The 72,089-nt window shown below is 39.2% G+C and overlaps 1 protein-coding gene across 4 annotated transcripts; it reads left to right on the top strand.

Annotated features, from left to right (window-relative positions):
- Nucleotides 1-35,515: 35,515 nt before the first annotated feature.
- On the top strand, nucleotides 35,516-71,790 carry BOD1L1 (biorientation of chromosomes in cell division 1 like 1). 4 transcript variants are annotated; one of them, XM_040063818.2, is made up of 25 exons: nucleotides 35,516-35,710; nucleotides 36,110-36,234; nucleotides 37,457-37,647; nucleotides 38,795-39,397; nucleotides 39,862-40,008; nucleotides 41,303-41,472; nucleotides 42,340-42,463; nucleotides 42,807-42,951; nucleotides 43,597-43,672; nucleotides 44,586-50,325; nucleotides 52,792-52,853; nucleotides 54,178-54,247; nucleotides 56,723-56,760; nucleotides 57,357-57,444; nucleotides 58,474-58,553; nucleotides 59,187-59,271; nucleotides 60,309-60,382; nucleotides 61,711-61,786; nucleotides 61,867-61,901; nucleotides 63,804-63,849; nucleotides 66,603-66,637; nucleotides 66,743-66,827; nucleotides 67,276-67,429; nucleotides 69,102-69,245; nucleotides 70,392-71,790. In XM_040063818.2, the coding sequence occupies exons 1-25, from the start codon at nucleotides 35,516-35,518 to the stop codon at nucleotides 70,498-70,500; spliced, it is 8,697 nt and encodes a 2,898-aa protein (XP_039919752.1). In that variant the 3' UTR covers nucleotides 70,501-71,790. The 4 variants fall into 4 exon arrangements, 3 of the variants coding, with proteins under 3 accessions (XP_039919752.1, XP_039919751.1, XP_058276509.1); XM_040063817.2 differs by having other exon boundaries at nucleotides 44,586-50,715; XR_009207814.1 differs by lacking the exons at nucleotides 61,867-61,901; nucleotides 67,276-67,429; nucleotides 69,102-69,245; nucleotides 70,392-71,790 and having other exon boundaries at nucleotides 44,586-50,715.
- Nucleotides 71,791-72,089: the final 299 nt, after the last annotated feature.

Below are 72,089 nucleotides of genomic sequence, written 5' to 3'. Positions count from 1 at the left end.
TCCCCTCTACCCATTTAAGCACAGGCACAGAAGCTCCTCTCTCAGCTAAGGGCGGTCTCCTCAACCCACAGCCTGCACAGACACCTCAGCACACCCAAGATGTGAATGCCTGCCCTCCCCATGACTTTCTGCAGTTTGCAGTACCATGCCCTGGCTTATCCCAGGTACAAAGCAAAAAAAAATAATAAAAAAACCCTTAGAGTGCGCTTTCGTTTTCTTAGCCTGTAGCTTTTGGCTTTGGTGGGCTTTTCTGCCTGCATCTGAGGTGACTTTCACAGCAAATACCATAGATTAAGTTCTGTGCTCTGAGCAGGGATTTCTCATTTCATACATCATTTATAACTTTCTGCAGTGATTCCACAAAGTCAGTATCTCTCCATAACACAAAGATGAGAAGGATGGAAAATATCGCTGAAAAAGTGACAAACCTGCAAATTGCATTTATGTAGAATTTTGTTGCCACAAAACTTCTACAGCAATTTTATGGAAACCTAGTAAATTCAGTATAACTAAATTTGCAGTTTAGGAAAGCTATGCATTTATGGATTTCAGCACAGAGCCATATTACAGCTTAGCAGAGATGCTAAATATCTCTCACGAAAAATGGAAATTAAATCTGCTATTCTATTTTGTCAGATCAGGTTTTTGCCCGTGGTATGTTGGGCATAGATTTCATTGCTCCCTCCTCAGAGAAGTGAAAAATCACACAAACAAAACCCACTTTTGCAAAGGTTGCAAACACTAATTACATCACGTTACCCTATAACTGGCAAGTGATGTCTTTTTTCATTTTTTGTTACCCTGGGAGATTTCATCCATCATTCATTACCAGAATATGATCAGAGGTAACTACAGAACACCGTATTTTGGTGACATCCAGATTCCAGTGAAGTAAACAGCAAAAATCCCACAGGTTTTATTAGAGCCACAAACTGCTCCTTTGTACTGAGTTCTTGTTTTTATAGTTGGAGCCAGTTGCCAAAATGCTGGTCCTGATCCCACTTTCATAGCTGGATAATCAGGATTTACTACGACCTAAATCAGTGAAGTCAGAATGGTGCAAATGAGAGAACTGAATCCATCTGCTGTGAATTTCCAGATACCAAAAAGGAACTGAAGAAAAGAGAGATTTTCTTAGCAGCCTTCAATTCCTAATGGGCAAAGATTTACAAAGAAAGTCCTATCATGCCTGTCACCAATATTTAACTGTATCTTAAGTCAATAGGAAATAACGTCAGAGGATACACATACTCACAAACACATAGGTCTGAAAACATAAAATTGAATTCAGGTTGAAATGCTTTTCATTTCAGTACAGCATATGGCCATCAGATAAAGAAAAAATACATATTATTCTCTGTCTAGTTCTTCCAAAGGAAATAATACCAAAGTTTTAAGAACATGCTTTGGCTTCCTTCCTGATAGGATTTAAAATGTTCTTTTCCAATGCAAGTGCAAAACCAAACATTAAGGCTGAAAATCAAGCACACTAGTCACGCACTTTCAAAACTGCTGTGAAAAGACTGGACCTGCTGCAGCCAGTGGCACAACTCCCACTGACTTCCATGGGGCCAAAATTCCACCCAGTTCCTAGGAGAACATTAAATTGGCCACATTATGCATCTCATTTAATGGACTATGTTAGCAGGCATGATTTATTAAGATTCTCATTCAAGAAAGAAATTGACTGCATTGTGGAAAGTATTTAAATTAATGTATCTGTTACAGTATACACCTAAATTAAGGTAGAATTCAAAATCCTACTTTTGGTACTGCCTGACTTCTTACTTTCCAAAGAAGTATTGCAGTAAGGGAATTTTAAACTTGATTTCCCACTTTTCCCACTGTAGAACAAGGATGTAACCCATCACATGAGTTTAATCAAAACCTCTTAAAAAAAAAAAAAAAAAAACAAAACACCTTCAAATCAGACTATATTATGGCACAAAATGTACAGAGACATGAGTAAATTATTTAGTTGTTTTATTTTTTTTCTTTCCCCAACTAATTCCCTGCTTATTTTGACCCAATTACAAGTGTGTTGGTTGCCAGTAAAATTTGGATCCAAATATCTCTGCTAACCAAGTGGAATTGTTTGGATAGTACAGTCAAAAATTCTAACATCTTAATCAGGTTTCTTTCTGACTTTTTTAATAACAAAGTAATTGGGTACATTAAAACTGCAATTCTTGAAAGTCCGAGACAAACATCATAATAAAATACCAATTTCTTTGGGGAAAATTCTAGTATAATAAAGAAACCAAGAGGATTTTATCGAAATTACTTCCAAAACCTATAAAAGTTAACAGATTAATCTACTTTCCATAAGTTTTGCTGCATCTTGGGTAGTTTTCTAGGAGGACTGGAATTACATATTGTGTTATGCGACTACGACACCTATTAAAATGCTATGATAACCTTGTCACTTCACTGTGGCCAGAACAGACAAACCTCAGCACCCCAGCACCTCAGTCAGCGAGTGGCGATATCCTGCAGGTCAGAGCTGCCCTGTGACCCTGTGAGGGCAGTGCATGGGCTGGCCAACACCAGCACTCTTTGTGCTGCAAACAGCGGGAGCACGCAGGTGAGGCAGAGCGCCAGGGTGACACTTCAGGCGCATTCAGGGGCTCTCACAGGAGGAGATGCACAGCACAGCACTTGAGGCACCCTCTCTGCCCCAAAAATGGCAGGCCTTGAGCATGTGGAAAGCATGCACAGAATGATATTAACATTCAAGAGCAAATAATTGCCACCCCCAACCAGTTCCAAACTAAATATTTTCAGGCAAATCTGTACTGAAAGTGAATAAAGTCTGACCACTGCAGGCAACTGTCAGAAACTCTAAATAATGAGATCTTGTTATAGGTATTTCTATGTGGTGGTGCACGTTTTAATTCAGTGGTTTTATGTATTTTTATATATATTCAATGTAATGGTTTGTTCTCTGTACCCCCCCAGTTCTGTAATAGTCTGAACTTGTTTACCACTAAGTAGGGCTTTTGCCGTTTTCTGTCAATCATCCCTTCCCCCTTGTCCCAAGCTGTCAATCCCCTCTCTCTCCCTTTGGTCGCCCTGTCTATCCCTCCAGGACCCTTCCCTGGCTTCTGGAAAGCTCCAGGGAGGGCGTCGAGTGATAGGCTGGGAGCCTGGAAATCCCCTCCCAGCGTTTTGCGATTGGTTCCCTGTTTGAAGGTTACTCCCCTGTTACACCCCCAAAATGTTCCTATTGGTTGTACCAAAAGAGACCCACCTGTTTCCACCTACCCTTTAAAGCTCGTGCACGGCTGATCCCACTGTCTCTTCTGGGCAGAGGGTCAGAGAGTGCTGAGGTCCGTGCTGCCTCTCCTTCCAATAAAACCCTGTTATACCCAGCCCAGAGGAGCCGCCTTTCATTTAGCTGCCATGGGTCGTACATACAATCTGCTGCCCATCGCTGTGTGGGGAACCAAGTCCCCACAGGGAGGAGGTGGCTCGCCTGGCTTGCCACCCCGACCTACACACGTTGGAGCGGTGCGCGGTGACTTAGCTAGCCCATGGCCGCACTCGACAGCGCGAGGAACAGCACCGCGACATTTCTTAATGCAGAACAGCAGTAGCAATAAATATGCTGGGACAACGCAGGGGGTTTTATTCTATTTCTGTGAAAGAAAATAAATGGGAAACTTCATATAGTCATTGGCTCCAAAACCAAAGAAAAATAATCACAACAACATGGCAAAACCCATTGCACAAGCAAGTTGTACAACTTCTTTTGAGTGCTTGATTAAATATTCTCCTAAAAGAGGTACTTTACTTTTGCCATAAACACATCTAGACATGCCAAATTTACCACATTCCTTGATAAATTATTCATTTTCTCCCTGCTAAAAAACCACATCTTCTTTCAGGATTCATTTCAGTTAGCAGCCATCTTGCTATGCCTCTCACTGCAACACTGGGAAACCTTCAGCAAGAGCCCCGGTGAAGAACCATGTGGCATCTTTGTTATGCTTTCAGCACTCTTCCTTCAAGCCCATCTCTCAACTTCCCTTTGATTAGAACTGAACATATTTGCAGCCCTTCTTTGCTTCCTGGCCCTTGTGGTCCTGCCCTTTACAACACATTCCTCTCTTATTTGTGCTGCAAACCATGAACCAGAAGCCTCCCAAACACACCATCAGTATCCTTTGTCCTGTAAAACTCTCAAGGAAACTCAACCGTTAACCACTGAAATACGATCTTCTGCTGTCTCCCCTGCCTTCCAAAATGGCATGAGAACAAGAAACTTTTGCAGCAGTTTCAGTACTGAGTATTGCACTGTTTTAAATCTCATTCTGTGAGCTCTTGGTGCCCTGGAACTCCCCTTGAAGTACCTTGGGAGATACAAACCACTACTGTAACTGGGTAGATTCCCTCCTCCTTTCCTTTTCCCAGCCATGTTTCCCACCAGCATGGTGCTGGTGAGGTTTGTCCAAGAGGCTGGACAGGTACTGCCCATCTTTACCCACCTCCCTCCAGTTCCCAGGGGCTTTATCTGGCCACAAATATTGTGCCTCACACTGTAACTTCTTTTAAAATTTATGTTGTTTTTTTCTTTTTCCACAGTGAAAAGAGAATACAGTTTATTAGTTGGATCCTGTGGGGTTTTCTCAATATTACAGGAAGAAGCCAGTATTTTGCTGACTAAAGGAAATTTATAAACAGCCAATTTCTAAATGAAACAGATGGCTTATTAAAAATGAGCAGTCACTTCTTTGGCACACAAAAACAGTTTTATTTCTTTTTGCATTATAATATTACTGGTTTTGTTTATGTTAGAAGTAAGAAGAGTGACAGTTATCATAGTCCCACCATGTTAAACAACAAATAAAAAAATAAATTGTGTGGGTTTGTTACAAATTGCAAATATCCTGTTACCTTCCCTTATATGTATGCATGCATTGGGTTTGTGGGACAAGTTTCTACTAATGGAAGCAGAGGGCATCTCTGAAGTGAAGCTGCTGTAAGACTTCCCCATGTCCAACAGAGGCAATGCCAGCTGGCTCTAGGATGGATCCACCACTGTCCAAGGCCAAGCCACTCAGAGATGGGCATAGCACCTCTGGGAAAACATTTTTAAGTAGAAAATAAAGTAATTCTGCAGAAGTAATTGCAGCCAGAGAAGACAGGAATGAGGACATGTGAGAGGAACAGCCCTGCAGACACCAAGGTCAGTGCAGAAGGAGGGGCAGGAGGTGCCCCAGGTGCCAGAGCAGAGATTCCCCTGCAGCCCCTGGTGCAGCCCGTGGTGAGGCGGCTTTGCCCCTGCAGCCAATAGAGTTGATGGTAATTGGTGAATGATCTGTCCCTGCCCTTATCTCAACTTCTGAACCTTTCACCATATTTTCTCTCCCCTGTCCACTTGAAGAGGGCAGTGATAGGCTGGCTTTGGTGGGCATCCAGCATCCAGCCAGGCTCAAATCACCACCATTCAATAGAACTAAGTAAAAAATATCAAGCTGGTACTGAATTTAAGATCAACTAGTTCTCAAACTAGTCAAAATAGTTGATCAACTATTGTCAAACATCCCCAAATTTGATTCAGACCTGCTAGACAGAAAATTCACTGTAGTGGACTTCTGAAGTGTCTGTTCATGCAATGATGCCACTTCATCATCTAGTCCAGGGTTAGAGCTCTCACACACATTGTGGATAATCTAAGTTAGCTTTTTTTCATCTTAGAAAGTGAAAAAAACAATCACATATGAGAGAGTCCTAACTTTGCAAGTGCAAAAATTAATAAAGACACAATTTCTTGCAGTGCTGGACAAATCTGGAGGAATTTCTTGCACTCTTGCATCAAAACTCTCCAAGAAAAGCTTCACACAAACTTCATACACATCTACATGGACATATGTTATCTTATTAGAAGACTAGACATGTCACACTAGTCTGAGTCACACGCCCAACATTTCCTAAGAGATGAAAACAAATTAAAATAAGACAAGCTTGCCTATTCTTCATGCAAAGACTGTGGCTGTTCATGCGAACCAAACTTTTCAGCTAAATCCTGAAACCAGTGATATTTCCTTTTCCATTCAGTGTGCTGCATGAAACAAGCAGCTTTGAATACATTTGTTTTAACCTGAAGAATATTACTCTCTGAGAATATTAATAAACCTAAAGAATATTAATACACTTATATCTAGATGAAACTATAATAATTCATCATTTGAAATCATTATTTGGATTTTCTTCCCAGATACAAAGTAATTGAGCTCTAGAATTACTTTCAGCAGCAAAAGGGGATCACTGCAAAACCTGTGTACACACCAGCAAGCTAGCATTTTTTATGGCCAAGGATTTGCATGTTTGTTGATTATTTTGTCTGTGCAGCTTCCAGAAACTTTAATCAAGAACTAACCATGGCAAAGGAAAGCCATCAGCTTAGTCACAAATACATACCCTTAATAGTTATCTTCTCAACCTTCCCAAGTTAGCCCACACAGTACTCTGCTAGAACAAAATTGCTGACACTATCATGAAATATTGGTGTGTATATATAAGCTAAGTCTGAGGATTTCAAAAGATTTTCAAAGAAAGTAACCTCTTGACTTTGTACAACCAGGTCTCTGTGCCTCGATTCTATAATTAATGAATTTGCAGTAATTTAATTTAGAAAAAAAAGTAAAGGAAAAGGTCACTGCAAACATGGGAAATTAGGCAATGTGATTCTGTCAGAAATCATATTGAAAGGACATATTGAAAAAAAAAAAAAAATTGAAGAGCAGCTAAATATATTAATCTTTTTCCACAGATGCTTGATAGAAAATGATGCATGAAAGAAGCCCCCAGCCCCTATCAGAAACACTGCCACATCCAGGCTGTGACTCAATTGGACAAACAAAGCACACACACAAAGGCTGCACTCTTCAGTTGTTGCCTCCCTTCTGTAGGATATTACACATTGGGAACACTGCAGCCACACACTGAGGGAAACAGCATGGGCTCTCACTGCTGCAGGGTTTGGTCCAGAGTGGCTGAAGACACCATGGCTTTTTCTTGCCACCTTTCCCAAGCATTAGCAGAATAGTACAGGGAAACAGAGTACCAGAACTCCTGACACATCACAAGTACAGTGATTAGATTTTTGAAATGCCTTTACCCAGCAGGACAGCAACTGAGGGCATTTTTAATATCCATGTTTTATCAGATCATCCTCTGTAACCAACAGTAGTTTTAGACACTGAAGTGTGTCTGCATATCCTGTAGTAGCTGGCCTCTCCTGTGATAAAACCTACTATTTTCTGTCTTGTATTTTCTCTCCACCCTAAAAGGTTGTCATTCATGCACTGGTCATACTGGGTAACATTTATCTGCCATAGCAGATAGTAGTGATTGATATTTTTAAGTCTTAAATTATTAGCAGTGTGGCAAGCATCTAAGTGCTGTACTTGGTCTAAAACCAGAAATAATATCCAATCTGAGCTGAATTAAAAGCCAGACGCTGACAAAACCAAGAGGATTTGTGTGTGTGACAGTGCACTTGATTTATTGCTTCAGATTGCAAGCAGTGAAAGGCAGTGTCAGTACTCATTTTCAGGTGACAAAAAGATATAAAGAGGTTATTATAAGGACTCCAACAAGTTTCTGCAGGTCTGATCTGGGAGAAGATAATAATGCCAGGTATTACAGAGGGATGTAGCAGAAACACAAGAGACTAACTGTCCTTGCCTGAGCTTCCCAGAAAGCACCTGAGGGCTTCAGCCCCTGAGAACTGTACACATCCAAAATACAGATTTTCAAAGCTTTTATCTAGTCCTGAGGCATTTCAGCTGCAAACAAATAGTAAAGTCCTCAGGGCATGCTATATTTTGCTTCTAGGTGAAAAGCTATGCTCAGAAATGAAGAGCTCAGCACTGAGCTCACACCTAACTCCCAGCAGGACCGGCACAGTAAAGTCCCTTGTCTGTCTCTGTGGTTCAGCCCCACAAGCCACACATCCTGGCAATATGTATCCCAAACACAGGCAGACAGCACATCCTTTGGATCATTCACAGGGGCTGTCAGGAGAAATGCACTCAAATCCCTGATGCTTACACAGCCCATTTCTCAGAGCAGGACCATCCAGCCTCTGGATACCCAGAGGTGAGTCACTGGCAATACAAATAAAACCTTAGCAGTCACATATATCAAACCTGTCTCTTTCATGCTTTCAGTGGGCCACTGAACAAACAGTCAGTCAGGGTGGGCTTCACCTTCTCTAATTTCAACTGCTTGAAAGTTAAATGCCTATTCAAGGAGATGTTGCTAACATGAGAAACACTTGCAAGGAACAATTTATCCCATGCTTCTCGGACACACACAGAATCACAGAATCACAGAATCTCAGAATAATGAGGTTGGAAGAGACCTCTAAGATCATCAAGTCCAACCTATGCCTTAACACCTCAACTAGACTATAGCACTAAGTGCCATATCCAGTCTTTTTTTAAACACATCCAGAGATGGTGACTCCACCACCTCCCTGGGAAGATAATTCCAGTGCTTTATTATTCTTTCAGTGAAAAATTTTTTCCTAATATCTAACCTGTACCTTCCCTGACGTAGCTTGAGACTGTGTCCCCTTGTTCTGTCAGTTGCTGCCCGGTGGAAGAGACCGACCCCCACCTGTCTACAACCTCCCTTCAGGAAGTTGTAGAGAGTAATAAGGTCACCTCTAAGCCTCCTCCAGGCTAAACAACCCCAGCTCCTTCAAACGTTCCTCATAGGGCTTGTGTTCCAAGCCCCTCACCAGCCTCGTTGCCCTCCTCTGGACACGCTCAAGCATCTCAATATCCTTAGGTCAGACACTTCACTGTCTGGAGGAGTCTCTTCTAGGGATTTGTGATATGTCTGTTCAGCAGCACAGTGCAATCCATGGTATCCTGTGGTCCAGGTCACTCTGTCATCAGCCCAGGGAAATCCTGGGGCTCTCCCTTCCTGAACACAGGCTGAGGATTTCCTGCAGAAAGAGCCAGATCATGCAGAGAGGCAGAAAGAACTCTGGGTTTGTGCTCAGATGCAGATGAATTGCAGCTAGAGTAGACATCTGAGGATGAGCAACATGGAGCATATTGCAGTACTACATACTGTAATACAAACACAGCATGTGTTCATAGCTTAGGTGAAGACCCTTTTAGCCAGACAATTAGGAGGCATAAATCCAGAATTTAATGATACATACCTTAATGATATTTTTAATGGCCCTTATGAAACAACACCAGAATGAATCATGAACACATTCTCTCTCACTGTCTTTCAGACTGCATACCAATGTCAAATTCATTTTAACGCTGATTACATTTTTCTTTAATATATTACAATAGATTTTGTACAAATATGGGACTAGATTTGAAATAACTGTCAGAAACAAACATTCATTGAAATTTCACCTAAATTAAAGAAATAAATTTTAAAAATATGGTCATATTTAGTCAAACTTTTCTCTTTTTTTTTTTTTTTTTTTTTAATTGAACTAAAATTGGCCAGGTCAGCAATTAAAAGAAGCTTCTTTCCCATTCTGTTTTACTCTCTTCTAAAGATAAGTTCTTAACTGAGGTTATTTTTCAGAACAATGTTATGGAATTATGCTCAAACTAGAAGTAAGCACCAGCTGCCTTCAACTACATACCATGGTATAACATGGTAGCATTTAACATTACAATGTTGAGATTCCTTCTAGCAGCACTTTGTTTGCCAGGATGAAGTCTTCAACACTGGCCTACCCCAATGCTTTGGGGAGCCTGCACAAAAGGAATAGTAATTTGCATATTATATTTTTACTGAGAGTATAGGTGGACTAGATGAAGGCTAGGTTATTAACCAAGTGCACTTATTCTCAGGTTGTCACAGGTCTCCTTTAAATAGTCTCAAGTTCCTCAAGTTCCTGCAGGATTTATGAGCTTAAGCATGGAGCTACCTGCATAACACAGAGTAGATGAGAGAGGACACGTGCACCATCAAAAAGCATTATTTTCACTTAGAAATTCTTGCGAAAGAGAATGTTACTGGAATAGCTATATTGTTAAAAAAAAAAAAAAAAAAAACAAAAACCTTCTCCTGGAACTGTCTTCTCTGATTCAAATTTATCTTAGTAAAACATGTTAGGACTTCCATGGCCAATTTCATACATACAGTGAGTTCTTGATCTCAGAATCTGAGACAACCTCCAAATCCCTGTCAACCAAAACATTTTCCTAGCAGACTTTTACCTAACAGAACCTATAGGAATTTCATACCAGGTTCATCAAGAGAATGAGTTTTTCAGTTACTACCAATCTTCACCTTTTGAGGAAAATTGGGCAGCAGGGGGATACTCTCTCCCTTATTTCTGCCCTTTTCTTGATTATTTGAGGAGGCTGGTGACACGTTTGGGTTGTACGGTCTCCTCCAGAGATACCTAGCCATTAATGAATAGAAGTGACACTCACCTTGGGAAAAGAAAAAAAAGAAAGGAAAATAATCATTTTTACAAAGTGCCTAGGAAATTCAGTCAGAAGCAGTAGTTGTAGCCATATGGAAATCCTGGATAAATGCAAATTTCTGCTGCCTGGATTGACTCTACAGTGTCTGCATGTCTGCACAGAGAGCTCAACACTTTTTGGCTTTGTTGCTTATATCCACAGTCTTTGATGGACATTCTGCACATATACCTGGGTTATAGAGTTACTGTGCTTGACACATAGGTGTAAAACCTCTCTTATTAGCAATAATCATTGTGTGCACGCTACATGGCACATACACACACAGCCTCACCCAGGAGAAACAGAGGAGCCCAGCTGCTGTGGAAGTGAGCCCCTTAGAAAACACTGAAACAATCCGATAGGAATACAATTGATTCTAGAGTGTTGTAATGCATTAATTTGGTTTATATTGTGTTTCACTTGGTTTGTACTGTTTTCCCTGTTCCCCCTGGAAACTTTATCACGTGGTTGGTCCCTGCCCAGCCGCGCCCATCCCTCACACTGGAATGTAATCCAACTCTGTCCCACTCCCACCTTGTCCCTGGCTGGGCAGTGGCTTGTCCCTGCCTCTAGGCCCATCCACCCCAGGGAAAAAAGCCCCGGCACAGGTGGGGGGCTCTTGCTCTAGCACCAGTGGGGGCAGGGAAAGAACTCCAGCCGGCAGGAGCCGGAGTCCAGAATAAAGCCGTGATATCCCCCTGGTGAGGGAGCAGGCTCTGTGCCTTTGGCCATCGGCAGTCGACTGGGTCTCTCTAAAGAAATACCACACTAGAGCTTAAGAAAATAAACAAAATAGGTTTATCTGCTAATGTTTCCTCTTCTGGGGATGCAACCAGGAAACAGTGCTGTAGTCCAGCACCTGGACTGGCCCCGATATTGGTTCATCTCTTGGAACCTTTGTCTGGCAGGTGCTATATGAAAAAATATAGTTTTGTACCATCTACCTCCAGCACATGCTGCTGTGGCTTCAGTGGAGTGGTTCTGATTTACCATGTCTGGCCAGTGAACAGGACACTGAACCAGGCAAGTCTCTGCAGCCAGGCGAGAAGAACGACCGACAGGAACCTGGTGAGGCAGATCACTCTCAACAATAGACTCTAAGGCAGAATGAAGTGGCAGAAACACTACATTATGGACATTATCATCATTATCTCTTGCTACCTTTAATAGGTTCTTACATAATTTTGCTCATTTTTATAGCTTGCTGGCTCAGAACCGACATTCTTTGTAATTCACTGGAAGAAATGCTTGATTTCAGCTCCCCTTGTTCTAACCACCCACAGAATGGATGAAATAGGGATGTGACTGCTGGAGTAGATCAACCCTTTCTTGCATAATTCAAACTAAGATATTTCTAAAGTGTGGTATTGTTTACACAAAAAGGGATAAAGGAATATTCATTTTACGCTTATTTTGGGCTAGCCTGTTTTTTGTGGGTTTTTTTTGTTTTTCATTCTGTTGATTAGAAAAAACAACAGAAAGGAGAAAACTAGGCAAAGCATGGTACTCATGAAGCTCCAAGGAGGGATTCAGCAGAAAAAAAAACAAACTCAGAAGGCTATGTAAAATGGTTACACAAATTCCTGAACTACTATCTGAAGGATTTTACCAGAAGATAACTGATAGTCTGCCTTTTTCAAACTGCCTTAGGACATGAAACAGAATGACACCTCATTATAGAAATGTCATAAATTGTTCCAGAATTTTTATCATCTGAATATGAAACCTCTTCTATGAGACAGCTAACAACAGGTCAGCCATCTGTGTTATGATTGAAACTTCTCTGGAAATACAAAATAATTTAAAATCACCACTATCTTGTGGTTGTGCCAAGAGCCTGCATGGGGGCAGCTCTGGAGAGAAGGTGATATGTGCTACTTTCTACCTCCTCCTTCAGCAGTGCCCTGGGTTTCTGCCTGATCTGCAGGGGTGGACACCCCAAGGAGGAGGCTCAGGGAAAGCAGGGAGATCCCAGGTTGGTGATAGAGGGAATGGGGGGGAAAGAGGCATTGTAGAGCATGGGTGAGGGAGAGAAGAAGCACTGGGGTTGCACAGTGGGAGCCGGTCTGGAAGGAACATAAGAGCAGAGAGGCATGGGTGTGCGGTCTTGAGGGAGGAAAGCCAAGTCTGGGAACCTGGAGCAAACATGAGAGCTCAATGGGAAAACAGGATTCTGTATGAAGTGTCTGAGAGGTAGGAGGTCTGAGATGAAAGAGAAGGAATCTGCTATGCATACAGGAAAAAGCAGGGGTACTGCCACCAGCAATACTCTGCCATGCAAAATAAAAGAAAATTTAGCTACTGTCATTACTGAAAGAGACAGTTTCAGGTGTCACATCCACTGACGTCTCACACTGTTCAGTCTTTATTAACCTGCCCACAGTTATTTCTTTTTATACCCCAGTCATACTGGTATTTCTGAGCGTTCTGTTGGACCTGTCCTTATTATACTCAATAAGTAATCTTCAAAAGGATTGTTTGCTCTGTTGTGGGAAAAGAAACAGCTCACTGAGGAATGGAGCTGAGTTTTCTGCCTCATTCGTTCTGTATTCTTTTCTAGACTGCATCACTCTCTTATTTTCTTTTTTTAAGTACAGCCAACTCCTTACAGTGTCTCTTCCTTAGCAATTTTTCTTATGCTGTTTATTACTGACAGAGCTTTTTGCTACGTCGCTCTAGTCTTGTTTTAAAGCTGGGCTGGGCCAGTGTTGTTCCAGCTGTTCTAGCTGAGGTCCTAAGTGACGTGACAGAGAATAGTCACACATCCCCTGAAATACCATATACACATATATGTATATGTGCTCAGTGCTCGGGTTTGGTAGGAGTTTATACATCATCTGCACATTTAATTATGCCTCTTAGACAAGTACAAAGACTTGCACTTGAGGAGAAAGATAGTAGGTTCGGGATTATCCTCGTCTGCTGTGGGTGCTTGGTCTAATCTTAGACAGGCTGCCAAGAAACCTCTATTCTCAACACAGTCAACATAAATTTTATCTGTAGGAAGTTCTGATTTGCTGCAGACATGGAAACCTTGCACGTAGTCCTTATCACAAAGCTTTTGTTAGCACTGTGTGTAAACTGAACCCCAGCCATCAAAGGTCAGAAGCATGAGCTCCAAAACCTTGAATTTTATTTGGACTTCTGCAGGCTGGTTTGGGGAAAATATATTGTGTTGTGTGGGTTCATGTTTTCTGCAATGTACTGGAATAGTCAGAGTGCCAACCTTTTCCATGCTTTCTATATATTTATCAGAGACAACATCCTGCTACACAGTATTTCTTTTATCCTGGGGTTCCTGTATGCAGTGAAAAAAACAGCAGGCAAGGCAAGCAAAAGCAGCAAGGAAATACAGATATATGTGCCAAACACTGTTTTCGTCTTCAAGTTCTGGAAAAGTTGTATTTGATGAACAAATATAGATGTGAATATTACTTTAGGACCTTTTCTTTAATTTGAGAGCTGTAAGTTTGTGTAAGAGTGTATTTACGACCTGTAGTCTTTTTTCTGCATGTTTTGCAAAAAAAAGGCAGTCAAAACCTCATCTTTTGCCTTTCAGTTTTCTCTACTAAAGCAGATGTTGAAAATTTGTGTCTTGTTATTGACAACAGATTAAGGCAAAAACCCATCTGTAGTTTGCTCATGAATATCACAAAACCAGTAGAAACACATTTTTAAACTGGTGGCTTCTCACACGACAGGATTTCTCTTCTAACACTGGAATGAACTTCTGATGAAAGGGAGACACTTATGCAGTTGCTAGACAAGAGTTCACACCTGTACCAAGCAATGGACCTGTGTCCATAGATTTCTTCCAGATGCCAGTAAATGCACCAGTCCATGTGTATTTTTCTTGGAGTTACTGATATATTATGTTTCAAAAATGAAAATTCCTATGAATCCTGTCTGTAAATCAATCGGGTATAATTTTCAGCCTCACTAGCAGTACAATGTGATAGATAAAATACCTTGCCAATCCAATTTCTCGATTACAGCTGACTGTCTGTGACAATGCTGTGAGGAGGAAGAAAACAAAGCATTCCTATTTCATAGTAATGCCATGGTTCTTTAATGACAGTGAAGATTGTTGCTGAGAATCCTCTTTATAACACTGACTTCATACAGCTCTGTCTTAGGATATGTTTTTTCAAGTCATGATTGTCTAATCATGCATTCATTCAACATGAACTTTGTCTTCACATGAAAAGATATAATATTATTCACTTTTAAATAAAATGTGGAACTGCAACTATGTACTTTACTTTTGCTTGCAATGCCAGAATACACAGTCATGCTAGCTTTTCAGAGGAAGCAAAAATTAAAAATGCATATTATGAAATGCATTTCACATGAACAAATGTCTAAATGGCAAAATTTCACCACTTGACTTAGCTAAATAATTAATTTAATATATTAAAATGAAACTGCATAAATCACAGCAGAGAAAATATTGGCAGAGTAGCAAATTCAGATTATTATTACCTGCTGTCCTATAGAGATTGCCTAAAAATGAAGGATTCGATTTTTTTTTTTCTACTTCAATTCACCATCCTCCCCAGTCACAGTTAGAAATCACTTTTAGTTTAAGAAAGATAGAGTGGGGTGGCAGATATAGTTCAGACTATGGGTGAGCTGTAATGCAGAGTTGTTAAATCTTAGGAGCAACACTGCGCATTACAACCTCTGCATCACACAGCCCAGCGCCGAGACTGCAGGGATGCTGCAGGGTGAGAGCGCACCAAAGGTACAGCCCTCTTTAAAAGCCCTTCACTAATACAAATTACACTGAGACAGAAAAGATAATATAGATTACCCTGTGCCACATTAATAAAATTTCCTACAGCCATGGCTTTTTAAAAGGGTAAGCAGAATCTGAAATCTGTCATGCTTTTAAAAGAGAAAGGGCTAAGGCATCTGAACACATACAGCAGGTAACTAATTTTAGTCCTTTTCCCAACATATATTTGGGAAAAACTAGCATAATTATTAATAGCAGAATCCCCATTTTGGAAGTTTTTCCACCACAGTGAAGTGTGTAATAACACTATCTCACGGACACGAAATGCACATAGGACACGTGAAGAAGCTAGAGAAAATAGTCCATGTAGGAAAGCACACTGAGTTTAGCAGGTTGGTTTCCTGACTCTGGATCCCATTCAATCCATTAAGCAAGGGCACAAATGGTTAAATAATAGCACCCTCTGAAGCCTCAGGTGCTCAGCTTGGTCTGGGGTGACCCAGAACAAGCTATCTAGCCAATGGCCATTTATGCCTTCCTCCTGATCTGCTTACTGAAATGTTTTTTTTCCCCACTGATAAAGGCAGTTAAGCATTATTTTCCATGCACCTGCTTTGGGGACTTCCACAGCTCTGTAACCAGTTCAGCTACACAGGGGGGAGGCTATAAGAAACTTGGGTTTCATAGTTTAAATTTTTTAATCATTCACTGGGGTCAAGTGAGATCAGATCTCATCCTAAGAGAGAATGAGAGTTAACAATGGTAAGACTGAGCGAGATATGAGTATTTAGGAAGAATAGTCTTCATCCTTACAAAGAGGAAATGATAGAGACAGAAACTGCTTTCTGCTGGGGAAAAAAAAAAATGTACTGCATATGCAAAGCTAGAAGATGCCTAGGGGAAAAGACAAAGTTGATATCAGTGTGAGTGGCATCTTGGGGAAAACCCCAGCTGACAGAAGGAGGCTGCATAGAGGGAAGAATGCTGGGAACTACTAGACGACTGACTGGCACATATGTGCTTTCTGGTGATTAAAATAAGCCATTTAAAAACAGACCTGCCTGAAAAGCAAAAAAGTAAATTACATTATACTGGATGGAACAGCTACCAGATGGTCCAGTTACCAGCAGCTACTAGATTTTGGTTTTGTTTTTTTTTAAATACACACATGCACTCACACGAGCAAACGCTCATGGGCCAAACTGGACTGTAAAAGCCATCTGGCACTGCCTGTGCAAGTTTACTACACTGTGAAACCTCATTCTCTCTGACATTATTTGTGGTTAGAAGACTAATTCCAGTTTCAGCCAGGCAACTAGACTGCAATCTGGAGCACAAGAATCAGAGGGCAACAGAAACAAAGAGGGAGCCATAGGGTGGATTTTCAGCTGTGAAGAAGCAACTTCCAAAAGGAAAATGAACTTCATTCTCTCAGTTCCTAAAATGAGTAATGAATGGTAAAGAGAACATTTCCTCCGTTCTTTGCAATAAATCAAATACTGTGGAACACACATGCACCCCTTTACACATGGCAGAGCTCCACAATCCTTTACTATAATAGAATTTGTATTTTTTCTGTCTTCTCCAACTCCTGTCCATCAGGACATCACAGTATTAGATGAGTTTCTATTCTCTATTCACCCATATATACTTCCAGTTCAATTCCATTTCCCTGCTCTGGCATATTCAGGGGTCTATGATCAACTCCAGGTATATCCTAAAAATAAAGAAGCATCTGCCACAAATTACATTTGATATGTCATCACAAAGCATTTATAAAATATGCTTATAGCATTCATCATATTAACATCTCCTATGCACCTTCTTCTTAACTTTTAAGGAAGGTGTTTAACAATGAGTATTCCTAAAGAATTTCATTCTAGTAGTAATTAGGAATTATTTTATAAAACAATCAAGGCAATAAGAAAAAGGTGAACATGTACCTATCATTGCACTAGAGACAATATCCTTGCCCTGAGATCTAATCTGGCAAATAATTCAAGGCAGTCCAAATTCAGCTTAGTTTCATTAAATACTCTCCTTGGCTATAATTGTTTTTTGTTGCAAAGAAGGAAAAATAAGCAAAATGCAAACAACAAATTCCAGATCTATAAATATGCACCAACAATTAGTATAGAGCTAGTTTTCTACCATGTTAAAAGCTACATCTGCATCATATGTGTTATAGGTATCTGTTCACTCCCAGCTGAGGATGTAATACCAGTGCTAGACCAAGGTCCAGAGCCCAAAGTGAGGTTCAACACACAGTACAAGCACAGCCCAAAGCAAATGCTTGGCCTGTGTTTACCTTCCAGTCCCCAAAATTCATTTACAAAACTATGAATTGTGTGAACATGAACTATCTCTGGTCTTCAGAGCATCCTGGCAAAGCTTAAAGCACTGCAACCAACAGCCAAGTTACTAACATTGCAATATGGCCCACCTGTGAGGGCAGAGAGGCTCGGGTTTACTGAATTCATCTATATAGACTTGACCTTGCTGTACTTCACAAAGAAAATTCAAATAACCTAAATGTTGGCTGAGCACATTTAAGCACGCACTGGATGTAGTTCAGTTTGTTTCCAATATTCTGAGATGGCAGTTTAGAATTAGGAGGTTATAAAATTTATGAGTCTTCAGTATAAGGAGAAAAAAGGTTGTGAAGAAGACAGTGGAAGCTTCAAGCTCCCCCCCTATAAGGCTACTAACTCATTGCAACCAATTCAACCCAAATGCTCCTAGGAGAGCAGCAAGTCAGATAAAATTTTATAAAAGGCCAATTATCACTATAAACTCATTCTTAAATGATTTCAAGTTACAGATAATGCTCTGGTCACAAAAGATGACACCTGCAATGCTTCTTAGCCATTTTCTCCTCAGAATCACAATATAAAAGTAAAGCAAATAACTAATGTGAAAGCTAGGATAGCTCACTGGGATTTCCATAATCCCCTTTTCTCTCCTTCCCATCTTAAAAGCATTGTTTTCATGCTTGAAAACATCTGCTGAGGAGACTGATCCACGGAGCTTCAACCCAATTCTCTCCAGAGGTCAGGGTGGGCTCAGTCCCACATCTGATTATTGCCTATATTTTAGAACTCAGATATCAGCTATATGTAATAGACTAACTTTAAAAAGCAGAAATATTAATATTTTGATTACAGCAATTTGATTATAATCAGGCTGTAGGTATTTAATTTTACAGCACTGGAAATACTAAGCTTTCATTATGGTAATTCTGTGGAATTTAGAAAGATCCATTCCCCAAGGACCTGTGAATCTCTTCACCAAATGTTAGAGCAGGCCTCTGAACTCTAAAACCTGAAACCCACTAAGTCTTCACATGTACTTATGATGCCTTTAATGGAATTTCACTGATGGAGGATAGCTCTTCAAAACTTCTTGTTGTAGGACCAGAAGGTGACAAAGGTATTTCTTCGCTTTAACTCCTGAGAAGCTGTATACAAAAATGTTCATGAGCCAGACTGGAATTTCTCAGCTCTCTCCCAGTCCCACCACAAACAAAAAGTGGGCCAGAGGTCTTACTTCTTCAACTTGTAAAAAACCCTCTCATTTAAAAAAATACAGTTTGCAGCAGATTTGGTGCATTTTAATGATTTCTGGTTCATTTTTGCTCATTTTCTGATCACACAAACTAAGATATATCCTTTGGATTTTTAAGTTTTTGACAAAACAAATCCTCGGGGTGCACTGATAGACACACAAAACTGGTAAGCCCTAAAAGATGAAACCTGAGCACATTTTCCCAAGGAGGACATAATCAGATGTGCCAGAATTCTCTGTTCCCATGGCCCTGGAATCCCTGGTTACTCAATAAATGACCTCCTATTTAAAAACAAGTGCTCCCACTAAAAGAAAATACATACATCCACAGTTAACCTACCCTTCTGCAGGCACCTGCCTTGTCTTTTCTACTTGCAACTACATGCATTTTCTGGAGGGAAAAGAAAGAGTTAAAAGAAAAACAGCCTAATCTCCACTCACCCATTCGTCATCTTCCCCAAAATAGCTGTAGAATTTAAGCATAGTATGCCATTTTCCTCCCTGACAGGTTAATCCATTTATTATTCATCCATTTAATGAAAATACCATGTCTCCATGCTAAGAACAAAACAAAACCACTGACAACACTGGTTCGCTTTAAATCATATTAATAATCTTGCACAATTTGATTTGTCTTTGAATTCAGCTTCATTTTAAACTCCATCTTAGGAGCAGGCAACCTATTTCTTCAGATTTCATATTGCTGCCTCTAGCCACATTTATAGAATGTTTTCTGCAAAATTATCAGCATTTCATTACCTGCTTCTGCAACAGCCATGTATCTACTGTGAAAAGGTCACCCAAAAGTTAATGAACCTCATGCTTAGCCAAGCTGCTCTTCTCCAGTGGGACAGAAATTTTCATGAAACTCTGCAAGGCTCATCTTGCAAAGTTTCCTGAATATGCTCTAAAAAAGAATAGTTAGTAAGCCATGGAGCAAATCTGTCTCCTTTTCACAGATAACTGGCTCCATTAGGATTTCTGCAAAAACATGGGGCTCGAGTTCTCAATGCCATTACTTCTAAAGGGAAACTACAGCAGAGTTTTGAACCAGTCACAAAACTGTTATGACCATGTGGCTATACAGAACAATCATACTCCTTTCCAGGATTTAATTCTTCTGCAGGATTCCCTGTCTTATCTGGGAGCACACTTTCTAATACACAACATGTGGGTTTTTTACAGATTAATAATATTAGAAAACTGGATTCATGATCCATTCAGGTAGTATGCCTAGATCTTTCTCTCCCTCAGGTATTTCCTCATGATAACTGCTTCAGGTACAGTAGACTAGAATAATATTTCATTTTGAACTAATGAATGTCATCTCCTTTTATTCCAGTCCTCATTTCCATCCTGTATCCCAGCCTTTTCTTGTACGAACAGTGTTGCTCAACTCCAGCCAACCAGCATGGCTCCCTATGTTTCAAAGAAAGCATTAACGAAGGGAAGAAATAGAAATTACTCTGTGAACAATATTTGATTATCTCTCTGGTACTTCTTTCTTCAGCACTGATGAGTGTTGGCATGGTCTCTGCCTTCCAGTTTCTTCAGGTAGCCTCCACTCCAGCAGCTTCCACTTCAAGACCATACCAAAAATTTGTTTTTATCAAGGGGTGACATGAGAGAAGTCCAGCACAATCTATTCTTTGTGAGCCTCTTTTATTATACGTCATGTGTCTTTTTTAGGTCCCAATACCAGAGAAAAAACTGTGGCCATTTATTGCACATTTAGCTGGAGCTCACAACACTCTGAAACATCTTTGTGGAGCCTGACACTGTCTCAAAAGTGAAACACTGTTGTGACTCAGATTTTGAATCCAATCTACTGCTGAGACAGAAAATATGCCTGAACATATGGGAAAAAAAGATGATGACAGGATGAGGAGGAGGATGAGGATGATGATTATTAAATTTTTTGAAGAACAAATTCTTGTCCGAGGGTGACAATGAAAAGGAAAATACTAAATTAAGAAGAAAAAAATAAAGCATAAAAGTCTAAGGCAGTTGTTTTGGGAGAGTTCTTCTTTGCATTAAAGGCAAATTGCTCCAATAAGAAGAGGGATATTTTGTCTTTTACTCTCAGAGGAAATGATTACAGCACTATATGTCTGTAAGCAACTACAAATAGAAGACTTGAGTTTAAGGATTGTTAACTCAACTGAATGCAAATTCTGCTAGACTCTGTGGAGTCTGGATTTCATTCACTGATAACCAGAGTTCCTAGTCCATGAGATCTGTGATTTCCACCTGCACCAACCACTGAGTTCAAGCAATGTCATCTGCAAAAGAGACTATGCCGTCTGATACTTTCAGCTTACAATTAGGAGCTGGTATTTCCCAGCTAGATGAGGTTATGGAATTGAACAAAAGGGAGGTTCTGATAAAAGCCAGATTAGCAGCAAGGGAAAAATGTAATACTACTAGATAGATAGATAGATAGATAGATAGATAGATAGATAGATAGATAATTATTTTTTTAAGGTGGGAGGATGGAGAAAGCTGAGTAAGTTTGTAGAAGCTGTAAAAGCTTCTGGTAACCACTAGAAAAAGACTAGGCAAATCCAGAATATCTAAAGGTCAAAAAATCCATGGTGTTTCTCATTGACCCAGGGACGGTAACCTTCTCTATTATATGCCCTGTCAGTTCACCTCTCAGTTATTGGTTACTCTTGGATCTGAATTTAAAAAAAAAAAAAAAAAAAAAAAAAAAAAAGCCCTTTCTCTATCTTGTCTTTGAAATGTCCACATTTCAGCCTAGTACAAAACAAGTAGTGAATTTGCAGTGGAAAAATGGTTCCTTCTCCAGCTGCATTACCAAATTCCAATCTCAGCCCTCATGGAGGCCTCCCTGGGGCTTCATCCAGGGTCACCTATTTCATGGTTTTCCCTAAAGTAATATAGGATAACAGCTCACAGAACAACTGAAAGTTAAGTGTTGTCTGAAGCACAACTTGAAAATGACTAGCACTTGCAGACATCTTAGGGCAGGGACTTGTAGAGGCACAGCAGGGCTTGGCCAAGTTCAGGGCTTGAGGCATTACAGAGGTCTATGTGCATGATAACAACAACTCAGGCTAGAAAGAACCTCCAGCAGGCTCCAGACCAACCTCCTTATCAAAGCTGGGTCAGCTGTGAGATCAGACCAGGTTGCTCAGGGATTGAGCTATTTGGGTCTTGAAAACCTCCGAGGACAGAGACTGTAGAACCTCTCAAGCCAAAATGTGTATTTATAACATCTGTTGTTCAAGTGCTGCCTCAGAACAGCAGTTATGCCAGGGCTGAATATTCCACTGGTTTTAAGTCAGCAACCCTTCCTACTTATCTGTCTTGACAGGAGTCATCACCATGGTATCCAAGCACCTGAAACAACTACCTAAGGAACAATACCTTATTGCAAGGTAGCTCCCAGCACAGCTATGAGAACTCAAGGACAACAGAATGCCCAGTGCATTTGCAGGCTGCCAAGGGCTAACAGGATGCTCTCATTTCTCTCTAAACATGGGTGACCCCACTCCTGCATGAAACCTCCAGCTGGCTGCCTGTGGTGAAAGCCAGCAGCGCTTGCCAGGCTGTCAGCAGATGTTCATTCATCGTTATAAGCAGCACAGAGATACACCCAAGTGTAGGTGGAGCAATGAGGCAGGTCATAAACAAAGCAGGTGAGGTTCTTAAGAAAAGCAACTCTCTTGGAGAAGTACACTAGAAAATTTAATGACCTGCACTTTTTCCTTATCCACTGCTCTAACTACAAACTGCATAAAGCTCTCACAATACATCTTCAATTGAACAAAAATAATGTTTCATGATCTGCTTTTGACCACCAGAATGAAACTGTATGGCTTCATTTGTTCAGGTGGCCTGCATGCCCTCAGCATAATTATTTAACTTAACTGTAATTTAACTTAATTTCCTAATAATCCTCATCAAATTTCCCCAAGATGCCAGAATACAGACTGCATTTAAATAGCAAATTCTAGGTATTAATAGTCCAGGGCAAATGGCAGTTTAACAATGAAAAACCTATCTTTTCTTGATACTGCCAATAGACAAGCAATTACCGTATTTTAGTTTGCTTATGTATCTCAGACAGAAAGAAAAAACTTATACATATGTGTCTCCCAATTTCAAAGAGAAATTCAAATATTCCACAAAGCTATGGAAAAAAAAAATCAGTATTCATTTGTTTTCATATGAAACTATGACTGCTGGAACATTTTGGTATGCAAAAGAGGTCCCAGAATGGGGCAGGGAGAGGGAATGTCAGTACTGAAAGAACACTGCAACACTGCATTACACAGCAGAGAGCTCAAGGGCTTGCTGACCTTGGGTACAGTTACTGGCCAATCGTTCCACAAGGAAAGGACATTACATTGTTTGGACCTAATAAGTGAGGCAAACACTTAACAACAGGCATAGAAAATATCTGCTTCTTCTTTTTTTCTCATTCCATTACCTGTTTACAAGATTAATTTAAAATATCAGTAAGAAGCATTAAGTCTGGATGTTTGAACATGAAGTTTATGAGGTCTGAGTCCTGGCATATTAATTAATGTCTGTGGTTCACAGTAAAAGATGTGATACACACAACTCGATTTATACGCCTGAGTAGTGAATTGTGGGAGTTTCTGTCTGTAACTGAGAGCTGGGAATGAGAAAGGAACAACTACGACTTATAAAGTAGGCTTTCTAAGTTCTTTTAGAAGTACTCTGACGGCTAAGTAAACGTTCAAACGTTAAGAGAGATTTGGAACGAGATGTCGCCCTGCTGCCAGTCAGAACACGCGACGCAGAGCAGAGGCAGCTCTTGGAACACAGAGTTGGTGCGGGGGCACAACTTTCCCGAAGTTCGCACAGAAAGTAGAGATTGCCACCTCCTGGCCGAACGCAGGGCAGCGCCGGGGACTGGCAAAGACAGGCAGGGTCGAAGTTATGTACGGGGACCTTATAAATGCCTCAACCACAGAGTCAAGCTTCAAACCAGAGCTCTTAAATACCAAAGCTAATCACTGATGCATAATCCGAAGGATATCAAGCTACATCAGAGCAGCGCCTCATACGTCAACAGGGAGACCAGGCAGCATTATGTTATGCTCCTAATTCCTTTCCATGCTGTCAAGAGAGAATAAATACTCAAGGAAATACTTGCTTCGTTTTCTTCCTGAAACAAAGCAGTCTATTCCAACAAGACATGCATTGTACTAACACCTGCATAAACTTCATGTTCACTACTAGGAACATGTAAAAATACAAAACCTAAAGTATAAATTTTGGTATTCTCTCTCTCTCTTTTTTTTTTTTTTTTTTTTTTTTTTTTTTTTTTTTTTTTTTTTTTTTTTCTTCCCTGATTTTGGATTTTTTCATTCATGGTTAAATTGAAAGCAAAATGTCACATTTGTCCAACCTGAAAATGCAGCCTCATGTGCTCAGGGGCAATTGTAAGGGGCCACTGGACAGTGGACTTGGCCTCATTTGGCTCTAAGAAGACAGTCAAACCACACAATCTCTCTGGAGAGAGATTACTTTCGTATTGCCCCAACAGATCTTGTGTGGACTAGCACCATGTCATCAGCACCCAACCTCTGCATTAAACCACAGTGCAGGAACCATGCTGAACTCCCAGCTGTCCTAAGGAGTCTCTCCCTCTCTCCCACAACGCAAGAGCAGCTGGCGAGCAGGCCTGCGGGAAGGGTCTGGGGGTGCTGGCCAACAGCAGCTCAGTGTGAGCCAGCCGTGTGCCCTGGCAGCCCCGAGGGCAAACCCCAGCCTGGGGCCATCAAACACAGCACAACCAGCCGGTGCAAGCAGGAGACCGCGCTGCTGTGCTCAGCGCTGGGGCGGCCGCACCTGGAGAGCTGCGGGCTGTGCAACTTAAGAGGGATGTTCAGGTCTCCGAATGCATCCAGGGGAGGGTAACAAAGCTGGTGAAAGGGCTGGAAGGAATGTCCTGTGAGGAGTGGCTGAGGACTCTTCCTCTATTTTGGAGAAAAGAACACTGAGGACTTCAGTGCTCTCTGAAGCTTCCTGAGGAGGGGGGATGGAGGAGATGCTGATCTCTTCTCCTGGGGATCCAGTGACAGAACATGTGGGAATGGCTCAAAGCTGGGCCAGGGGAGGTTCAGACTGGACACTAGCCAACATTTCTTTACCAAGAGGTGACGAAACACTGGAACAGCTTCCCAGAGTGGTGCTCAATGCCAGAAGCCTGTCAGGGTTTAAATGGCCTTTGGACAATGCCCTAAACAACGTTTAAAAACTTCTGTTTGGTCCTGAACAGGTAAAACAGTTGGAGAACAAGTTTCTTGTTGGTCACTTCCAGCTGTTGTATTCTATTCTAGGCTAGTCTGTTCTATTCAAAACTGTGTATTAAGCAAAACAAGGAGCTCCCAAATTGTCAGAAAATAATTTATTATTGTGAAAAAAAATGTTGCTGAAATAATGCTCAAAGTGAGAAGAACTTTTCTGTGCTGCAGGCACAAGCATATATACTGAACCTGCTAGCAGTCTCTCACTGCTAACTTGTATTCATGACTTCTAAGCAAGTTCCTTATTTTGTAAGTACATTATTTCATACAGGTACGTATTGGCCATTCACTCAACTACACTCTTGCTCCCTCCTGCTCTCCTTCCTAGCCAACAGTCTTATCACCCACTAAAGAAGCTGTTGATGTTTGTCTCAGAGTTGCCATTTCGCAGCAAGTGGCACACAAATCCCAAATTGTATGTGTTGTTGATGAGGGCGTATGAATTCTGCCTGCTTCAGACTCGTGCCAAAATGTGTAAGCTACACCCTAATGCACAAAGTGATTTGCTGTAAAGGTGAATGTAGGGCTGAGGAAAGTTGGATGAGCTCAGTGGATTACTGCCTATCTTTTCTTACAGAGAATGTGGGAACAATTTCCTCAACAACGAATTTAAGTTTTCTGGATATTGGAGGGAATGTGTCCCTTTGTAAAAACGTTGCAGAGTTTCTTTCACTAAAGATGAGGTTCAAATATACGTAGCTATTGAGTTACACAGGTGTCCTCAATGGAAGACTTTGACACAGCATCTTGGAGAGAAAAACCTAAGAGAACTGTCATCCTGGAAGTAAAAAAAAAAAAAAAAAAAAAAAAAAAGTGGAGACCATTGTTAGAGACTGGAAGAAATGGAATTATACAGTCCTTATTTGGGAAATAAAGACACTAGACTGAAAAAAAACCAAAAATCAACAGAACTAAGCCTGTACATCAGTAGAATAAATAAATATTGGCAATAAATAGACTTGAAAATACTTTTGGCATAGACCATAGTATGCCTGTTTAAAGTTTGTTACTTTATGTCAAACTGCAGGAACTGTGAAAAGAGGTTTAAATGAGAAAGCACAAGGAAATAAACAATTGGAAAGTTTTAATGAGTTTTGCAGCCCTTAAAAAAACATGAAAGACCGCTGGAGATTTACAAATGAACAAAGGCAAGATAGAAAAGTAAATCAGGTGCATGTTAGCAGAGATAAGAGCAGCATGCAGCCAAATAGCAAATACTTAACGAAAATTTTCACCTCATTATGTTTAAAGCTCCAAGAGAAACTTTGCTCTTTTACACTATCACAATATGAAGGCTAAGAGTAAAATTGTGCTTTGAGACTTTAAATAGATCATGACTACCTAGCAATTTTAATTAAGATGCTTCTGTTTATACAAATGTGTCTTTGGGGAGCTCATATGGAGAATAGAATAAGCCTAGATAAATATATGGAATAATTTTGGTATCCATAATTTAAGTTTCCTTTGTCTGCCCAGGAGCAAAAGGACCCAAAAATGCATAAAATTAATATTTTTAAATTACCAAAATCCCCGTTCATTTAATACACTATTTGCATTTTCCTAGCTTGCTCATATGCTAGTGCAAACAGCCATCTTAAATAGCATTGCAAGTACACAGAGAGGTATCTCAACAGAATGTAATTGTGAGAAGCAAATTCTAGCTTTAAAAAGATAGGGTGTGGGGGGAGAGAGAGAAAAAAGGGAAGGAAGGGAGGGAAGGGAAGGGAAGGGAAGGGAAGGGAAGGGAAGGGAAGGGAAGGGAAGGGAAGGGAAGGGAAGGGAAGGGAAGGGAAGGGAAGGGAAGGGAAGGGAAGGAAGGGAAGGGAAGGGAAGGGAAGGGAAGGGAAGGGAAGGGAAGGGAAGGGAAGGGAAGGGAAGGGAAGGGAAGGGAAGGGAAGGGAAGGGAAGGGAAGGGAAGGGAAGGGAAGGGAAGGGAAGGGAAGGGAAGGGAAGGGAAGGGAAGGGAAGGGAAGGGAAGGGAAATGAAGGGAAAGGAAGGGAAAGGAAGGGAAAGGAAGGGAAAGGAAGGGAAAGGAAGGGAAAGGAAGGGAAAGGAAGGGAAAGGAAGGGAAAGGAAGGGAAGGAAGGAAGGAAGGAAGGAAGGAAGGGAGGAAGGGAGGAAGGGAGGAAGGGAGGAAGGGAGGATGGGAGGAAGGGAGGAAGGAAGGGAGGAAGGGAGGAAGGGAGGAAGGGAGGAAGGGAGGAAGGGAGGATGGGAGGAAGGGAGGAAGGAAGGGAGGAAGGGAGGAAGGGAGGAAGGGAGGGAGGGAAGGCTTGTTCAATGAAATTCTTAGACAGCAGGCTCTCTTTGTTATTTTGTGACAGGATGAGAACCTGAGATTAGCTTTATAAAGGAAACAGATATTGGAGACCCGCCCTTCCCTAGTCACTCTGCCTGGTTTAATAGAAGAGGACTAATCTACAATATACAATCCCAGGAGAATCTAGAAATACTTTCACCTGTCCCAGAGTTTTGGATTACTTGTCTAATAAATTATTTTAATCCTACCCTCAGGCAAAGTGAGAAATTCGGCATATGGCAACTCTGTCCTTCCCTCCTCTGCTACATAAAGGTAAAATCCCACTCTGATTCACATGCAGTACTCTACCACCACAACTAATGAAACCGTGTCAGGAAAAGTCAAGGCATAATCTAGAGCTACAGATTTTTTTTCAGGAATGGTAGATTTCAGAAACTTTCACTATTACCAGCTTTTATTGAGTTCTGAAAGTTCATGTATCTTTCTCCTGACTCCCTTTCACTCTAGAGATACTTTATTGCAAGCTTGTAAAGAAAGTTCTGTATGCTGCATAGGATTTTAGTTTATGGGGAGTGATCATATTTTTTATAATCTTGTCTCTTCAGACTCTTACGTCTTCAAAGGTAAATCACAAATTTGGATAAAACAAGCAGTCCAAAAGGACATTTTAAATAGAGAGGAAAAAAAATCAAATTTTGCCAGGGAGATCTTTGTATTAGTTCTTAAATAAAACTGATATTAACAGTAATCAAAGTTGAAAAAAATACCTTCCAAGCTCATGCCAGGAGAGGTGCAAAATCAGGATATAGAGAGTTGTTCTATTCATATGAATAGGCAGATTTTGGGACAATCTAACAGATTGATTTGGAGACAGCAGTCCTGAGATGCTCCTTTCTTCTTTAGCTTTCTCAATGGCTACACAGCTTTATGTTCTTGCTCCTTTTTACTTTAGAAATCAAGAAAGGAAGACTAAAATATAATGTGCCTAATGAGGGTAATTGCTCATTCTGTCTCCGTGGAAGAAGAATTGGAAGCTAGTGCTTTTTTCATCAATGGACAGAAGTAAATACAATCAAAACTCTGGAAGATTTCAGACTGTTTTTTCACAAGATAAATCAATCAGTCCTGAGAAAGGAATTCAGACTTATGGAGAGTCAAAAAACAAATTTTCATCTATTCTCAATACCCAGAATGAGAAAACTGTCACCACTTTAGATCATTTCATTTGATGCCAGCAGCCCTGGCAGGACTAGAATACTTTGTTATCAGTGATAAACACTGCAAAACATCCCACGGCGTGTATCACCTGAGGGTAACAGGGCAGCCTGAAGTCCAGTGAGAGTTGTCTTCATTTCCCAGGCTAGATACTTTAGCTACCAGCCTCTGAACCTGACACACAGGTTTTCAGCAAGCCAAAAACCACCTTGTCCCCCTGTAGCATGCAGAAGCATTTCCTTCCCTCTACCAAAGCACCTACATTTCTAACTACAAATTAAAACCACTGAAGTGCAATGCTGCTCTCTTAAGAATTCCTTTTACTAAACAAGCTCTATGACATTAATAAAGCCAGTCAAGTGATGATCACTAATGTACAGCAACAAAGACAATAGGACAAAATATATAAAGGACCTGTTTGTGATACCCAAGGCACAGAAAAGGCTGCACACAGAGCAGTCCTGCCCTCTCCTCTCCTAAGGGGCTGCAGCCAAGCTGGCTGGATCCAGCAGCTCTGTGACTGAGTTGTTTCAGCCATCCATCCTCCTTCCAGCCAGCATATCCTTAAAACAGGAAAAAAGGCTCTTGCAAAGTTGTCTTCTTCCTTTACAGCCTCACTAGCTCCTTTTTACTTAACACAAATGTGTTTTTACTAATCCCATTGCTGAAGCGAACATGACACTTATTCCATTTCAGGAAGGTTTAAAACCTTGCTAGGAGGGGGGAAAAAAAAAAAAAAAAAAAAAAAAAAAAAAAAAAAAAAAAAAAAAAAAACAAAACCACAAAACAAAAAAAACCCACCACCAAGACATTCATGAGAATAAATTTTAAAAATGCTCTCTTCCTACTGTAGGATCAAAATTGGGATGTGTGAATGTTGGGGCTTAGCATGGTAATACTGTTAATACTTTTTCTTGACTTTCTATTCTCCTCTGGTTAAACAAATGAAATAGAAAAAAAACCTTGCATTTCTCACACTCCCCAGCATGAGTCTGGGATTGTTTCCCCTTGTCTGACTCCTATATCAGTTCCTATTCAGAAAGCAGCTGGTCTCTGAATAGATTCAGAGCTGGTTATCTCCACATACAATATATCATAGTCAATTCAGGCTTCAATTATTTTTTTTTCCCCAGGAAACAATTATTTCACTATTTGTCAGTCTTTCTCCAACCCCTGCCCCATAACTTTTGAAATGGTTGGCCAATTTTAATGAAATCTGGGAAAAAAAAGCACAAATCTTAAAGACCTTAAATTCATATCATCTTTGTGCAAATCAGTAGGTGAGGAGGAAATATTTTGAGCAAGCATTATTATTTCTGCTGTTCCACTGAAGATTTTTTTCCTCACATTTTCCACATTCTTCAGAACAAGTCCCAAGGGCTGTCCTTGAAGTGCAATAGCTTGGGGGTACTCCTCTGGGTAGGTAGGAAATCTCAACTCCATGTTCAGACAGACCACCTGAATTCACAGTGGTGGCAGCCTCAGGTGGATAACACACTCCTCTCTGCCCCTCGACAGAGACAGGCAAGGCTGCCAGGCATGCTGCTGGGGTATCCAGTGGGATCTGCAGCAGACTGGCAATGGGTGCACCTTGACTGCACCTGAGCCACTGCCTCAATCTGCAGCCAGACCCAGCAGGGCAGGGTTTCACCTGCAACACCTTCACACCAGCCCCTTCTACACAGCCCCACCTTACTAGTGACTTCAGACAGCGTTCTATTAATGCTCAGCACTACCAGGAACCAAGCTTGGCAGGTAGATCAATGGCAACAAAATGACCCATCTCCTTCCCTCCCTTCAGCCCACGTCTCCTAATATGAATGCAGTTGAAATGTGACTCATCATTCCTACTCCTCCAGACCTTTGGCACCCCCAACACAAGAGAACAAGACAAAAGCCCAAATTATTATTTTTTACTTTTGTTATTTTCCTAAGTAACACCTCAAAAAATTTCCACAGAAAATACTATTTTTGCACTGGATACAATAACTCTCATTTTTACTTGAGAATTACAACCAAGGTTGCAGAAATGATGGCAGGAGCAATTTTGAGCACCCTATTATTTAGTAGCAAAGTCCTGCTTTGATCCATCTCCCTGCCGACTTCAATGGAACTACACTAGGTATAAATTAAAGCAAAATTCAGTCCATCAGCTCTACTTTAAGCTTCACACATTCCATTTAAGCAATGCCTCCACCTTGATTTCACCTTGCTGTAGTCAGCAAAGAATGCTGATATAAAAGGTGCCATGCTTTCGTGTATCCACTCACTCTGCTTTCATGTTTAAGCTGTACCATTTTACCTTAACATTAAAATTACATTTAGGCAAAAGTGAAAGAGTGTAGAAAGAGTGTATAATCTCTTGTGCTCTCTCTGGAGAACAAGCTTCCATTAAGTTTTTCTCTGTCTCCCTATACACAAATAACAAAAACATGTAGTTTCTAGTCAAAAACAAACACCAAAGTAAAAACTCTATTAAAGGGAGCACAGTAACTCATTCTAACATTTTTCACCAGAATGGAGAAATAAAGTGGTATTTCTCCAGCATGCAGGAACCTACATTTCAAAAAAGAAAAAGAGAAATAAGGAGGAAAAAAAAAAAAAAAAAAAAAAAAAAAAAAAAGAGGGAGAGAGAGAGGGAAAAAAAAATTATACTAAGATCATCAATCACATTTGCAGGAATTACATGTCGAAGTCCCTAGCTGCCAATAACACTCCCAACAATATTACATCCATTAGTCATTGTTTGTTTATGAAGAGGTAAGAAAGCTGTAGTGTGCCTGTCCCTTCTCTCATTGCCATGAAAGGGAACAGCACAAACATTGCATCACCAGGAACAGCCATGGCCACACAGATGGGCTTTCCTCTCACATGCAGGTCAAGGCTCCATCTGCCCTTGAAGATTCTTTTCTTGGTTACAACAACAAAAGAAAAACACCAACAAATCAAGTAATGCTGTGTATTAAAGTTATTTGTGACAGTGAAATTTTTTGCTCTCAAATGTCACGCTCTGAACAGGCTCTATTCATCTCACAAAACTTGGGCATCCAGAAACTCAATTTCTTGGCCTTGACAGAGACAATAAAAAAAAGGGAGAAGAGGCATAGCGGCACCTTCAAAATAATGTACTTTAAAAAGCAGTATGTGAGTTTGGTGTCACACTAAAGTTCTGAAATTGGAAAAAACAATCCTAACCTTTCAGATAAAGTTATACTCAGATCTGCAACTTTAAATGTTTCTTCCATGTTAAGCTACATTAAAAAAATTTAATGTCTCTGTGTACTGATAAAAAAGTATTAAAAACTGCATGTTGATGAAATGTGACTTAGAAGACTTCACAACTTTTCCCCAAACTTTAATCAGACAATCTTCCCAGCAAATACAACTAGTTATATTAGCTACTGAACACGATAACTTCGGTATTTTTACAAAATAGTTCAATCTATCTATTTAACTGGCCAACTTGAGGAGCTACCAAATGCCCATCTCTACTGCACTTAAGCATCACTGACAACAGTTATCCTGCTCAGTTCCAGTGGGAGAACCAGGGTCTCATGCAAGTTTTAGTACTGCTCAAGGAATCTCTTTAGAAGTGACCAAAAAGTTTTAGAGGTATCAGTGCAAGGTCATGACAGCCTACTCCAAATAAAAGCTTTCCTTTCATCACTTTAAAAAGAAACGTGTTGTCCGATCACTGTTTTCATTTCTGCACTTGCCAAAGGCTTGCCTGTAGGTAGCACTTGGGATAGGCAGCCTCCCATTGAAGCAAAATACATTCTCTGTTCTACTTAAGCCACCAAGCTTCACAATTTACATAGGGCCTACTTGCCAGCCAAATAAAAAATATAAATACACGTATATACCTGTTTGAACAGATAAAAAAATGACCAGCACCTGGAAGGAAACATGGTTATGAAGCCAGAAGGAGCACTTCAAGCAGGCACTATTAAACAACAGTTTATACAAATGTTCTTATTTACATACCACAAAAAAGGATGACAAAATCATATCCTCCATTCATGGCAGTCCAGTAACATTTTATCTACTGTAACTATTCCCATGTAAGGATATGGACATCACTCCAGTCATATCTCAACTGAAGGTACAGTCTGTGCCTTGGCTACATTTCAGTCTTGCAACTCCAGCATTTCATGCTGCAGCTTAGCTGAAGCCACATATGCTGTTATTGATGAAGCATAAAACCTCAGCAATGCTGGCACCATTTCTCTGCTTCTCCAAAACAGTGGACTAGATTGTGATTACTAGTGCTGCTTCTAGGCATAACAATTTTGCCTTTTTTAGAAAAAATCCCATTAACAGTGAGCACCAGTAAATCGGAGGCTTTTTCTAACTAGAGACAATCATAAAAGTATACTGTTCATGCACAGGGAAAAATAAAAATTAAATATGCATCAGGCAATGCACAATTCATACAACAAATCAATTCAGCACCCATAATTTTGAGGTTTACAAAAAATAGCATACCAGTAAGCTACACACTAAAAGATAATAAACCTCAGAGAATGCAGCCACAGTGGTAACACAGATGGTGCAAGGCACAGACATGTTACCACATATGTAGAGGAAGAAGTGAGCAATTAATCCAGGACAGATCTCTTGTCGGTGCTGGGCAGCTTTAGAGCTTTTATTATCCAAGAATCTGCTCAGACATTTCAGTTATTCCTGGTGAAAAGTCTGTTTTTACTAAAAAACTCAAAATGTTACTAAAGAGCTCCCCTTTCTGTGTACCCTTGTCTGTAAAAGACTACGGTGGCTAAAGAGGAACATCACCTTTGTAAGCTCAATACTGACAGGAATACTTTCTCTTTGGAGAGCACAAAATTCTTTGGAGAATTTTACAAAAGTTCATCACAGAGGAAGGGCTTCTCCTATCACTACCGAACTCCTTCAGAAAAATCCATTACTCCCATGCAAAGTGAAGGACTTCTACCTTCTTTTTTACTTAATCCAGCTGTCACCTGGATTTCAGATACTTCCTAGATTCGTTATCATAGCATATACAGCATGAACAAAGTTTTTGAAAAAAACCTACACAAAGAAAGCGTTTCACTGAAAAATAAAAACCAGAAAACATCAACTAACCTGTCAAGCTCAGTTACCATTTTTATCAATTATGGTATGAACTGACCTCAAGAGAGTTTAAGTTTATGAACACTCATAGAATCAGCTGGGCATGTTGGCCGCTTCAAATTTGATGCCTGTGGTAGGCATCCATAGAGTAAGATTTCTGCAACATCATACAAAAAAGAAAGAGTGAGCTATTGCCATTGCTTTATTTTTACTTATGTTACTACAAGTAATAGCATTTCCAAATACATGCCTTTATGCCCCCAGGTAATCAAAAATGAGACAAAACCTGAGGCAAAAATATGTTAACCTGAAATCACAAGTTGCATGGCTTGATGAGAGCAATGGCTGAAATGGGTTGCCTGGCCTTAGAGTTGTTCTCATATTCAGGGACAAAAAGCAAGCTTAGAGCTAGAAAGAGAAAAAAATACCTTCCCAGCCCCCAGCAGACCACAGTAGGCACATTCTGAGTGACAAGCACCTTCTCTGAATTTTGTGACTTGTACGTTCATGTACTTGTCCAGCCTCCTGCAGCCACGCAAACTTTTTGTTCCTACAGCATAAACATCTCCTGTTTGTCTCTTATCTAGGTATTTCTTCAGCAATTTAAGTATTGACTGAAGTTTAAAAACTGCATCTGCTACTAACATTACATTATTTAGAAGATACTAGGAAACTTGCTGAGATTTCTTGTATTAAATGTATGTCAAAAATATTTAAAAATTAGACTGTCCTAAAAGACAACGGAAAAGCAACTGTAGATAAATAGCAGAGGCTAGAGGTTAACTTTTATCACACAATTCCAGGGATGGTGACTCCAGCACATCACTGGGAAACCCATTGCAATGCCTGACCACTCAAATAGTGAAAATATGTTGTCTAATATCTAATCTGAATCGTCCTTTCCGCAGCACACTGGGCAGTTGTGACGTGACATTGACACAGGGGGAAAAAAAAAAAAAAAAAAAAAAAAAAAAAAAAAAAACCAAAAAAAAAAAAAAACCTGAAAACAAGGTAGCCAGGAAACAAGAAACGGGCTGAAAACACTTCTTATACAAGAGCATACGAAAATGCACCGATATGTAAAAGTGACAACTCTAAATTCAAGTAATTTAAGTATCATCTTCCAGCCGCCTCCTCCAGGGGAGCGGCAGCAGCGGCCTCTGAGGCCGGACGGGGCGGGAGGGGAGGCAGTGCCCGTTATCAGGCAGGAACAGCCCCGGGCGTCCCGAGCGACGGGCGGGCACCCGCCCGACGCCGATGGCGATGGCGATCCCGCTCCCGTTCCGACGCCGGTGACCCCGCGCGGCCCCGCCCCGGCCCGCCCCGCGCCTGAGGGAGGAAGCGCGCGGCACCGCCCGCACCGTGATGGCGGCGGGCGCAGGAAGGGGCGGGCCGCAGGGCGGGGCCGCGGGTCGCCGCCGGGAGCGCAGTAGCGGCGCGGGGCGGCCGGGGAGAGGGGCGCGCCCGCGGTGCCCGCAGAGCCTAGCGGCGGCCGCGCGGCGCGGGGGGCCGCGGGGGCGGCGGGCGGGAGCCGCGGGCCGTGGGCCGCCGCGGCCGCTCCTCTCCCCCGCCTCGGCCGCTCTTCTCCCCCCCTCGGCCCGGCGGATCCGGGCCGCGCCGGCCCGGGGGCCGCGAGCGGCTCCGCCCCCTCCGCCCCGTGCGGGGCCCGCGGCGGCTGCGCGCGGCCCCGCCAGTGCTCGTCCCGCGCCGATGGCGCCGCTCTCGGCGGCGGCGCCTCCGCCTCCCCCCGCGCCGCGCGCCGCTTCCTCCCGCCGTCCCCTTCCGCTTCCGGGGTCAGCGCCGCCGCTGCTCGCTGAGCAGCCCCGTCCCGGGGCCCGGCCGGCACCGCCGGCAGCAGCCGCCGCCCCCGCCGCCCCCATGGCCACCAACCCCCAGCCCCCGCCGCCCCCGCCGCCGCCCCCTCAGCAGCAGCCGCCGCTGCCGGGGGCCGGGACCGGCGCGGGGGGCGGCGCGGCCGAGCCCGAGCTGGTCTCCATGATCGTTAATCACCTCAAGAGCCAGGGGCTCTTCGACCAGTTCCGCCGCGACTGCTTGGCCGACGTGGACACCAAGGTGCGGGCGGGCGGGACCGGCGGCTCGGGGGGATCCTAGCGCCCCGGGCCGTGGCGGGTCGGGAACGGGCCCGGCCCGGGGCAGCGCGCTCGGCGGTGCGGAGCGGCCGCAGGGCCCGCGCGGGGCTCCGGCTCCGCTCGCGGCCGCGGGGGCGAAGCCGGAGCCCCGCGTTCGGCGGGGAGGGCGAGTGGCCGGCCGTGCGTGCACGGTCGTACACACCTGGTTCGCGCAGGGTCTGCCGGGGCAGCGTTTAACGCGCTGCTATCGCCGCAGGGCAGCGGCCGCGCCTGCAGAGCGCCGGGGGGGGGGGGGTCCGACGCGACTCCCAGCTCCACCAGCCTGGCCTCCAAACACTTTATGTGATCCTTGCAGTCCAACCTCTCTGCTGTTGCTTTCTAGCCTGCCTACCAGAATTTGAGACAGCGCGTTGACAACTTTGTTTCCAATCACTTGGCAACTCACACCTGGAGTCCTCATCTCAACAAGAACCAGTTGAGAAATAACATTAGACAGCAGGTTCTCAAGTAAGTTACTGCTCCGGGGTTTCTCTGAACATGCTTGTGTACTGTGATAGGTGACAAAGGCTCTGGGTCAATATAAAGTGGGCTGCTTTCTTCAAAGAAATCTCTGAAGAAGTTGGGTTGTTTTCTCCTCTCAGTGTTTAAAATGTGCTGTTACTTGAGGTAGTAACTCGTCATCAGTATTAGTCAGAATTAGGCTGCAGATGTTCTTTAATCTGATCTAAGTTTATGCAGGGGTGGAAACCTTGATTTCGACTTGGGATGTAACCCCCTAGCTAAAGGTTACCTTTACTTTCTCTTTTAAGGGCGGTATTAATAAAATTGCAATTATCATGTTTAGAGCTAAGGAGGAGCATTTCACAAACTAAACTTTGCAGAAAGGCAAATTTAAATCTAGCTGGACAGAGAAGAGGTTTTAGAACTGCTTTTACGTTAAAATTATGACACTTTAACCTGATATTACATTATTTCATGAAGATTCCTCCAGTCTTTCTTCTCAAATCTTAGACTCATAAGGATCATTAGGAAGTTTCTTCAAAGTACCATGAGTTTGGTCATGAAATTGGGTCAAACCACAGATTTGGGAACAAACTTAACCGGTTGTGCTGTGGTGGTACGAATTTGTACTGAAGACTGGTTTTTAGGGAGAGGAGCAGTTGTTCTTGCTTGTTAAAGAAGCAATGAGGACATGAGGTAGCATACACCCTACAAAAGACTACAGTGTCTAAAGAGATAAGCTTTATAGCTGTGGGGTTTCTTTTCTATTTTATTTTACTAAAGATTAAGTGTGTTCTGTAAAACTGCAGAACTTTCCACTTTATACTGGGCAGAAAGTAAGTTAGAGTAGTGGTGAGTGGTTTAATAGTTATTTATGCCTCATGCTTTCTGTAATTCTTTTTTTTTTTTTTTTTTTGCTATGGTAATTGATAATGCAAGGTTTCTTCTAAATTTTTTCCAAAATACATTTTTTGCAGTTAGATCACACTTGTAAGTGCAACCACTAATGATATAACAATAGGCTGCTTATTGTATTAATTCCTTGTGTTTGGAATGTTTTGTTTCTCTTGCACATTTTTTTTTATGGGTAAGGCACAGGCTAAATGCATAGCTGTAGGAATGCTTAGAAAACATTGGTGCTTCATTGGGGCACATCTAAGTGATCACGTTTCATTTGTATGTTCTTGAAAACTAATTTTTCATATTTATTTATGTAACTTTGTTCCAGGTCTGGAATGTTGGAATCGGGAATTGACAGAATTATTTCTCAGGTTGTGGACCCAAAGATCAACCACACATTCAGACCTCAGGTGGAAAAAGCTGTCCATGAATTTTTAGCCACGTTAAATCACAAAGAGGAGGCAGGCCCCAGTACATCTCCAAGTGAGGAGAAAGCAGATGCTTCTGTTACAGTACAAGGTATTTGACCATTTTGCCAATCAATCTATTAACAAAAGAATGGGGTTTGAGAGAGCAGAATCATTGACTAGGTTTTGTGCTATCATAACGTTGTTACTATCAGCATTAGCAAGCTGAGCTCCCGGCAGCATACCGGAACACTTGTCACTTACTCTATGTATAAAGGTAGAAAGCAAGAGAGATGTCCTGCTGTTATGACCATGTCACTCTTTCACTTCTGCTTAAGATTATGAGGGAAACTGGGGGGGAAAATTGGTCTCAGTATTATAGGATCAGATAAGACATAGCTGTAAGAGAAGGATGATGCAACTTTTTTGTCCGTCAGTGGAGGTGAAAAAAGATTGCTTAAGAGACAGATAGCTCTGCAGTTGCTGTGTGCCATAACATTTGGATGGCTGATTATTACCTGTATCAATTTCTTAACACTCCTGCAGGTAACTCTCCATTCTTTCCTGTTCTAAGAGACTCCACAGCCATCCATCTATTTGTGACCTTTATTTACATCCAAGCCTTTTTCCTGTGAGGCCTGCTTCCTTTAAAATGGGTTGACAATCCGTCTGCTGTTCTTAGTGCTAGTCCAGTTAACTCTTAGTCATCCATCTTCAGAGCTGGTTCTAAAATGATGGAAAAGTGATAAGACATTTCTCATAGTCCTGTTTTTATACAGTCAATATGCTGTGTCGATTTTCCATGACACTTACGGAGATACTAGAGGTGAGCTACCGACTTTTTCCTGTGCTGTATAGATATACAGACTATATATTATATATGTACGTGTTTTATCCAGAGTCATCATCCTAACTTGGGATGTTGGTAAAGTTGAATGAGGGCCATGTTCAGTTGTCCTTCCCATTGGCAATCCTCACTTTCTCTAGGCTGACCTCAGGAGCTGTGGTGTGTCACAGAGCAAAATGAGTCTGTCTTAATCGTACAGTGTTTGCTGCAGGAACACAGTGTCATAGAGATTTTTGTTTGGGTCTTTTTTTTTTAATAAATTTCTCAAGGCAAAATTAGTCAAATATTTTAATTAACTATACTTATTTTGTAGAGAGTGCTTATTCTATTTCTTTTCACTTGTTTAACCTTCTATCTGAACAGAAGTCTGGAAACTAGTGTGCAGTAAAACTGTTCTTTCTTACTGTTCAAGGTGTCTCTGCTACAACTCCAAGTGCTAATGTAGCTAGTGATGCAATGTCCATTTTGGAAACAATAACTTCTCTTAACCAAGAAGCGAGTGCTGCCAGGGCTTCAACAGAGACCTCAAATCCCAAGAACAATGACAAAGTTGCAAAAAAACTCTCATCTCAGCAGAGTGTGGATGGTAGCACTGATAAAGAGAGAAATGCAGAGGACTTGCCAGACAGAGACAAAGCAATTTGTGACCTTTCTGGAGAAGGGGCTGAAGCACTTGCAAAGTCTGAAGATTTAAATGAGCTTCCCTGCCAAAGTGAAGAAATAAAAAATTCAGCAAAGGATACTAATATTTTGACTTCTACAAGTAAAGATATTCAACAAGAAAGTGAAGATGTAAAGAGTAAATTGTTGGATAAATCTGACAGGAAACCAGAGAGCAGTGAAAGAAGAAAAGAAAAGAAGGAAAAGCTTGACAAGAAGTCTGATCATTCAAAGAAAAGCGATGATACTACAAAGTCAAAAGAAGAAAAGCAAGCAAAAGAGTCGGAACCAGTGAAACAGTTAGTTCCAGAAAAAAATAGCAATAAACATAGAACAGTTGAAAGCACTAAAGAAGGTATGGTGTGGGCAATGCTCTTCCTCAAAATATGGATAAAGAGTGAGGTTCTTAAGTTCATTCAGGGGAGGAATCAGTGTATTTGAAATGTAAGTTTTCTGCTAGTTCTCGCAAGCTGGTCTGTTCATGACAATTAGACTTGATCCATCTCTCTTTACCGAGGTACCTGAATTAGGAGTCAGATCACCTTTGATTCCTTAGGTGTGTCATCTTAATCTGGCAAGTTCTCTTAACAATTTCAGTCCTCATTTAAAAGTTTATAGTTCTGCCTCACAGTGATTTTTGTTTTGAATAAACCAGAGTTAGTCTGGTTGTTTCATTATGTTATTATAATTTTGTTTTCTTATTTCTAATTCTTAATATAATTTTGTTATCAGTGACAAAATTGATGTTTTGGTAGGAAAAGTTTCACAAACTCAGTGTGCTGCCTTACAGCTCTTTGTTTTTACTTTTTCCTTTGCAAGAAAATATGTTAATAGATTCAGATATGGATGTACTCAGTGACATCACGGTCAGCTCTGTCCATACCAGTGACCTTTCTTCCTTTGAAGAGGAGAGTGAAGAGGAGCCTGTAATTTCTGACAGTACTGAAGAGGGGGAGATCACATCAGGTGGTAAAATAATTACATTGTTAACTGGCAATAAGGAGTATGTAATGCTTTTATTGACGTGTACCATGTCATAAATTTGGGAGTTTGCAATATTGTACCTACCTGTGAGAGAGACTTCAAGTGTGAACTGGATAGTACTTGTGCAGTTGCAAAAGATGAGCAGTGGATTTACTTTTTGAATATTTTTATTCATGTAATATAGTTTTATATTTTCTAAATGTTGTAGATCTTTTTAATGCTACAGAATTGCATAAAAAGCACTTAATGGAGAATGTCACTGTTTTGCGGGGTTTCTTCCCCTCTCATGTGCCATGAACTTGCTATTACACTGGAGTGTTTTGTGATCCCAGAGCAGTGGTTGTAGCTGACTTTGTAGATCAGATTGGGTTTAGAGCTTTAGGATTCAGGAACTTGGCCACAGTAGAAGGAACAGGAATGGATCTAGCTTTAGAAGTTCAGAAACTCCAAGTCGTTTCACTGACTGTTGCCTTTTTGTGTTCTCCCTGTCTAGTACAGACTTCAGAGTCTGATTTCCACTTCATAATGCAGAATGCCTTAGTACCTGAATGAGTTCTCTCTAGTATGCTCACAGCTTACCTTTTCTGCTCTAAAATTGTAATTTAGAAGCACTGAATCACTTGTATATTCTCTTGCTTTGGTTTGAAAGACAACAGATTGTGTTCAGTTATGACTAAATATTTATGAAATGAAAGCAAACCTTAAGCTTCAGGAATACAAATAATTTGTGCAGTATTGCACTATTTCTAGTGGTCCTGATAAAACTGAAATAGATTTATCTATTTTTATTTGATTAATACTTAGATGTGTGTAACCAACAGTGTGTTTTGTGTATGTATTTCAGTAAGCCAACTAGTTTTTATGTACTCAAATACTGTACTGATATTTTTGGTGTGGGGAGAATTATAATTTAATATATAGCAGAAATTATGTTGACTTCTCATGCATGGCTCTCTACTAAATACTGCATGTAAAGGGGCAGCAGGACTACAGACAAGAGGGGTAAGCCCAGTTCTTGTGTCCTGGTTTATTACCAGGTTTGTGTCATGGAATTTGTTTAGCTGAATGATTTACACAAACACATCGATGCACTTTTGATTTTTTTCATAATCTAGTGATATTTTGATGCTAAAAGGATTTAATTTTTTTAACTGTTTATGGTTTTAGAGTAAATAATTGTTGATACATTTTGAGTAGTTTTGCCTTCTCAAAAGCTATGTTGAAAGCACTGCCCTAATTTATCAATATATCTCTACACTCACCGACCTTTCTTTAGATGAAGAGGAGAAAACCAGTCAAAGTAAGACGAAGCCCCATGCAAACGAGCTGAGTGATGGGAAAGCCAAGCCTGTTCGCCATGCTTATGTTCGCAAGCCTTTCCTGTACTCCAAGTACTTCAGTGATTCTGATGATGAACGAACTGTAGAACAGCGCCGTCAGTCCGTTGTGAGTGCGGGTTTTGCTATTGCTCACATTCTGGCCCCAAAGCTCTTTAAAGCAGAAATTCCACTTCTGGTTGGGTTGTGGTTTGTGTGAGGGGGAGTCTTCAGTTTCTTCTCCCTTAAGAATTTTTATTCCCCTTGTACTACAGCTGTCCTTTTTTCAGGTTTCCAGCAGGATGGCATGATCTGCTCTCCAGCGCGGCACTCTGCTCTTCTGGTTATAGTTTGAGGGGTTCTGGCAGTGAAAGCAATGATAGTTTTCTGTCTCCTTCCCCAAAATACAGTGACAATTTGGATGAAAAGACTAGCCCATATCTACCTGCAGCGTGCCTTCAGTGGGGTTTTTTAGTAGATCAGGCTCATGTTGAGTACTGCAGGCTAATTCATTACCCCAGCTCTTTACAAATGAAATCAGTAGTTTGTAGCAAGTGCAGCCACTGAGACTGCAAACAGAGATTTAAGCCTGTGCCCTCTGTTATGTGGCAGAGGGGCCAGCGCAGAGAAGAGGGAGTAGCAGTTCCTTTAGATTTTCTCTGTTGGCCAGATATATATATTTATAGTTATACATATGATAAATATATATCTATTGTATATACATACAAAAGAAATGTATGTTCTTTGAGAAGGTTGCATAGCTTCGGTCTGCAGTGTTGAGCAGCAAGGAAATTTGGGAACTCAGCTAATTTAACTTCACAAAAATATTAGAGGATTCCATTAACTTTTATATGATCCCTAAGGTGTATTTATGTTTTTGTTTGCCTTAGGGCTATAGTGTTCTGTATTCTATAGGGTTTAGACTTATATTTGTAGTCAAAGAATGCTCTTTGACCTAATTGTCAATAAATTGTTTACCTTGGTTTTGTATCTCTAGGCCAAAGAAAAAGAAGAGAGACTCCTTAGAAGACGAATTAACAGAGAGAGACTTGAAGAAAAACGTAAACAGAAGGCTGCAGAAAAGACAAAATCCCTAAAAAGTGGAAATCAGAATGCTAAAGGTATGAGAAGGAAAGCTGTGAGTAGCCCACACCACCCTGCTCTCACTCTGTAGAAAAGAACATTCAGCTTTGATAATGGTCATATAGGTTTGTAGTCACTTCCTTCCCTTAACAACCTAACATCTCAACAGTGATGTAACAGAAAAAATTATAATGCAAAGTATTGATACAGAATTTCTTCTTCACTTTTTCATATATCCATTACACTGCTTAAGCTCAATTAATACCTAACTTCTATTCTCTGCTACACCTTAGTACTCTCTATACTGCTTTCTGTTATGTTTATAGCTGGAACACTAATATAATGATGTCTCTGTATTTCACCATTTTTGTATTATTTTAGGAAAAAGTGGCTTGCAATTAGAAGAACCTTCGTCAAAAAATTTAGAGTCAAAAACTACTGGTACCAGCATTAAGGATGTGCTTAAAGAACAGAAATTTTTGGAAAAAAAAGTGGCCCTGAGCAGAAAAAGAAAAAGAGATTCAAGGTATTAATGTATTTGTTCAAAAGGACTTAATGTTTTGAATATTCATCTTTGCAGATTCTTTTCAACTTTGTACTTAGCCTTATCCATTTAAACAGTTTCTCTTAAAATATTTGCATAATATTGTTACTAATAAACATGAAATTCAGGCAGAAGAAGTACAGCTGGTCTAATATGTTGCAGTTCAGACTGCAGTAGCAGTCCTTGTGTGGTTTTTCACAGAATGGTAATAAAGGCATGAGAATGGAGAGCTTTTACATGTTTGTGCTAATAGGCAAGTCAAGTTGGCTTCATCTTTAGATTGATGTTTCATGCAGATATGTACCTGTGTACATAACTGTCTACATATTGGTAAATGTGGGGCAAGGAATAAGCTTACACATTTTACAGGACAACAACAGTACTGATCTCATACTAATGCTACTTGAAAGCACTGGTATTCGGGGTAATTTTGAAGCTGATATATAATTTACAAGAGAAAAGAGACTGGGTGAATTGGTTTGTCAGAAGTTTGGTGATCATGTTCTGTTTCTGTATTTTTAGTGGGCATTTCTCTCTCGCATTCAGCTTTGAAAGCAGGAAGTTTACAAAGCAGTGTTAGGCTGGTACCAATTGTTCTTTGTTAATTTGTCCAAATACCTGTTTCAGGCATGCTGAAGATAGCTGCAGAAAGAAAAATGAGCCATCTGAAGAAGATTCTAAAGAAATGCAAAAGACAAATGAGGTAGGTGTCTCTTAATTATAGATCTTACGATCTTCCTTTTAGTTCTGATAGTACTCTTTCATTTGTCCACACCAAACTGCATGTAATTGCATTCGTTCTCACTCATAAGTTTTTGCTTGCCTGTTCCTTCTGTGGTATTAGTGATCTGACATCAATGTAGTAATATTTCCTGAATTCCAGTAGCCACTGAAATGTGGTCAGTGTATTCAGTGCTGATGCATGTTGTAGTAGAACCTGAGATGCATTCTGAGCCCTAATCTGTGAAGCATGCTGGATTTTTAAAAACATCAGTGTCATTGATATGCAAAGACTTGAGCTTGATCTGTTTAAACTTCTCACTGGAAAGTTAAAGGAAAACTGATTTGTGATCCAAACACAAAAGGAAAGAAAATTTTTGTGGTGAGAATTTTATAAATGACGTTGTTTAAATTAAAAAAGGTGGGAGTGAAAGTTCAAGTAGCAGTCTAGATGTATCTTTTTTTAGGTTCTGGTGTGGTTTTAGTTTCAGATTTTTAGTTACAGTTTTGTTTTACCAGACAGTATGATAGCTATTTAAAGTAGCTTACGGAGTACTTGAAATTGCAGCTGTCTATTCAAAAACCTTTTTAAGTAGTTTTAGAAAAAATACCTTATGAAGAAAAGACAATGAAGTTCAGACAGCTTAAGGATAACTTCTTCTGCTTTAGATTTTTCCACTACAGCAAATAGTTGAAATGAAAATGGCAGTTTTAATTTCCTGACTGACTATATTTTAGATGAATGTTTATTACAATGTTAAGTGTGTTCCCTAGTGTATTGGGTTGGGGGTTTTGGGGGGTTTTTTTGAGAATTTTTGCTTGCCCATTCTGTTCAGGCACATAAATGAAGGAACTGTGTAATGTGTACTTACATACGTTTAAAAAATCTTTTGTAGATTTGTGAAAAAAATTCTTCCAAAGAATTGAAGCACAATCATGGAAAAAATGAAATCTCTAAACAACTTAGAAGACTTTCAGAATGGGGGCATTCAGCTGAGGAGAGCAAAAATGATTCTAAAGCAGAAAAAGAACATAAAAGAAAAACCTCCACTTCTCTTCAGGCTGAAGGAGCTCAGCAGGACATTGAAACAAGGGATACGAAAAAACAACTGGATAAAGTAGAAGTCAGTCATGAAGAACCACTGAAGCAGAAATCCATATCTAAGAATGAAAAACACCCCAAAAAAGATACTGACACAGAAATTCAACATGTGAGAAATTCTGCCAAAAAAGAAGCCAAGTCTTACAGAGATAAAAACGAAAAGGAAAGAACTGCTTTAGAAGATAAACTTTCTTTAAAGCACAAATATAAAGGAGATGGTATTCACAAGTCAGGTGAAGATGTTGAACTCCATTCATTTGAGCGAAGTTCGAAAGGAGAGGATGGTGGCCAGAAACATAATCAACAAATAAAGGTTTCTTCAGATGACAAATGTGAAAGAAAAAGTAAACACCGAAGTGAACGGAAAGTATCAGTAACAGGAAAAGATGGAAAAAATCCTTCTGAATCAACCCTAAAAGCTGAAGAATTGCTGAGGAAAGAAAACAAAAAAGACAGACATCTCTCAACAGACAAACCAAGAGCAGAATGCAAGACCAAAAGGTCCTTGAGTGATTCTAAGCCACAGAAGGATTCCCTAAGTGCCTCAAAGCAGCCAGGTTCAGCATCACACAGAAGGAGCGAAAGCTACTCAGAAGATAAGCATGATATAGAATCAACTAACTCTGATAGTAATGTAAAACTTGAAGATGGTGTTCATAAAGATAGACGAAGATCTAAGAGCCTTGCAGAAGACAAGATTTTGTTAAAGTCCAAGTCAAAGAGTCATAGTAAACAGTTCAAAGCATCTGAAACTGAATTACAGGAATTAACAAAACAAGACACCGGACAGAAACTAGACAAAGATAAGAGCCTGGAAGACAATGATTCAGATAAACAACACAAATCCAGGAATGAAGATAAAGGTTTGGAGGAGAGTGGTGCTGAGTTTCAGCTTGCAGGTGGCCCCCAGACAACTCAGGGATCACAAAAAGACTTTAGTCACAGAGTTAAGTTACATTCTGGAGAAAAAGGGGCCGTAAAAGAGAAACACAAAGGTGATAAAGATTTAAGTAATTCCAAACTAGAAAGGAGGTTCTCTGCTGAAGGTCATAAAAACAGAAATGTAAAGCACAGCAACAAGGAAATAAAGAAGAAGGAAGAGAGCATCAAATTGGAAGATAAAGATACTAAAGAAACCAATAATGGGCATGAAAGATTATCTAATGTGACAATGGCAGTGGATAAAAAACAAAGCAAGAAGGTATCCTGTGAAAATAGAAAAGGCAGTATATCAAACCAAGATCTGCATAAGGAGGAAAAGCAATCAGCTAGCACAACTGAAAGCAGCCAGATTCTACCCCCTCAAAAGGCAACTATGAATAATGATGACTTGCATGCTCGTCATGGGGAAGAGCTGATGGAACTTGATTTGAAAAAAACAAAAGCACAGGAAGCATCTAACATTGATGGAAAAAACATTCATAACTCTTTCCAAGCCACAGATGCCAAATGTGCAGTGAAACAAAAAGGATCTCGTTCTATTTCAAATAAGGAGTTAAAACACAGCTTGGCAGATCTGGAAGCTTTTGAATCACAGTTTCTGCCTGCAGCTGAAAAAACTGTTGAACAAGAAGATACTTCTAATAAACAAGTTGGTGCCTTAGACCCTTTGTCCAAAAAAGCTTCCATGGCTCAAGGACCCAGTAAACAAGGGACTTATAAAACAAGTACTGTGTATGAAACTAGTGGTAAAACCTTAAAGAATATGTCCAATAAGGATCCGGCTTCAAAAGATAGCAGAAGACCAAAGAATTTAAAAACTGTGATAAATTCTAGTTCAGATGATGTTCCTTTAGCAATTAATTCTTCAAGAGAAGATCCTGCTGATGCAGAGTCCATTGATATGGATATCTCAGATTTTACAGATCCTTTAGGTACCATGTCGAAAGAATGCCACAATTCAGATGGGACATCCTCACTTGAAGATACTTCCCTTTTGAAAAATGATACAGCACAGGTTGTATACGTGGAGCAAGATAGTGCAGTGCTGCGTTCTGTCATGAAAGATGATGGGGAAAACACCAGCATGGCAAACACTATGGAAAAAGTTAATGACGTGTCCCGGCCTGATGAGCAGGCAATGGAAGACAGTACAGCTGGGTTATGTAGGCAAGAAGATTACAGTGAAGCAGGAAAGTCAAAAAGCTCTCAATATAGGCAGTTGAAAAGAAAAGAGGAAAACTTGATGTCTGACATAACTGAAGATCATGGAGATGTGACAACAGAAGAATGTACCCCAAGAAGAAAAGGAAGAGAGTGCTTGAATATAGATCCTTCCACAAAGGGAGAAAGAAGCACCGTGATGGATAGTGTGGAAAAGAACAAGGTGCATGACACTGATGATATGATCCAGTCTTCCTCTGTTTTAGTGCCTGAAAGAGTTCCTGAGGAAGGTTTCAGAGACTCTGTTATAACCAATGGTCAAGAAGGGATTAATGTGGTTGGCATGGAAGACAAAAATGAAAATAATGCTGTAGGTACCAGTGCAGGAAGTAGTAAACTCAGTTCATTGTACAGCAGCCTACAAAAAACTCCACCCAGTGTGATAGGAACTAGCACAGAAAAGATCATTGAGAGCACTGCAATGGCAACTAGTACAGGAGGAGAAAGAGCTGAGGGTGCATCACATTCTGGGAAGGACAGTGTTGCTACAACCACTTGCTCAGAAGAAGAAAGTGAAGTGACAGTAATCTGCACAAGCATAGAAGCTGATGAAGGTTTCACATCAGGCATATGGGTAAAACGTAGTGAGGGCTGCAGTTTTGTCTCAGGAGCAAATATTGGTGATTGTACTGTTGCAGCAGCTGAAGAAGGTGGTGGCAGTGTTGTCACTGAAGGACTAGCGGAAAGTGAAAGCTTCCTAACAAGTACAGAAGGAGAAGAAAATGGTGACTCTACCATGGTTGATGCAGAAGAAGATGGTAAGAATTCAGTGAACCCAAGTGGAGCAGAAATTGAAGACAGTGTGAATAGTGCTGGGACAGAAGAAAAAGATGATGCTGTGACTAGTGCAGGCTCCGAAGAAAAGCAAAAGACCTCAACTTGTGTAGACACAGGCAAATCTGAAAGTTCTGTGTCCTGCTTAGGAGAAATGGAGAGCGATGGAGCTGTAACTAGTGCAGGAACGGAAACAGGTGAAGGGTCAACCAGTGGTGATAATTCAAGTGAATTTAGGGGCAATGTGACAGCTGGCCAAGTAAAAGAACACGAAGGTACTGTGACTTGCACAGGTGCAGAAGAAAGAGGTCATAACTTCATCATCTGCTCTGTGACTGGGACAGATACCCAAGGAGAAAACACTGTTACTGGTGCATGTATTGCAGTGGTCACAAACAACAGTGCCACGGCTGGAACTAGTGGTGACAAGTCTGAGGATACTGTAACTGGTGAAAGTGCAGTTACCAGCACGGGCATAACTCCTGAAGATGATGCTGAAATTTCAGCAGTCTGCACAGGGCTGGAAGACAGCAACGAGGGATTTGTAGTTTGTTTAGAAGCTGAAAAATGTGAAAGTCTTATGGACAGTACAAGGGCAAAGGAAGAAGCCAGTATCACTACAGTCAGTGTAGGTCTGTGTGATGATGAAGGTTTTGTGACTAGTACAGGCTCAAAAGAAGAGGATGAAGAAGGTGAGGACATTGTGACCAGTACAGGAAGAGGAAATGAAGAAAATGAGCATGCTTCTACTTGTACAGGAGTAGAAAGTGAAAGTGCCCTAATTTGTATAGGTGCAGAAGAAGGTGAAAGTTCCATTATATGCATAGTTGCTGAACAAATGGAAGCTGAGTCAGGAGTGGCTGGCACAGATATAAATAAGCTTGCTGTCGACAGCATGACAAGTGCAGAGAAAGAAGCTAATTGTGGCACAGACTACAAAAGTGACAAAGGCATTGTTGAAAGCAGTGTGACCAGTGCAAGTGCTGCAGATGAGGGTGCCTTAGCTGCACAGAAAGGAAAGTGTGAAGGTACCTTGCTTCCCTCAGATGCTGAGGAATGTGAGGGTCCCATGACTAGTGCTATGGCAGTGCAAGATAAGACACAGTTTGGTGCTGAAGACAAACATGAGGATGCCATGACTTCCTTTGACAGCAGAGAACTTGATGCCTCTATAAGTAGTGCAGTTCCAAAGAAAGATGAGACTTCTCTTACTCCTGCTGACAGAGAAGTAAAAGTTAAAGGTGATGTCATCTCTACCAGTACAGTGGAAGATGCTCCTTTACATTCAGCCACAGATGCTGAGGAAGGTCCTGTTGCTGTTGCAAGAGTAAATGAAAGTGAAGAAAGCTCTATGATTTTAATAGACACTGAAGACACAGTGCCTATGCCCAGCACAGCTACAGAGTTTAAAGAGTGTGTGAATACTTCTGGCAGTAAACAGGAAAAAGATGAGTGCACTATGATTTCCACCAGTATTGTGGAGGAATTTGAGGCTCCTATGTCAAGTGCAGCTATTGAATATGATGGTCAGCTCCCGTCTGTGAAAATAGAAGAAACAAATGAGAATGCTGTGGTTTCTGTAGATATGGAAGTGTATGAGGTTCCCATGCCTAGTGAATCCAGCACAGGGGATGATAATGGTGATGATGGAAGTCACCCAACTGCTAGTGGCAAGGAAGAAAAGGATGAGTGTGCTATGATTTCCACAAGTGTTGTAGAAGAACAAGTAATCCTAATGTCGAATGAAGTCACAGAAGAGGTGATTCAACGTATCTCAGACACAGAGTCAAAGAATGAAACACTAATGATCTCTACAAGTACAGCAGAATGTTTTGAAGCTCCTGTGTCTAGTGTAGCTATGCAAGATGATAACAAACTCACTGCTTCAGAAACAGAAGGAAGATACGAAGCTGCTATGATCACTACAAGCATGACAGAAGAATGTGAGATAGTCCTGATCAGTGCAGCGCCACAAGCTGAAAGTCAACTCATTGTAGCAGGAGATGAAGGTGCCATTCTCTCTCCAAATGCATCAGAGGAATGTAGGGTGGTGGAAACCACTGGAACTGCAGATGAACAGTTTGGACTAACTGCTTTCAATGCAGATGGGAAAAGCAAAGGTTCTGTGATTTTTGTGGGAAAATGTGGAGCTCCTGTGCTAAGAGTTGCAACTGACAGTGAAGATCAACACACTGCTTCAAATACAGAAGAGAAGGAGGAGGGGCCAGTGATCACTCTGAGCACAATGGAAGAATGTGATAGTCTCTTCACCTTTACAGTCATAGAAGAAAGTCAACTTGCTGCTGAGAGTACAGAAGTAAAAGACAAAAGTGAAGAAATTTTTAATACTGATAACCAGATTGAATGCATTCTTTCAACTCCAGGCCCAGAAAAAAGCGGGAATTCTTTGCTTGTTACTGATAGAGAGAGCAAGACACATGAGAGTGGGGTGAGAACAGAAGCAGCAGCATCTCACGCCACAGTAGACAGCGAAATCACAGAAACAGATGAAAATGCTGTCAACCTCATGAGTGTAGATGAAGCCCTTTGTGTGGAGATTAGTACGGAGACTGCCGAGAGTCCTTCCCCAGAGGCAGGTGAGGACGATGAGCACGCTGAAGATGTTTTGCATGAGGATGTTACATCAGAACTCTCTAGTACAATTTCAGAAGCAGTAAGAGAGAGTGAAGCTGTAAAGAATGTAAACAATGAATTAAATTCAAACATGCTTTTAGAAAGTGACTTTTCTGAAATAAGGACTCCCCTGCCTAAGACACAGGCTCTTTCTTTAGTTTCTGCAAATGAAGTGACTGTAAACACCAGCCATGGTGAAGTAACAATAGAAACAGAACTAGGGAAAAAAAGAGACCTCACTTTGTTGCATGTAGAAAAGCTACATGACAGTGATGACAAAACCAACTTGGTCAAAACAGATGATACTAGCATCGAAGTTACTTTTCAGAAAAGTAATGCAACCTTTAATTCAGGTGAGGATTTTTTTTTTAATTCTTCAGTTTATAAGTTGTCGTGGACAGATGCATTTTACCATTATAGTTAGAAATAAGTTCAAATAATAACTGTTAAACTATACCTTACTTCTTCATTAGTTGCAAAATGGTTATTAATATGCTTAAGAATTTGTGACAAAGAAGCATGTGATTCTGGGCGAACAGTACCAGTTGAGCACAATTACCTGAATTGTGTTGGAAAACAAATATTGGAGCACAAGAAATTATTAAAATACAGTGACTTTAAGTTGTCAGCTAATACATAAAGTTATTTGCAAAAGGTAAGTATTGTGGAGGTACATGTTGGTTTTGTTACTAATTTGTTACAAAATCCAGAAACGTTTTTTAGGAAAGAGGATGCATTTCATTTTGACATATGTTCATCATTTTAGAAAAGTAACTTCACAGTGATTTTGAAGGTTAAGACTGGGCATCCTTAATCACAACTGCAGATTTTCTCTGGGTCATTATTTAGTGGTCATGTTCAGATTCAGTGTATTACACTTAATTTTGTCCTGTGAATAGACTTGAAATGATTCTGCTTTGTGTTACAAAGGAATCAGCCAGTTATCCCAAATAAGTATTTTAAGTGAGCGATAGATGTCTATTTTAAATAGAAAATTGTAGTATATGGCATTAAGGATATCATACTCTATATCTTGATCTGTCTTTCCTATGCTAACATTTGAAGTGAATCTGCCTGGTTACTGGTTCCTAAAATACACTGTAAATGAACATCCTACTATTTTTGACCTTGCATCTCTTTGACCCTCTGAAGTACCTGAAGCTCCAATTTTTTTAAAAATAATGAACTGTGTAGATGCTATAATGAAGTCATTATTGTGACTTCATTATAAATTTTGGAGAAATTAAACTGTAGAAAAATCTGTTTATGCCACAGAAAGTGGAATGATGCTGATCAAGTACTGTTTTTTAAATCTTTTCCTTCTCATCTCTGTCTTTGCTATAATTTAAAAAACATTTTATAATGTGGGTTTACATCCAGTTTCTCAAAGAGTGGCTTTATTCTCTAGTTTTATTGCCATTTGGGTTGAGAAACCTGTCTCTGCAGATTTTGGGTTTTTTCTAGGAAAGATACTGGTTTAGTAAGCTTGAAAAGTCTTATTTGCTGTTTATACAAGTGGCAAATGAGCCATGAAAGTGTAAAATGATATACAGTAAAGTATTCCTATCTCAGTGCTTGCCTCAATCCTTGTTGTCCACTGAGTACCTTTTGTAAATGGTAATGGTACTTCTTCTGTGAACTGCAACCATGATTTAATCACTTCACATACGTCATTAGTGAATTATCATGTTGTAACTTCTTTTTGTTTAGGAAAAGCTGTCTAAACAGGCTTCTGAAATAGGTTTCCAAAAATGCTGTAGAAATCACGTGACAATGCTGTTGCCATGGCCTGTTTTTAAGATGTTATAAAGCATACACTTGTTCCCATGGGGAATGAAATGGGAAGGGGTTTTATGATTTTCTGAAACCACAATGATACTAACAGGAACTACATAGTTTTTAGTCTCTAGAAATTGGACATTTTCAGTGGTTATGGTTCTGGAGCTGACAAATTCAGACCTAACTGTCACTTAAAGCAAAATATATCCTTAATATTAACTCTTAGTTCTGCATTTATTAATGCAGAAGCAGTTTGCTGTTTGGAATTTGGTTTAAAAAATCTGTTGATGCTTCCTTTTTGAAGGAAAAGCAAGAAGAAAAAAACAAAGTTAGAATTCATAAACAAGCAAGAAAAAAAAGCCAAAGTCAGAATTCATAAATAAGCTGTGGTAAATCCTGATACCCCATATTTTCCAAGCCTTTTGTATTTAAGGAAAACATAGCAGTACTTGTGTTCTTGCAGATGCCAAGTTCAGGTTTTATTGAGCTGGTTTGCTGTAAACAGACTGGCTATTGTTTCTCTTGTCACAGGAAGGGTTTAAATTCATGTGCTGAATTCATGAGGTAGTACTGAGAAATAACATTCTACTGTAGCATGAGATAAATGCATAATGTAATCTGATAATTTTAACATATTTGTATTTCATTAGGCAATAATGCAGCCTTACCAAAGTTGGCAGAGGAACTAGAGAGTACCTTGAGAACTGACAAGGTATTTATGTTATTTTGAAACTTTTTACTGCACTGTTTCTTGCTTATTCATACATCTTGCTTGGATTTCCTCATGTACTTTTTGATTTTAAAATGGAGATTTACAAATTTAAACTGGAGAGCTTTGAAAGAGTAATTTCACAGATTAGTTGGCTGTAGTTTTGTAAGCTGCTGGCTTTTAAATTGTGGACTGTCCATGTTATTCTGTGCTAGGAGTAATTCCCTCCTTCAGCCATACTCTATCTGTGACTGAGACATTGAAGCTTGTTTTTTTAAAAATCGGTCCCTACTGTGTGCGTGTTGCTTGATAGTGCTTGTGAAGTGGTCACGTGTACCCCAGCTCTTAGAGCTGCAAATGTTGGGTTAGTCCTTGGAACCAGTGAACAAACCTAAACCTGCTCTGCTGTTCGTTGCATCGCTTCCTGGTCGGTCTTCAGACTTGCACATCCGTGTGTTTGAGCAAGGCTTGCTGCTGTTGTGCTCTGATAACTGCAGCCCATTTATCTGCTGTCACAGAAGGGTGGTGCACCCTGGATAATCGAGGGTGTTTGGCCTCATGGTCAGCTTGTGTAAGGCCAAAGCTGAGTCTGCATGGCTGGGCTGTGTTCCATAGCAGGCAGGATTCCACATGGTTTAGTTCTTACTCAGATGCAGGAGTGCATTCAAGTGCCTTGTCAAGCTCTGAGAATAAGTTTTTGAGGGATAACATGGTTCAGAAATTCAGGCATCTATGGAAGGGTGGACTTCAGGAAAGTGGAAGTCAGCTTTGTTGTGGTGGGAATTGTTGATAATTCCATCTGCAAACAGCTGCACTGTTTACCAGCATAACATGGTTCTAGAGTCAGTATAACCATAATGTGGAACTGGATCTGAGTTTACAGTGTTTAGATCAAACTTAATACACTTGGCTGCATATAGCATTATTTATGCACTACTTTTTTTTTTTTTTTTTTTAAAGCAAGAAAACCTAAAAAAACCACCCGAAACCCAAAACTACCTTGCTTTAGGTAGCAGATCCTTTTTTTTCCTTGTATAGATGAACATTTCTAGGCTATTAGAGTAGGTGTTTCACCTTGCATTCCTGAAATCTGCTTTTTTAAACTAATCTCTGGTACTAATGTTAACTCTAAGGTCAAATCTAAATACTGTACTGTTGAACTTAGCTCTGTTTCTTCTTAATATTTGTACTGATGTCTTAATAAGAAAGCCTTTGAAGACTTTTATAGCTCATGATAAGACAATGTTCATCATGACATGAAGGAGCAGAGTGAGAGATACTTGTTCTGAATATCTGCAGTATTTGTTTTTTTTGATTTTGCGTTTAGTCACAACAGCCTGAAAGTGCGAGAAGCGAAGAGGGATGTGTGGATCTTCAAACGAAGGAATTGCAAAAAGGTGACTTTTATACTGACAGCAAATTACTTTCTTGCTGAAAGGACTATTACTTGTGATGGGAGGGTTGCAGATTTGTTATATACGATGTATAAAGGAATTGAAAAAAGCCTTCAGAAATCTTTGAATGTATCTAGGAGTTCAGGAGGCCTTAAATTTGGTTTGTGGGAAAGGATGGTTAGACTTTTCTTCCAACACGATATGCCGAAAGTAGGAAAGGACTTCTAAATTTGAGATTTAAAAAAAAGTAGGCTGCTAATATTCTACTTAAAATCAATAAATAAAAAAAAAAATTTGTCCAGGACAGATACAGAGACTTCCCCAATGGATGGCTTTCTTCCTTATAGTTTAGAACATCCTGGTTTTTAGGGTACAGTGACAGGCCATGTGAGGATATGAAAACAGTAAGTACTATATGACGAGTCAAAGACTTTACAGAATTCTTTTTTTTTCTTCTTACTCTCTAAAAGATTAAAATAATTGTAACCATCCACTCAAATTTGAAGAGCAGTTGTAAGTAGGTAATCGTATAGTTAGAAACCTCAATTAGTCAACTTGGATCTGTGCTCAGTAATTCCTTTTCCATGTACTTAAACTAATCTTCAGTAGGACCAAAACTGAAAAAGTCCATTCTTCCCAAACCCAAATTATGCATTGCAATTGCTTGTGTTTCCTGTTAAAGGAGAAACAAATGCCTGCTTTGTGCCCGTGTTGATGGATTTTGTGCTCCAGATGCATTACAAAGATGTTTATAACACTACCAGATGAGAGCTAATCCTCAGTTATTGGAATGATAAGCAGAACTAAAATGAATCCCAAGAGGTACCAGTGTTACTGCTGCTTGTATTGTCCAGGGAGGTTAAAGGTGCATTTCCTCTAACAGAAAGTTGCAGCTGAAAGCCTACATGCTGTGAAGGGACACACTGTTAAGCTCACTTCTAAATTTTTAGGCATACCATATAGAAAACAAAAACAGCAATAAAGTGAGATATGAGCATCAGTATAAAACTTTGGAATTTTTTTTTTATTCTCATGTATGTCAGATTCATATGCCTGGTTATGAGGTGGTGTATATTCAGCTGAGTGATAAGAGACATACTCTGCTTGCAAGAAAGCAAATGTAAACCCTGAGAATTGGTTAGAAGAATGTAGACTTCTGAACAGCAGATCTAAAATTTGAACAGGTTTTTCTGTACTGTAAGGTTTCTTTGAAGTGCCTTTAAAACTCTTCCAATCACTCAGTCACCAAGACCATATTTAAAATTTTAAATGTGCAGATTGAACTAGCTGAGATAATCTTGTTTCTTGTAAAATGTTTAACAAAAGTCCATTTGTTGTGTAAATCGTGTTGGATATGACATGCTGAAGACTAATGCTTTGTGGATCTTGGTAGAGAGGTTTTTTTCTCCCCCACAATAATCTCTCTTATATGTATATATGCATGCATATATACATACAGCTCAACATACGTAAAAGGAAGTTGTTTAAAAGACAAATGTGTGTCCTGTCATGAGTATGAACAGCAGACACAGTAGTTTAGTAGTCCAAGATTCATTGGAATGTAAACAAATCATTGCTGTTTGAGTGGGTAGGAACTAGCTCTTCATTTGACACTGCTTTAAAAATTGAAAGATGTGCAACTCAGCAGTATAGCTGTAGAATAATCATGGCTAAATCATGGAGATTTAAGAAATGAGCTACAAAATACATAAAACTCTGTGTAAAAAAAGTGGGTTTATTTGATTTTAGGTTTATGTTTTCTGTTGTAGCTAAAGGGAAAGTTGCTTGAAATGTTTTAGCAGCTTTTTTAAATCAAGGTATTAATTTGGTGCTTTTATGAGTCAGATTTTAAGAACACTTGATAGAGCAGCTTCTTTATAATTCTCTTTGTGTATTGAAAGTTATGGAATACTTTGAAGACTCCAGACCACTCATCAACTCTGATAATTAATTTTCCTATTTTTGTGATATGGAAGACTGATGTTCTACTTCCTCAGAGTTAGAGTGTAGTAGAATTTAGCAACTGAATAATTTCCTTACATGATTCTATCAGCTACAGGTCTCGATTAGAGAATTATGCAAACTTTAGTTCTCTGGAAGCATTAATATATCTTAAGCACTTTTTACTTCATCCCATGATCCAGTGTCTAAGATTGTGATGGATGAAATTCTGATTGAAATGGTAGAACTATATTTGAAAAGACAAAGTCACCATAAATTTTGAAGATGACAGCCCCTTCATTGCCTATATTTTAATCATAAAGTGATTTTCAGTTATCTTATGCTCAGAAATTTATATTCTTGTTTTGTGGGTATATTGTTAAAGAGAAGATTGGATATCTCTTACTTCCAGCATTGAAAATAAGTTTTACATAGTTTCAGGTTCTCTGAAATCCTTTCAGGGAGGTGATGTAGAGGATATTATTATACTTTGCACTTGCTTAGCTTTTCTGATTGTGTTAAAATTATTTTTAATAGATATGCTGCAGAGGAATATTCCTTTAGAAACCTCTCATGTAAGTACTTGTTTTTTAAACTTGAGCTCTAAATCTGTGCTGCTGTTCTCATACTTGAATTTACTTCTATTTACATTAAATATTCTCTAAAGGAAAATACTATTTTTGTATATGTAGAGCCCATGTTTATTGAGATTCTGCAGCTGTGTATGCTGATGTCTAATTATTCTTTCAAATCTTCCAGTAAATGAATAGAATCTTGTATTGTTGTTCCATAGTCTATGACTGTTTCAAGACTGTTAACTAGCAGAAGAAAGAAGCTTGCCTAATCTCCATGAGAGTACAGGAAAAAAAAATAGGGATTATTCTTGGAAGTTGTGATGAACTACTTTTAAAACATGTAGTAGGTGGCTTAATTCTGAGACTTTTTTCAATACAAGTATCAGTTGAAAATTCTGAAAATACTGCAAGTTTGAAGTTTTTTGATCATGCTGTTCTGTAGAAGGAATGTTACTTGAATTCTAGGAATAAATTCCTTTTGTAACAGCCGCTTTCCATTTTAATGTGTGTTGTACTTGGTAGGGAAAAGTTCCTCCCTTCTGTGTTTATAAGCTTCATGGAAAAACAAGTTACCTTTCTTCATGTTTTGTGTGTAGATGGAAAACCTGGCTACCCAGATAACTGAAGAACATAGATCTAGAGGAATACAATGTAAATCTTCAGAAACAATGGATAAAGAAAAATGTAAGTGAGACAGAAGTACATGAATTTGTGCAAAGCTTTTCTGTGGCAAAACCAGTTTCTGCTGTGGTTAGGCCATAAAATGGTATTTTTGAGAAAAGAATGGAATAGGGAAATTCAAAACTTCAAAGCAATTTATATTCCCAAAACAACTTCTAATATTACAGTTAATATATTTGATAAAAATATTAGAACAGATTTAATTTCTGCACAGAAGAGCTTTATAGTCGTTTTTTGAATCATAAGTGAAGAAGCATTTTTTGTTTGGTCTGTAAAATAATTACTAATTTTATCCTTTTAAAATAAAAGATAAGCTGATCATCAGGAAAATATAAACATTGAGTAGACTTGGGGGGGATGGATGCTTTCTTTTCTTAGGTTAGAAAGAAATAAATTTTAGTGTAGCCTTTTATTCATCTGGAAGCAAAAAGTGAGAAGGAATTCAGTCCATTGAATGGCATAAACATTTCTAAATTAAATTTAGATGCAGTTAACATCAAAATAAGTTGGGCATTTTGTTGATACAGTGGTTACAAGACTGGCAGTGTAATATCTCTTCAAGCTCTGGATTCAACTTCTTTTGTCTTTTCAGCATCAGAACAAGTCAGAAAAATAGTGTCATTAATAACATGTTTTATAAGAGCTTTTGTTCCTCTTCTAAGAATTTTGATTTGATGAAGTGAGTGCTTAAAAGTCATGTATTCCCACATAGCATTAACTGCTTTCCCCGTCTGTGAGTGAGTTGAAGTTGAGGTTGCTGTTGTGTTTCTTGATGTGTTACCTACCAAATTTCAATTTTGAGCTTATCTTTAAAAACAAACAGGCAAACAAAACGTACAAGAAACATGTAATTCTCTTTTGTTATTGTGTTGTTTCAGGGATTGTTAGAATAACTTTGTATTTTTGTTAGTAGGAGGTTGCTTTTCAGACTTTTGTATCTCAGTAATAGTGAGGTGGTATAAAAGTGACACAAAAATATGACGAAAGCAGAAGACACTTTTTTAACACTTCGATTTTCACGTGCTTTTGCAGGCAACCAGCTAATTGCTCAGGATGTGCCAAAAGATGATGAACAAAGTCAGTGTTCCAAAATGAAACCTGGTAATATCAAGGTATTTTCAAGAACTCTTATGTTCTGCAATTGTAAAGATGAAAATCTTAGTTGTTATTTCTTCAGCAGTTTATTTTGGGAGGTGTTTCCATAATTAAGCTACTTTTGCATTGTCTTGAATACAAAAGAACTGACTAGCAGATGATACTTTTCGGTGGGGGAGACAGTTAAAAAAAAATAAAAAAGGCAGGGATCTGTGTTGAATCTCTCTGAGGTGTGGAAGACGAAGAGGGCTGAGTTGCACAATAGTTAGGAGCTGGGGATATCATGGAGCATTGTTGGATGCCAGCTCTCGGGTCAGTTCAGTGTCTACATGGACATACTGATCTGAGATCTTCAAGAGGGTGTATTGCTCTTTACTGAGTTCTGACTTTGTACCAATTCCTGCAAAATCAAAACAGGAATTAGGACAAAATAGGTATTATTTTAGGAGTCCATGTATTGTATTTGGGACTATCTCACCCACTGATTTGTGATGAAGCTTCTCAGCATCAAAGTTTTCGAGACGGTACAAAATCTTGATGAGTAAAATAACTACTTATGTATGAGAGTGGGGTGGTTTTTTAGTGTAACTGGCAATGATTTTTTTATGTTTAGTAAAATATCTTTCCTCTCTTGTTTCAAAATAATGTAGGAAGTTATTTCAGGTGATGCAGCAGAAGTGTCCAAAGAAATTGATGTAACACAAACATGTCTTAGAACTACTGTGGAAGAAAAAGGTAATTAAACTGCCCATTATGGCAGATTTTCTGAACCCCTGCTGAAAGTTCATTTCTTTCCATTTGAATGATTTTTGAGAAAAATTGGGAACTTGATCCCAAGCAAATATACATGCATGTATTCTCTAGTTGATTTCTGCTCTATTACTGCTATCAAATAATGCATTAATCTTAGTTTCTTTATGGGTGAGAAAAGTTTTGATGTTTCTACTGTTACCACCCATTCACTCCATTATTGCTTCAGAATGTATCTTGGGTAGGAGAGCTAATGGGAAATAAACAGGTAGGTGGGGAAACTAGAACAGTCAGCATTATGTGATAAGAACATCTCCTGACTCTGACAGCAAGAGCTGTCCTGTATAGAAATCCATGACATAACTATCAAATAAGTTTTGTTTCTGTAAAGTACCCACCAGAAAAGAGCACAAGTTGCACTGCTGTAATTCACTTAATTGCATTAAAATAAATAATAAAAGATGGTGTGTCCACATTATTGGTGTGGCTTTTATGTTACTTCAGTCTGTCTTTGTGGGAACAATCTGAGAATGTTTCCTGATGTTAGTTTAACCTATTAATAGTTTTGTTTCTCATGTGACCAGGTTGACAAGTCTGAATCTGTTCTGCAATGTATGTTTTACATATATATACACACACATATATATATATATATATATGTTCTGCAATATCTGTTCTGCTTATATCCTCAGCTTCCTGTTTCATGGAACATGTGAGAAAATCGAATAGGGGCTTGTATTTGTCCTACCATTTTATAGTATGTCACAATTGTGAGCTTTTGCTTTTACCTTAAAAACAGAAGACCTTCCTAACTCATCTGGTGTTAGGGGGAAGCCTTTGGCAGACCAGTGCACTGTTACTACAAGGCAAACAGTGTTGATTTCTGATGGGTGTTTTTAGGGAATTTTGGGCTAAAGAATTAAATAACACTTTCAGTGTGGAGGTTGTGGCTTTTAATATTTCTTTTGCCTAATAATACAAAGGTATACAATTTTTTTTTCTTTCATTTTGTATGCGTGAAGATGAATTTAACATTGAACAGGAAATGTCTGAAAAGAAAAAGCAAAGTCTAGAATCAAATGAAAATTCTCCAGAGGTGAGTGGTCTTATTCATGGTAACTCACTGAGATATAGTGCAGGTTCACAGGACTCTGTCTTTGTAGTACATAACTACTTCGTATTTTGTTGACATCAATATTAAAATTGCCTTCACCTACTAGGTAATAGTTGTGAAGATTTGTTTGGTACTATAAAGTATCAAGGACTTAGAAGCTCTGTCACAAAGTATAAACTCCAGACCAAAAGACATCACTGTCTCCCTACCAAAGTACGACTACCTCTCTTCCTTGGCTTAATAGTGCTTAGAAAATGTTTGGAAAGCAATTGTATAGAGTTGTATTGTATAGAAATCATGTTTTCTGAAAACTTTGTAATTGATATGGACAGTTTAGTCATTAACAAATACAACTTGCCTTTCAAAAATACTGTCTTTCAATAATCTTATTGTTTAATAAAATTTTAATAGTTCTTTGTATTATCTCCTGGGCACGTACTTGAGATATTCTACAGTATGGGTTGTAAATAAATGTCTGAACCCTCAAGATTAAAATTGATGCTGGCCTCCAGAAAGAAACACTGTTCTCAGAAAGGTCTTGGGTTTCATCATTTGGGGTTTTTTGCCTCAAATTTGAAAGTAGAAGAAAATTTAAGACTACATTTTTATATCTGTTCACTTGACACTTGAGTCTTTAAGAACCAATATGGGGGAGATTCTGCTAAACTTCAGTAAATGCTGAATGAAGCATTTAATGTTTCCTTGTATATAAGAGAAAGTCTGTTATTGGGGATTTTCCAATCTGAGCATCTGACTGTATTTGTTACTTAAAAGTTCTAATTCAAGGCTTAAAACTTCAAAGGAAGGGGTCTTTTTTTGCTGAAGATCCCATTTATATAAGGAATATCAGCAATCTGTGTATTGAGATAATTAGGATATTAATTGTTTGAAGCCTGTGCTCAATGTACAGGATGTAGCCTGTGCTAGATGGCACCAGGGAAAGGGGCTCATGGGATGTAAAGTCTGGAGTTCTTGTACAGGGTAAGCCAGCAGCATTTGTGAGACTTAGTGATAAAGATCTTGGGGCTAAGGGAGCAGAAGACACTGCATTCTCAGACACACTTTGTGTCTGAGTCAAACCACTGAGAATTTGGTATAATTGGGAGTTGTCTTGTTTCTTTTCAGCTGTATTAGTTGATTTCATAACAGGCAGTGTCTCTTGCTATTAAACTTGCCTCATCTATTTTTTAACTGAAAAGTACTACTTCTGCCACTGTCACATTATGAATTCAGTTAGCAGTCTTTGTGTTGCTCAAATGCCAAATGTCAGTTATAGTAAGTAAAATATTTTTGTCCTTTATTTTTAATAGGAAAATCAGCCTGTAGTAGTGAAACGCAAAAGGGGACGGCCTCGTAAATACCCTCTTGAAGCAGTACAACCTGGTGGTAAGTAGTTCATAATATCTGTGTGGGAAAACAAGGATAATAGTGACATTCAAGTTCTGAACTCATATTTCTTCCCTCAGGTGGGGAGTCAAAAGCTGATATGAGCACTGGGAATGTAAGTGCCTTTATTTTGTTTGGGTGCGTTTAAACACAATATTTCAAGAGCCATTTATCTGTTTAACAGTTAACAGCATTTCATAAACATCTTATGGAAAACTTGATAACTGAGCTCAGTCTAAGCAAACAAAAATTATTAATAGTATCTCTTAATATAGCTGAACTTTTAAAGTAAAATACAGTGTCAAGTCAGAATGTAGCAAATTACCTATCAGCTTCACACTTAGTTCACTTAATACAAATCTAAGCGTTACACTAGCAATAAATACCTGAGTGCAGGGTGAATTTTTGGTGGTGTGCATATGTGTCTTTTAGTTTGTGCTGAGAGTAATTTTGGCCTGAAGAGCGAGGGTGACTTTATTTCAAAAACTATTTTTTTTTCTCCTCTACTGAATGTATAATAATAATAGCACATGGAATCCATAGCTGTAAAATAAAATATTATGTAAAGCAGTTGTGTTTTATATATATATATTGCAACATTACAGTTCATGCAAGAGATAGAGACATACTGGTGAATAACCTAGGAGCTCATGAAACACGTCTTGTCTTTTAAAGCTCAGTGGTAGTTTTATTTTGTAACCCCTGTGGAGATTATTCGCAGCTAAGAAAGTGGTCTGTTGGTATTGTTTCTGCAGCCCAGTTGGATTGCAGTTCCAGTTGGATTACAGCACTGGACAGTCATGGGTCAGGCATGTTTGTGGAGTACAGCCAGTTGGATGTATTCTGGTTAAAGTCTTCTCTCTAGAGGACTGCTCTATTTCAGAATCCATAGAAAAGGGGGGATTTTAAAAATGAAGTTGTGTTGAAACACAGGTTTTCTTCCTGCTTGCCTGGTGAGGCACCAGCTGGTATGGTTGTTAAAAAAACTGGGAATTTACTTAGTTTATGGATAAAAGGAATTATTGTCTCTGTTTGTTCTGCCCTCATATTTCAGGCAGCCCTTTGAGTCCTGTCCCTTCTTACAGGTTGTCTGGAATTCTGTTCCAGAATTCCTAGTCTTTCCTAATTGATTTTTTCAATATTAATTTAATGAAACATAATTTGAACTGATGGGGATTTTGGTATTTGGTTTTTCTGTTTTGGTGTTGTGGGTTGGTTCTTGTTTGGTTGTTTTTTGGGGCGTTTTTTTTGTCCAGTTCAGGATTAAAATTAATTTTAAAATCACATTCAAAAATAGATGTATCCTCAGTACTGGAACAGAATCATCTTAGTCTGGTTCAGGTGTTTAAAGGTCTTGTACTTCCTAGTGATGAGTGAGTGATTGGTGTCAGCTGCAGGCTGGCTCAGGGAGGAGCGATACCTGCCCTCCATCTGGGACAGGGGCTCTCTAAGGTGAGATGCCTTTGCAAAGACAGTTTCCCCAGGGCTGCTCTGGGAACACGTTGCTACTTTAGAGGAACCACAGGCATCCTGGTCTAGTCATTCAGTGGTGAAAGCACTGAAGTTTTTGGACCGTCATCGTAGGACATTGTGTAATTATATATCGCTTTTTCTGCATTGTGAGTAAATAAACAATTTCTGGTAACTTGTAGTTCTGTAAATCTGGATGTGGGATTACATGAAGTGACTGTATGAAACTTTTTTGTTGATAATTAAATACTCAGAAGTGGTTTTGACTGAAACTGCTTTTATTGCAATGACTTTGGTGTCAGCTTACTGGAAGTTCTGTGGTTTGTTTAGGGGTTGATTTGACTTTGGTCTTTTATTTACCATAATAGAAAAACACATCTCTCTTAAACTCAGTACAAACTTTACGTGCTCTTTAGTGTTCACATTTTCTAGATAGACAGATTAATTCTACAATGAATGTGAGCAAGTTTCTCTGATAATGTAACAAACACAATGCTGATTTTTCTGATTTTCTTTAAATTAAAAAACCCACTTTTTTTAATTTCAGCTGCAATCTCCTACCTGTGCAAGTAGAGGGAAAACACCTCAAACAGGTAAGCAAATGATACCTGCCTCAACTTATAAAACAAATGATGGAAGCAATAGAAGAGGGTTTTCACAAAAATCACATGGGTCCTTTTTTTGTCTGTGAAGAGCTGTCCCTAATTGCTACCAAGTTTTTCTTTTAAAAAAAAGAGCAGCTTGATAAGAGCTTAGTTCAAAGATGCAGCAGCATTGCTCAGTGCTGAATAATGCATTGCAGAATATACCAAATGACTGAGTGGGCCAAGTACATGGCAGAGCTTTGGAGGAGGGTAGGTACCCCATCAGACTGGCTCTCAGTGTCTGTTTTCCATTTCTGTGTGTACAGGGAGTATCAATCACACTTACTACATTACATTACAAATTTTCTTCAGTCAATTGTTTTATCCATGGATATGTGTCTAAAGATCTAAGGGTATCTTCAGGGGATATTTCTTCCCCTTTTCACAAGTGCTATAAGATCTTTGGAACATGGTTGCTTAGCTTGACTCAAAAATGTACTTTAAGTGCTTCAAACTAAAATAGAATTAAGTGAAATACCTTTCTGTTTCTCTTTCCCAATTTTTCTTGTGTATAAGGTTTGAACTGCACTGGTTGTTTAAATGTGTCTTTTTAATTATGGTCATTTGTAAAGAAAAAAAAAAAAACAACTTTAAAACCCCATTTTAGAAAGCAGGTGAACTGAAAAGTAAGTTAAAAAATGGTTTGTAAACAAACACACAAAAAATCTGAAAACCCAAATCTTCAAAACAAATCTTCTGGAGTTTCCTAAAGTTTCTAGAGATACACTAATCTGGCTGCACTGCATATGTGGACTGTTTCTTATTTTCTCCACATTTGTTAAAATGCCACCTTTAATCCATATGCTTCAGAATTGTGTCTGGAGGGTTAGCTAGTTGTGTAGTACTTGACTTCTGTTAACTGCAAAGAGAACAGACAAGAATGTGAGAATGAAATAAAAGTGCATTCTGCTTTGCTTTTTATTCAGAAGGACATACACCTGACTGTGTACTTAAAGTTTGAGTGTGTTTTGTAATATTTCTGCGTTCCGGGTAAAAGGCTGTTAATACCACAGCAATGTTAAGAGGAATGTGTAAACTGGAATGTACTGTTAAATTTTTCATCCTGTATTGGCATTCATGAGCATGAAGGGGTTGAGAACCCCTGGCAAGGAAAAGGAAACCAAGTTAAATCCCTCTGTGTAGTTCATTTACTCTGGGTTTCTGGGTGTTCTGCATGAGGATTTGCAATAGGGACAGACCCACATGCAGAGTTTTATTTTTTGTCACTACAGCACATGCAGTTAAGAGACATGTATTTTCTGAGGGTATCATCCTCCCATAACACTGACACTGAACTTTAAACTAACTACTTAGCACTAATCAACAGTTGCTGCTCTAAAATTATTATGATTTTTAGATACTATTTTTATACTTGCCTTTAGGCAAAAGTCCAACATTTTCATAATTTAAAGAGGGTTGTCTGTTAAAGGTATGTCATGGATCTAGATGGGTTTATTCTTCAGTCAAAAACTCATTTGCTACAAATTTGCCAAAATGTACCAGAATTAGGATGTATCTCTTTTGAACACAATAGAACTAATACGTGCTGGTATGTATTATGCATGTGCTTATGTTGTTGAAGAGCTTAATACACTGGACAGTCCTATGTTTTGTTTCACTTATTTTTTGAATACTTAAATATAATGTGTTTTACTTCATTTGCTTTTGTATAAAAGTTTTTCCCCATAACCTTACAAAGGAGTACCAAGAAGCTTGCATGTGAGTTTTAGAATATGTTTCTGCTCTCTGAGATCTATTTTAGATCCTTAGCATTGACATTCTTTTGTTTGTTCTCTCAGTCTAATTGGTGACAGTTTTAGATTTTGTGTCCTCTTCTATTTAGCTTTTGGAAATGAGACTGCAATTTCATGGCAGAGGAAAAAAGATACAATATCTTTTATTTAGGTTGCTTCTCTTTTCTATTGCTGAGGATTTTTATCCTTGCGGTGTTAGAGATAATTCTGTTTGACAGAGTTCAAAAGCTTTGTAAGGCATCACAGAGTTAGGGTAGAAGTGGTAACCGTTGAGAGAAGCCAAGTTGAGACATGGGATTGTAGAGTTAAAAATCGGCTTTAACATGGATAGGCTAGCCTGTAAAAATTACTGAGCTGGAAGTAAGACGTATTTCAGCAGAGGAAGTAGTGTAATTTGTATTTTAGAAAGGTTTTAAGTTGTGTCTTTTTGAGCTTCATCTCTAGTCATTGGTGCTTTAGCATGAGCACAGTTAAGCACTGGAACCTGGAGGGTCTGTGTTCTTGGAGACTTTCAAAATTGCACTGAACAAGATCTTGTGCGCTATGATTAGATTAGTAAGTTTAGCCATGCTTTGAACAGGAGATTGGATTAGGTGACCTCTAGAGGCCCCTTCTAAGCCAGATTTTTTCTGTGATTCTGTAATTGGTTGACGGTAGTTAAAGGGGGTAAGTAACTTCTGCTTTTCCATTAAAACAGCATATGCAACAAAGCAATAAATACTGTCATTCATATAAACCCTTAGTACTTAAAAAAAATCTTTGTCTCAGTCTCTGAATATAACAAAATACAACAAAGTTATCTTCTGAATTAGAAAGAGACTTTAAATGTTCTTTGATCTACTGTGATGTTTATACAAAGTTGAGAGAGTATGAACGAACTCTCTTTTAAATTGGTTTGTGAAAGATTTGAAGTTCGGGATCAAGTTTTGTTCTTTCCTTTCTTTTTAGGTACAGACATATCTAAAAAGAAAGAAACAGCAAATGTAAGTGTGATTTGTAAATTTACAAGCTGTATGTAATGAAAAATATCTGTCTACTGTGTAAAGTAAATAGTTCTTGACTTGCATAGTTCCATTTTGTTTTTTCAGGAAGATGAAGCTGAGAAAGCAGAAATGGTTGTACGTAAAAGGGGAAGAAAGCCCAAGCGTTCTCTGCTTCAATCAGAGGAAACGGGTAAAAGCATGAGAAACTCTGCTACTCCTAACAGAATAAGAAAATACTGCTGTGCCTTTCTGTTTACTAATAGCAACAAGATAAGCTTTATTCCATTTTCCTTTCTTGAGGAAAAATCATTGAGTTACAGCTAGTGTAAATATTATGTAAATATGTGTAAATTGCTCTAATCTCATGTCAGAATTGCTACATCCCAGATGCTTCTATAAAGCCTCATGAATTTTCTATGAATTTTAGCTATGAGCTGTGTAAGTAAACTGTGGTGAATGTGTTAGCAAGATTAAGTCAAACAAGTATGAATTAAAAATGTTGAAATATGAAGGAAATGGAAAATTACGTACTGAAAGTGGGACTTGTGACTAGAGTGCCTTTTCTAAATAAAGTGTTGGTGTCCTTTTGGAGGCCTTTTGGAAAATTATAGCTTATGTGTAAAATTTTAAATGGACAGAAACACTAGAGCCAGAGAAGAAGCGTCGGAAATTAACATCTTCTGAAGATGAACTAAAAGAGCAAGAAGAAGGTGAGGAAGAGGATGGTGAGGAAGATGATGATGCACATTCTGGGGCCACAACTAGATCAGCCACAAGATTAGAGGCTCAAAGGTAACTGTGTGGAGACTCCAATAACAAGTTTTTTTCTATATTGTTCTTGGTTGTTGTGGTGTTTGTTGCAGGGAAGAGGTTGTTACTTCCTCTTTTTGCCTTTTTCTTTTTGTTTGTTTTGAATTGATAAGAACTTCCCAAATAATTTTGATTCTAATTCTAGTACCACTCTTCTAGGAATGAAGAGACAAAAGGTGAGGTTAAGGGAAACTGTTAGGGTCTGGAAAGGCATACTTGAATATGTAACAAGGTAAGAATTGATCCTGTTGGCATCCTTCATCCTAGTGATGCCTCAGAATTTGAGTCTAAGGACACTTGGTTCTGATGGTTAAAATGGGACATCAGAGCTGACTGTACAATTCCCCATTTGGTGTTGGAACAAGGTGAAAATGTAATTATCCCTGTCTCTTTCTTTAAGTACTGTCCAAGTTAAATACATGACTGTGGTACTGGAGGATTTAATTTCTAGTATGGTGATCTGCAGGCTTGGAGAGCAATCTTGCTGTGAAAGACAAGCATGGGTAGCAAGAGTTCTGTTTTCAGGAAGCTGTTCTTCATCTGCCTTAGCACTGATCTGCCCTTTTGCAGGCACACTGAATTCTGGCAGAGCTCATCCTCTTGATCTTATTGTGGAAACAATGGAACAGCAGCTTTGGGAAGTTTTGATTTGTGTTGCTGTCTTTCAGAAAAGGATTGGAGTACAGTGTTTTTTTATGTTGGTGGTGGGATTACTTTCCATTGACCATATCTGTTTCCCTCTTAAGGAGGGAAGTAGAATATGTTGTATATATTTTATGTTAGTCTTTGGATAGTGCTTGAAGCACAATTGCCATGGTGCTCTTGAACTGGTAATTTCAGAACTGAATCTGAAAGTTATTACATGATTCTTCGTTTATATAAAAACTGTGAAGGTTTACCGCTACCACTTAGTAAACAACAGTTTTGTTTTGGTAAAGGCAGAGGGACTTCCTTTGTCTCACATAATTGTTAACTCTAAAATTGTAGTAAAGGTTTAGGTATTTGTGGGTTTATTCTGCTTGCTTGTGGAAGCATCTACTTTTTTATATATTTGGGGCTGTGTCTCTGATTTCCAATGCTGCCTTTCTAGCTCTGATTGAAACAAAGCATCTCTACCTTAAGGTGCTGCATACAGTCTGCATTTTATAAGTAGCATTTGGGAATAATTCTGTGGAAGAGAATGCTTATTCATATTCAGCATTGCTGAATTCCTCTGACTTAAGTCACCTGTTTCTAAACTATGAAATTAATCGCCAATAACCAGTTTTTCATGTTTCTGAACTCGTGGATACCAAAGCTTATATGAGTGAATTCAGACTACAAGATGCTCTTTTAAACATACGCACTTATGTACAAAAATTTTTGCAAGATTTGGAATAGATTGGTTTGGGTTTGGTTTGTTGTTTTTTTTTAAATACCAAATATTGTCAGTAAAGCAGCCTTTTGATTCTACATTTGATACAAAAATACACAGCTTGGCATCGCTGTATTTGAAACAGGCAAATACAATTTTTTCACTGTTTCTTTTGGCAACTTTGATTTACCTGTTGCAAATACTGTGCAGTCTTAATTATCTGCACTTGGAATGCAAGAAGAAATTGACTTGGTAGAAGTATTTTGTTGTATATAAATTCATCATTCTTTTGTATTACAGAAAACAACCCAGCAAGCCAACTACACGTGCAACTTCTAAAGGCAGCAGTCCAAATTCAGTTTCTCCTAGAAAACGACAGAAACTTGCAGCTAAAAAAAGACCTCCAAGCGATACAAAAATGAATAAATCTCCTCCATTGACACAGTAAGTATTAAAGTTGAATCTACTTTGAGTATTTGTTTTGGAAGCCACTGCAGTGATCCTTTCCTTATATGTAACATACCGCTTCAAAATCTTAACAGCAGACTAGTTTTGTTCTTTCCTCATGTGATATATAAAAGCTTTTAAAGGATTTTCTTCTGTTTACATTTTTTCTTTTTCTTCCTTTATTTGGCATTTGGAAGACTAGATTTTATTTTTTCTTTATATCCTTTGAAACCTCTTGGGAGAATCTGAAAATGCTGTTTCTGTTGTATTTTAATTTCAGCTGTGATATTTTCCTGGGTGGGGGGTAAAAGCATCAGTAGTTCATGGTAAAACTAAATATGAACACATGATTCTAATGCTTCAAAGAGCTAAGATCAGCTGATAAAAAGAGAATAAATTCTGAGAGCCCTTTTACCAAGTTTTGAATATATTTCCCTTTCCCTCCTTTCCTGGTATACTTTTTAATTTGTAAAGCTAAGATTGCAGTGCAGAAACCCAAGGAAATAAGTAAGAAATGTGATGCACGGTTGCTCTGCATCTTGTTGCTTACCTGTAAGATGTGTTGTATGCCAAACACGTGTAGCTGTCTTCCTTTCTGAAATGTGTCAGTGTCTTCAGGCTGAACCTGGAGAACATGCACATTGTGCACTGATGGCTGTCACAGTTCACCTCAGCTCCATTATTTTGTGTGGTGGAGAATGTCCAAAAGTCTTAGCCCATTTACAGTTGCAGCTGAGGTATGGTGAGCATATAGATGTGTGTGTGAATTCCCAGGGTAAGGGTACGTGATGTCTGCCCTTTACTCTCTCTTGTGTATGCAGAGCTTGAGACACCATTGCTGCTATTCTGTCTCTGTGAGGCATGGACAGGGTAATGAGGTGCATTATGTTCTGTTATAAATCCACAAATCTTTCCAGAGAAAGGAGAATTCTAGCCCCAAATTCTGCATATGGAGCACTCTCCAACATACAGAATTAGTACCCCATATCCTATTAACAAGTGTGTTTTAATAGTAAGCTTTTATATAATATATCAGAGATGATGGACCATTTAGTTCAGCCGTCTGAACAGAATTGTGTTTGGCCACTCGTTTTTTACAGGCTCTGCCATTGTGAAAATAATTATTATTATTATGCTTTTCAGGTTAAAGGTGCAGCCTGCCAAGCGTAAAAGGGAGGACAGCCCAACGGTGGTACGGAGAAAAGGCCAGCAGAAAACAGAGGAGACGCCAATAAAGAAAGCAAAACGATAATCTCTACCAGCCAGTACTGTTCTTGGAAGAGTCAAAAGGAAAACAAACATCTGTGCTTCTATTTTTTTTAAAGCAAAGGGATATGCACGTGCTTGTTTCAGAGTTCTAAGTTAAACAATGCAGTACTTTTAAGTTACATTTTAAACAGCTTTATAAACTATTGTTTATACAGAATATTATGTACATTTATTTCAGATGAAAAATAAGTTTACTTTGTATCTGAATGAAAAACAAAGTAGTTATATATTTTATCACTGACTTGGAAAGTTGGAGTTTCCCAATGTGACATGCTAATGCAGATGCTTCCAACCCATGAGGCACCCATGTGCCTACTAATACACTTTGTACATAAACTTGTAAAAATAGGTTGTATTTTACTCTGTGTATGAATCTAATCAATGATGAACATTTTATTTATTATATGGAAAGCATTGGTCTGTAAACTTTAGTATATACCTTAGGGTTTTTTAATTATATATTTTACATTCTATGCAGATGTCAGTAGGAAACTTCCCCTCTGCTTCCCCAGGGCTGTCTAAAATCTGAAGTTCTCTAAAATATGCTCAGACAGTTGGTAAAATATTTTTCTCGCATGCATTAAAGTAGTTTAGCATAGTGAAAGGGACTTGGCTCCTTTCTGTTCACATTTGTGACAAAGTATGACATTTAAAATGTAATCTTACTAGATTATATTTTCACTTGTATATTTACTACCAACTTCAAGAAAAAATAGTACTAGGTTAGATTTATTCACAGTCAACCAATATCACCCTAAAATGAAAAGTTTTATTTTGCAACTAAACACCTGTTCTTTCAGTATTTATCTTTTTCAACAAAGAGGGACCCATTGAAATGAAAAGTCACTTCTCCTAACTATAGAGCTTCAGCATTTTGTGTTACATTTTATACACAGGTATTAAAAACAGAAGCTGGTATTATTGCCAGAATCTTTTTTTAATGTATATTAACTCTGGTAAGAGCAAATGTTCAAGTGAAGTTGTATATAAAGTTAAACTTTTCTTATGATCAAATGTGTCTCTTGTTATGATGTGATGAATTGCCAAACAATCTGAGATTATTTGAAGTGTTTTGTTGATATTCTGGTTTATAATTAAAACATATTTGGGGGGTTGGAATGTTACATTTTTTTTCTTTATTTCTCTTTTTTTGTGAGTTTTTTTTTTGTTTGTTTTGGGGGGTTTTTTTTGAACTTGTTGTAAGGCAGATGTTTCGGTCAGATATTCTGCTAGGTTTCTTACTGAGATTTTTATATAAAAAATATAAAATGTTTGCCAAAAATCTGAGTTGCTCTATTTTATTTTCCTTTAATTGTTTTATCATGGAACTTGTGTTTACAAATATGTCTGGTTCGAGTCATGTCTATAAGCTTTACATGGTTAGTGTCTTTAAAGTGTTCACAGGTGCTTATATTTTAGATAGGTAAACAGTAGGGAAAGTGTGTAACTGCCTGCCTTAGTACACTACAAAAGTGCTCACATAATACTTCTCTAAGCAAGGTAGTCTGAAAGAAGAAAGTATCTTAAATATGTTAACCTGAACATTAATTCCTTTTACTTTTTACCTTAACT

The sequence above is a fragment of the Hirundo rustica genome, chromosome 5 (assembly GCF_015227805.2).
Source record: "Hirundo rustica isolate bHirRus1 chromosome 5, bHirRus1.pri.v3, whole genome shotgun sequence".
Classification (NCBI taxonomy): Eukaryota; Metazoa; Chordata; class Aves; order Passeriformes; family Hirundinidae; genus Hirundo; species Hirundo rustica.
This window is presented reverse-complemented; position numbering and strand designations above follow the sequence as displayed.

Coding starts and splice junctions, on each gene's coding strand:
- BOD1L1 (XM_040063817.2), top strand. CDS start 35,516: ATGGCCACCAACCCCCAGCCCCCGCCGCCCCCGCCGCCGCCCCCTCAG. Junction 43,673..44,585: donor AAATGCAAAAGACAAATGAG/GTAGGTGTCTCT, acceptor AATCTTTTGTAG/ATTTGTGAAAAAAATTCTTC. Junction 61,902..63,803: donor CTGATATGAGCACTGGGAAT/GTAAGTGCCTTT, acceptor TTTTAATTTCAG/CTGCAATCTCCTACCTGTGC.